The sequence below is a fragment of the Zingiber officinale genome, chromosome 5A (genome assembly GCF_018446385.1).
Source record: "Zingiber officinale cultivar Zhangliang chromosome 5A, Zo_v1.1, whole genome shotgun sequence".
Taxonomy (NCBI): Eukaryota; Viridiplantae; Streptophyta; class Magnoliopsida; order Zingiberales; family Zingiberaceae; genus Zingiber; species Zingiber officinale.
Window position 1 is genome coordinate 5,759,842 of NC_055994.1, and position 70,941 is coordinate 5,830,782.

Genomic DNA, 70,941 nt, shown 5'->3' on the forward strand with positions numbered 1-70,941 from the left:
TTGCAAGATTCGATCCGCGACATAAATAGAATTTTACAATTTTGATCCTATATTCCATAAAACGAATGTACATGTATCTAGATCAAAAATAAAATCCTAATAAAACTAAATACAGCTCCTGCTGTATTTTATAATATAATCATGCACACACATATAAATGCCCTTGACATGTCCAAGGGTCCAATCACACACATAAAACTATAAGCCATAATAGTTGGATCCTGCATCCACAAAGTTAGCACATCCTACTATTATCCTGCCTAAATTATGTATGACATGTGCATAATTAAACTAATACCAAATACACAGAGGCAAAACCCTAGCTCTGATACCAATTGTTGGTTGCTTCTCGGAAAACCTAGAGGTTCCACTATACAAAAATTTTGTACAAAGGTCTGAACCTTTTCCTAGCTACCATGTGTTCTTTTAAATTAAATTTTTGGATCGCCTGCGGAACTTAACACGTTTGATCCAAAACTTAATCTATTTGTTCTTTTAGGTTTTGACTTGAATCTCCTGCGGAACTTAACACGTTCGACCCAAGTCACCTTAAGTTATTAATTCCATTAAATATTAATTTCCATAATTGGTTCCCAGTACTGACGTGGCGAGGCACATGACCTTCTTAGATATGGGAGCAACCACCACCGACTAGACAAAACCTTTTATGGAAAGCTAATATTTAATTTCCTAAAATAACTTTAGGTTAACCGAAAAGAACAATCAAATCACAAGGAAAAGAAAAATAAAAGAACACAACTTCGAAAAACATATTCGAAATACTAGAATCGTAAGCCTCTTGTATTTGGTATTATTTCCATAAATAACTAGCATGATGCGGAAAGGAAAAAAAAATTACTAGTTATACCTTCTAAAAAGACCTCTTGATCTTCTACCGTATTCCTCTTCTAACCTCGGACGTTGTGTGGGCAACGATCTTCCGAGATGAGAACCACCAAGCACCTTCTTCTTCCTTGCAAGTTTCGGCCACCACAATTCTCCAAGAGAAGTAGAGGTCCGGCCACCACCACCAAGCTCCAAGGGATGCAAGAAACAAAACCACCTTTCTCTCCTTCTTCTCCTAGCTAGAACCAGCCACCATCAAGAGCTCCAAGAGAGGTTGCCGCCGGCCATAAGAAGAAGAGAAGAGGAAGAAGCTAGGGCCGGCCACCAAAGAGGAAAAGAGAGGAGAAGAATAATAGAGTTGATCACCCATGAAGGCACCTCTACCCCCTCTTTTATAATCCTTGGTCTTGGCAAATAAGGAAATTTAATTAAAAACTTCCTTAATTCTTTTGCCATGGAAAATTTATTTAATTAAAAATAATTTTCCTATTCTCAATTTACATGGTCGGCCACCATCAAGCTATAAACAAGGAGAGTTTTAATTAATTAAAACTTCCTAATTTGTCTCCAGAAATTTATAAAAAATTTCTCCAATAATTTTCCCTTCATGGTGGTTAATAAAAAGGAAATTTTATAAATTAAAATTCTTCTTTTAAACATGTGGATAATTTCCAAAAGGAAAGTTATCTCTTAAAAATTAAAATCTCTTTTCAATCTACAAATAAGGAAAGATATCAAATCTTTTCTTAATCTTTTGTAGAAACTAATAAAAGAGAATATTTAATTTTTAAACTTCTCTTTTAAATTATTATCATGGTTAAAAAGGAAAGTTTTTCTTAAAAATAAAATCTCCTTTCAATCTACAAATAAGGAAAGATTTCAAATCTTTTCTTAATCTTTTGTAGAAAGCTATAAAAGGAAATTTTTTAATTTTTAAACTCTCTTTTAAAACCATGATATCCACATAAGAAATAATTTTAATAAAAAATCCTTTTTAATATGATGTGGCCGGCCACCTAAGCTTGGGCTCCAAGCTATTGGCCGGCCACCTTAAGGCTTGGCCGGCCCTAAGCTTGAGCTTCAAGCTTAGCTTGGTCGGCCCCTATTGGTTGGGTAAGAAGGTGGGTATGTGGTGGGTATAAATCTCTATATACAAGAGGCTACGATAGGGACCGAGAGGAGGAATTGGTTTTGGTCTCCCGATAAAATTAAGTATCCCGTGCTCGCCCCGAACACACAACTTAATTTTATCAATAATAATTCATTCCACTAGAGAACTATTATTGAACTACCGCACCAATCCCAAATTACATTTTGGGCTCCTTCTTATCATGAGTATGTTAGTCTCCCTGTGTTTAAGATATCGAATGTCCACTAATTAAGTGAGTTTCTGACAACTCATTTAATTAATATCTTAGTCCAAGAGTAGTACCACTCAACCTTATCATCATGTCGGACTAGGTCCACCTGCAGGGTTTAACATGACAATCCTTATGAGCTCCTCTTGAGGACATTATCAACCTAGTATCTCTAGGACACAGTTTCCTTCTATAATCAACAACACACACTATAAGTGATACCATTTCCCAACTTATCGGGCTTATTGATTCATCGAACTAAATCTCACCCATTGATAAATTAAAGAAATAAATATCAAATATATGTGCTTGTTATTATATTAGGATTAAGAGCACACACTTCCATAATAACCGAGGTCTTTGTTTCTTTATAAAATCAGTATAAAAGAAACGACCTCAAATGGTCCTACTCAATACACTCTAAGTGTACTAGTGTAATTATACAGTCAAGATAAACTGATATCTAATTACACTACGACCTTCTAATGGTTTGTTCCTTTCCATTTTGGTCGTGAGCTACTGTTTATAATTTATAGGTACTGATAACATGATCCTCTGTGTGTGACACCACACACCATGTTATCTACAATATAAATTAATTGAACAACTACATTTATCATAAATGTAGACATTTGACCAATGTGATTTTTATTACTAGATAAATGTTTATACCAAAAGCTAAGCTTTTAGTATACACCCTAACAGTAGCAGTCCCTGGTGTTGTGTGTCGTCGACTGGTGGAAGGTGCAAAACATCGGTGCCCACCTCTTGCTTCTTAGATGAGTGGACGCCACTTGCTATACGGCATGTGGTCGAGTCTCCTGGTGTGGAGTGGCTCTCGACTGAGGCCCTTTATGCAATTGATGACTACTTGGTTGACGCCGTTCGGATACTCCTGTGGGCTTGGCGATCGTCTCCTTCTTCCTTGCCGCCTAGGCTTCTTCCACATTAATGTATTCATTGGCCTTCTTTTGGAGATGACCAAAGTCCTTCAGCAACCGCCGAATGAGCGATTGGAAGAACTCTCCCTCGGCGAGCCCTTAGGTGAAGACGTTCACCAACACATCTGAGAAGACTGTTGGAATGTCCATCGCTACCTAATTGAAGCGCTGGATATAGGCCCTTAGGGCCTCTCGGGGCCCTTGCTTCAGCGAGAACATATTCACGCTCGTCTTCTGGTGGCGGCAACTACTAGCAAAGTGATGTAGGAATGCCGCTCGGAAGTCCTTGAAGCTGTGGATCGAGCTGTTCAGTAACTATTTGAACCATCGTTGCGTCGATCTAGATAAAGTGGTAAGGAAGACTCAACATTTCACCTCGTCCGTATACTAGTGAAGGGTGGTCGCGTTGTCAAACTTGGCCAAATGGTTGTCAGGATTGGTTGCTCCATTGTACTCCCCGATCGTTAGCGAGGTATAATGTTTCGGTAGAGGGTCATTTAGGATCTCCTCCGAAAATTATTGATTGACCCGCTCGGGTGAGTCGTCTTCCCTCGTTACTTTTCCCTTTCGTGCATCCCACATGAACACCTCATTCGAAGAAGATCCCCGGTCTCTATCCGCTCGGTGGTGTTGGCCATTTTCATGTCACGTGGCACATCAAATTAATTAAAATTGAAACTCATTAAAATTAATACAAGCGTTGTAGCAACGAGTCCCAAGTCATATTTTTCTTTCCAAGGGTAACTAATAAATGTGTGAGTACTCTAGAATTGATTCACTTAGCAAATTGAATTCTTTTTCAATTGAAACTAAAATCAAATAAGGTTTACTCTTCTCTACATATCACTCTCTTCTTTACTTGATCACCTTTCTTCCAACCAAATGAACATCACTTAAGTGAGGATTTTTATGCATCATTGAATCAAATGGTTCAATTCCTATCTTCACAATCCACAATCTCATAACAAGGTACACAATCAAATCTCAAGTTAAGTTTTCTACAATTAAGCTCATTCACAGAAATAGATGAACTCATAAATTCCTTAAACAGAGGTAACAATCAAAACTAAAGTTGATCCATCTTCATTTAAGCAAGATCACAAGTTCAAGAACCAAAATCAGAGCTAAGAATTACTAACTACATTACAAGAGCCTACAACTATCAGCATTAGTAGCAGAATAAACCTAACAGCACTAAGGTCAATATCAATATCAGTATCAGGTCAATAAAATAATCTGGGTTTGAAAGCAAAAATTCGGAATCAAAAACATAAAATCTCAACAGAAATTGAAATTGCAAGGGTAAGTATCAGATCTAAAGATCTGAGCAAAGTTTGAACACAATTCAAAGACAAGATAAAGAAAAACAAAACCTAAACATTCCACAAACCAAATCGGAACAAATCTTCTCCACTTTACCGAAACAAAGGTGCTCTCGGAAACCTCCCCTCAAACACCCAACAAGAAATCTCCAAGCGCTCTACTATCACCAGATGACGTTCATAGCTATTGGAAACCTCCCCTCAAGCTCGCATCTGACTGGTATCACCATCAACCGAAGAAAACAGAGCTTGACTCTGTGAATGCACAAATCAGATCAATCGGCCAAATCTATCCAATGTAGCTGCGGAATGGAATGTGGAAAAGGTACAGAAACTCAAAGAAACCTCCCTCGAAGCTCTGGTGGATGCGGAAATCACTGATCGGAAACCTCCCCGATCGGCAATGTGGCGGTGGACAGAATCAAGGCGCGGCTAAGAAACCTCCCTCGGCTGCTCTCTGATCGCCGGAAGATGAACGCCGAAGCTTGATGATCGTTGTCGAAGAAGAAGCTAAGCTCACGGATCTGGAATCGGAGAATGGGAGTCTCGGCGTCGCGCGATGAAGAGGATGACACTGTAGCACAAAATCACGAACCGAGCTCCTCTTCTACACTGTAGCTTCTCGCTATTTAAACAACTCCCTCTCTGATCAAACGGCTGAGAAACTTCTGAGCTAAATCAACGGTGAAAGTTTGCCCAAAATATGATCTGAAGGTACTGATGTTAATCTAGGGTCTGGATCTACTCTCCTATAAGTCGGATCGATCAGATCATAACTGGATGGTCCAGATCCGCCCAGTCTTCAATGAACGGTCCAGATTAATCCGGCTGGGTCAATGGCTGGATGAACTCAGATCTGGATCAAAACTTTTGGATCTTCATAAATGGCTCAGATCTACTCCCCATTAAGTTGGATCGGCCAGATCTTCAACGGATGGTCCAGATCTGTCCTATTCTTGATGAACGGCCCAAAACGACCCAAATCTTGATCTTCTTGTTTGAACTCCGATTCGAGCCCAATTTCAGTCCAAATAGATCCAAATCCAAGATCCTTTGATGCCTACAAAATAAGAATTAAATATTAGCACCAAATAACACCAAAAATAAGATAATTTACAATTATGTCCAAAAATACACACAATGTACAAAATGTGATGTAACCATGATTTAAACTATGAAATCAACATCAAACCATGCATATATGAATCAAAATAATGCAATGAAAATCATGGTTATCACTCGGCCTCTTTCTTCTGGGGGAGTCCATGATAGTGCTCGATTAAAGAGGATTAGCGCATTACGAGCGTCCCCATAGGAGCCGATCGGTCTCCTATTTGACTCCTGAGTTGAAAAGTTGATCCGCTCGATCTTCTCTTTCTCTTTCAGCCTGTCGATCTGCTGTAGAGGCGGCAGGCTCATGCGTTGGCCGATCGGCTAACACCTATTGCTATTACTCCAATATCTTCGTCACTCGAGCTTGTATTAGTGCATCGAGATCCTCTTGCGTCAGTGTCACTGTTGTGAGTCGTCCAACGTCTTCCATCTTCTTATTCGGATACAGGTCACGTTCCCACAGACGACGCCAAATTAATCATGTCCGAATAAAGGAAGCTGGAAAGCCGGGGATGGGGTGACTACTGATGGGATGAAGATCTTAATCCTACAAAACAAAATCAAATCAGGAAAGGGGTCCCTGACTTTGGCCCTCCGACACTCAAGTTAGAGTCAAGAAGATAATGAGTATTTGAGAAATAGATGAATCTTGCCTTTCCTCATACTTGGCGTACTTTTTTTACCTTTCTTTGTGATCATTCATCTATCCATATTTAATAATATTAATTGCCAGAGGAAGCCTTCTTTGTCTTAACTTCTGTGCATTAATGATAAATGGAGTGTTCTTCTTGGTCTTGGCTCTTCATCTTTAATGATGGTAGACGGAGTGTTCTTTTTTGTTTTCTTGTCTCCTCCTGTGTAATGTCATTCTCACGTCGGACGGGTGGTCCGAGCGGCTCACTTCCCTGCCGTACGGGCGGTCCGAGCGGCTAGTTTTCCTACCAACCGAAACAACCGGCTACGGATTTGTCCATTCGTCCGACCGGCCAGGTGATCCACTCGATCACTCCTTTACCGACCGGGCTAACCAGACAGCCACCTTTGGCCTAAGCTCTTTCCGTAAGCCCTGACGTTGTCCGCCTTAATTTTGATCGACACCGTGACCCGTGATAAGTGGGCTCCCCTTTATCGCCGCATCAAACACCTTTCTAATTTGAGAGCTTTTATTGAACTACAAATGATATTAAAGAAAACATTGACAATTAATAAGGAAATGCAAGAACAAATTAAACATGACACAAAACATTAGAAATACATTATGCCACTATGTGAAAATCGGTAATAGACTTCGGATATTATCCGAAGTAATAGGTAGATAATTACCGAAGTAGATGTTGGTTGCTACTCAGAATATCGTACCAGTTCCTCTATATAAAAATTTTGTACAAGTCCTGAACCTTCCCTAACAACCTATTGTGTTCTTTAGAAATTAAATTAGGAATTGCAAACAGAACTTAACATTATTGATTCTAAATTCAATTTATCTGTTCTTAGAGGTTTAGACTTAGATCTCAAATGATGCTTAACATTATTAATCCAAATCCACCTATGTTACAAATTTGATTAAATATTTATTTCAAAGATCGGTTTCCAGGTTAAACATGACGAGACACTAGGCCTTCTTGGTTATGGGAGCATCCACCACTTCCTAGACAAAGCCTTTCAACGAAATTCAATATTTAATCTCCTTATAGTAACCCTAGGTTTAACCATTAAGAACAATCGAATCACAAGATTGAAAAACAAAAGAAACACAAACTCGAATCATAAATTCGAAACCTAGAAACGTTAGCATCTTGTATTTGGTATTTCAAAATCCGTACAAAGAAAACTAGTATAATGCGGAACAAGACAACTAGTTATACCTTTCTTTATAGCTAATAAACCTCACAATCTTCTATCGTATTCCTCTTCTTATCTCGGACGTCGTGTGAGCGATGATCTACCGAGATAAAAATCCACCCAAGCCTCCTTCTTCTCCTTGCAAGTTTCAACCACCAACAATCTCCTAGAGATGAAGAACTTCGACCACCAACCAAGCTCCAAGGGACGCTAAGAAACAATGCGTCCTATCTCTCCTTCTTCCTCTAACAAGATCCGGCCACCTTAAACTCCTTGAGATGAGATGTCGCTGGCCACCAAGGAAGAAGAATAGGAAGAAGAGGGATGAGGGTCGACCACCACCAAGGAAGAAAAGAGAGGAATAATATATGTGTTGTTGTTAGGTGAGGCACCTCTACCATCTCTTTTATATTCCTTGGTCTTAGCAAATAAAGAAAGTTTTAATAAAACCTTCCTTATTTTCCTTGCCATTGAAAGGAAAATTTAATTAAAAAAATTCCCTTTTCTCTATCAATGTGGTCGACCCCTACAACTCCTCCATCCAAGGAAAGTTTTAAACACAAAATTAAAACTTCATAATTTGTTTCCGGAAATAAAAATTTCTCTTTTAAAAATTCCCTTCATTGTTAGTTATAAAAGAAAACTTTTATAAATTAAAATCTTTCTATTAAAACATATGGATAATTACAATAAGGAAAGTTTTCTCCAAAATTAAAATATTTCTTTCAATCTACAAATAAGGAAAGATATCAAATCTTTCTCTTAATCTTTTGTAGAAACTATAAAAGGAAAGATTTAATTTTAAAACTCTCTTTTAAATCATGAGGATTGTTACAAAAAAGGAAAGTTTTATCAAAAATTAAAATATTTCTTTTAACTACAAATAAGGAAAGATATCAAACCTTTCTTTTAATCTTTTGTAGAAAGCTATAAAAGGAAAGATTTAAATTTTAAACTCTCTTTTAAAACCATGGTTTCCACATAAAGAAATATTTTAAAAATTAAAATCCCTTTTAATTTAATTGTGGCTGGCCACCTAAGCTTGGGTTCAAGTTAGGGTCGGCCACCTACTTGACCCATCTAACCTTGGTTTGGTCGGCCCTAGCTTGGGCTCCAAGCTAAGCTTGGCTGACCACCTTAAGGTGGATAAGAAGGTGGGTGTGGGTGGGTATAACACTTTATAATTAAGAGGCTACAACAGGGGCCGAGAGGAGGAATTGGTTTTGGTCTCCCGATGAACTTGAGCTTCTCGTATTCGCCCCGAACACCCAACTCGAGTTCATCAATAATAACTCATACCACTAAAGAGTTATTATTGAACTACTGCACCAATCACATATTACTATATGGGCTCTTTCTTATCATAAGTGTGTTAGTCTCCCTGTGTTTAAGATATTGAATGCCCACTAATTAAATGAGTTACACCTGCAGGGTTTACATAACAATTCTTATGAACTCCTCAAGGAGGCATCATCAACCTAGATTACTAGGACACAGTTTCATTCTATAATCAACAACACACCATATAAATAATATCATTTCCCAACTTATCGGGCATATTAATTTAACGAGCTAAATCACACCCTTTGATAAATTAAAGAAATAAGTATATGTGCTTGTTATTATATCATGATTAAGAGTACACACTTCTATAATAATAGAGGTATTGTTCTTTTATATAGTCAGTATAAAAAGAAACTATCTCAAATGGTCCTACTCAATACAGTCAGAGTGCACTAGTGTAATTTTATAGTCAAGATAAACTAATACCAAATTACACTACGACTATTCCAATGGTTTGTTTCTTTCCATCTTAGTCGTGAGCTACTGTTTATAATTTATAAGGAACTAATAACATGATCTTCTGTGTGTGATACAACACACCATGTTATCTACAATATAAATTAATTGAACAACTATACTTAGCATATAAATATAGACATTTGACCAATGTGATTCTTTATTTCAAAAATAAATATTTACAAAAAACTAGACTTTTAGTATACACTCTAACAGTAGACACACGTGAAGTAAAAAGGTTAATTTATTGCTTCACCACACAATTACTGAAGTCTATCACCGGTCCAAAATTAGTTCAAAATCGAACTTTTTTTTAAAGTAAAAATATTCTATTACTTCATCGAGATCAATAAAAGTACCGAAACGGTTGATGATATATTACTTCATAGGTTACCTTGATTAACGAAGTAAAATATATATACGACTTCACAATTTTTGTATTATGTTACAGTAAATGTTTAATTTTACTTCTGCATAATTTGGCTTGGTTAAAGTATTTTTTATTGTATTAATTCATCATAGTATAAAAGTAATAATGCATATTTTACTACAACAAAAAATTTAATTTAGCGAAGTAATTTATATGAATGACTTTACAAATTTGATCAATGATGAAGTAAATAATTTCTTTAACTACGCCACTATTTAAATTTATCAAAAAATTTTGTGTTGTATTACTCCATAATTTATCTATAGAGGCAAAGTAATTGACTATAATTTACTATCTTCTTTACCCACACCGCATATAGGTATGTGACCAGGATCCACAAATGAGACATACTTAGTTATATTTCCTTTCTTCAAGTATTTATAAAGGTAACTGTAAGGTAATTACAAAGTAATGGCAAAATAATGACAAATCTAAATATATCCTATGTAAATTCGAACGCATTCTGCAACAGAAACAATTAGTTGGTACTATTAATAGAGAAGTTCAATAGGAATAAGAAAATAATAAAAATACAAGCTGGATAACTATACAACTAATATGGCAAGAATGAATTAAAGAGGATAGTGACAACAGAGAGTTGGAAAGCTAACTTGATTTGAAATTGTATGTATATATTAATCTTACCAAGATCTCTTCACACGATTTAACTAAGCAAACTTTAACTTTAACTAACCAATATGAACATTTATTTCTTTTTATTAAAGAAGATGATTACCTGAATTTTTCAACACTCCATCAAGTTAGCAGTTGAGTTTTGTAGGAAAAACCTTACATGGTTCTCCAACCATAAGAACACCAACTTCAACGTAATAGCACACACTACTGTTCTTAACAAAATATTCCCAAAGATTAGGGGTGTAATTGAGCCGAGCCAAGTCGAGTCAAACTCTTGAATATTTGAGTTTGATTTGTTTATAATCGAACCGAGCTCGAGCTTTATTTAACGAATATATTCATCACTACGAGCTTTTTCAAACTTTTATCGAACCTAAACGAGCTTAATAAATATAAATTGTAAATTTAAATATTCATTAAAAATTAAATTATATATTTAGAAAATATTATAATATTTTTATTAAAATTTATAATTTTATTCTAATAAATAAATTTAATATATTTATCTATTTGTTTCATAAGTAGAGTGTACAATTTATAAATTCAATATCAAAACTATTATTTTTTTTATTTAAAAGTTGATTTATGAGCTTAACGAACATATTCACGAGCTAATAAGTCGAATATTATGAAGCTTGAGTTTGGTTTGTTTATCTTGATAAGTCTTATTAAACGAGCTCAAATGAACTTTTATTGAATCGAGCTTCGAATAGTTCATGAGTGGATTAGTTCATTTATATTCCTACCAAAGATTAATCAATAAATAGAAGGAATAACTAGACAGCTGGCTCTGAAGATCAAGAGTTAGTGACCAAGAAAACAAATTAGAGAATGTTTATGTTTTAAAAAGTGGATTACACTGCTGCATATGTATTTTCAGAAGGGGTACTTTTTGAAGCAGCCTAAATCTCATATGCCTATATGTGTTTGCTTGCGTCTTTTCAAAATGCATATGAATTTCAATCATGTCCAATCTAATACTAATTATATCAGTTTGTAATACATAAATAAAAAACTAATAAATAAACAAAAGACTTACTCTAATGATTTCTCAATACTATTACACATTGCTTCAGTAGATTATTGGCATGCATTGTTATACTTCTGTTCATGTATTGTAGATTGCATATCTCACATATGTCATATATGTCAAACATTGTTTCAATAATTTTTTGGTCTGTCCTCAACAAAGAGATTAACAAAGATAACATTAATATGATAGGGGGAAATGAAGATCTTTTCCTCGCATGCCCTTATAGTAAAAGGATAATTTTTTACGGTTGCTTTGTGGGAAGTTTTGGGCAACTAGAAAATAACATGCAAAATATTGTCATTCAAATAAAAAAAATAAGCTGAATGTGTGAGATTATCAGCAGATAAATCATGAAAACTACTTTACAAGAGTAATTAGATGTATTCAGAAAAGATAATGATTTGAGAGAAAATATATAAAGATATTATGATTGTGTCCAAATAACACATCTAATTCTAAAAAATCTCTATCCCCTAATTCTGAAAAAAATCCTTCCCTTAAAGAACACATCTACTTATCCCATATGAAGAGAAGAGAAAACATAGGGCAAGAGATTCCAGAGATCAATCAGGTTGACAAGCTGTTGGGGCTGCAGGATCACAGAGGAAGAACCCTAATGACGTAGTAGAGAGGAAGGGAAAGAAGGAGGCAGGGAAGGGAAGAAACCTAGAGTGCAGAGAGGAAAGGAATTGAAAACATCTCAACACAAAGGTTGTGCATCGGGGAACAATGAGAAGGCTGCAGTCGGGGAAAACGCGTAGGCTTGCAACGGGAAAAAACACGAAAGCTTGCATAGGGGAAAAACACGGAGGCTGTGAAATGCTTTCGGAGAAAAAAAAATGGAAAACTTATGGTTTAGCAGAGAAGAGAATATGTGGAAAAATAATAAACCGATTCAATGGGAAAAAATTTTAACCGATTTAAATTTATTCTTTCATATATCAATTTTATTTAATAATTTATTACTTCATTAAAGATATTTTACGAAATAAAATATCAAATAAAATTAGAAATGAGACCCTTATTTTTTATCCTAAGAAATCTAAAATCGTATTCATTACATCAAATTTATTACCGAAGTTAATTATCATATATTACTTCATAATTACTAATTGTCAAAGTAAATAGTGGTGAAGTCTATTGTAGGTTTTCACACAGTGTGCTAAGAATAGTGGTTGTTGTCAACTATCTTACTATACATAATTTGACATTTTGTGGTATACATGAAAAATTTATGAAGATGGTAATGATAATTTTTTTGATCTACTTGGAATGATTGCAAATTTTAATCCAATAATGTAAGAGCATTTTCAACTCATTCAAGATAAAAAGATTCATTATCGTTATCTTAGTTATAAAATTCAAAACGAGTTAATATATATTTTAGCCTCCAAAGTCAAGAATGTAATAATTAAAAAAGTAAAAGAGACAAAATATTTTTTAGTAATTCTTAATTATACATCGGATGCAAGTCACAAAGAACAAATGACTCTCATATTAAGATATGCATATATTTTAGAGACTCTAATTAAAATAGAAGAGTACTTAGAATTTGTAAATGTAGAGGATACAACTGGTTTAGATCTTTCAATAAAATGCAAGTTATTTTACAATCTTTAGAACTTGATATTGATAATGTGAGAGGGCAAGGTTATGATAATATATCTAATATGAAAGGCAAAAATCAATATGTGCAAATGAGTTGCTTGACATTAATCCTAGAGCATTTTACATGTCATGTGGTTTTCATTCTCTTAACTTAGTTGCTTATGACATGGTAAATTCTTGTGCTAAAATAAAATTATTTTTTAGGGCATGTCAATGTATATACATTGTGTTCTCTAATTCTATAAAAAGATGAAATATTTTGCTTGAATATATTGATGGATTAACTTTAAAATCATTGTCAAAACAATTCTATGGAAAGTCATATTGAAATAGTCAAAACAATTCTACCAAATCAAAGAAGCTTTCAAATTAGCATAGATAAGTGAAGACGACAAATTAAGTAGAGATGCTGAAACTTTAGCATTTGGTGAACTTTCAAGTTTTGAATTTATATTAAGCTTTGTTATTTGGCATGATATTTTGCATAAAATTAACTTAGTTAGCAAAAAATTGCAGTCAAAGGATATACTTCTTGATGTTGTTGTAAAATAATTGTCTGTTTCCTTTTTTAGAAAAATAGTTTTACTTCTACTATGGTTGATGTAAAAAAAACATTTGATATTGAATTTGAGCCTGTATGTTCTAAAAAAACAATACAATTTGTAGAAACGGATATTTTGATGAGATTGCTAACACTAAAAGGGAAAATCAATCATTGGAAGAATCTTTTCGAATAGATTATTTTATCTTAGTGGACTATATTGCTCTTGGGCAATTGAAGAGTATGTTTGAATAGTTGCAATATTTAAATTTATATTTGGGTTCTTATATGATGTTGTAAAATTAGTTTCATTAGATGATGATGATGAATTGATGAGTTATTATGTGAATCTTGAAAATACTTTAAGAAATATTGACACTTCTAATATTGATGTAAAATATATGTTTTCAAAACTATAATTTTTACAAATAATGTTACCAAATAAATTTTATGAAACAAATAAAAAACGATTTGCCATTCAAATATTAGAGTTCTTAAAAACAATGGATATATTTTCAAATGTGATGATTATTTATAAGATATTATTGACCATATTCGTGACAGTGGTATCTGTCGAAAGAAATTTTTCAAAATTAAAATTAATAAAATCTTAATTTTGTACTATAATGACTTAAGATAGGCTAGATAGATTAGTAATTTTATGCATTGTAAAAATATTTTAGAAAATATTAAATACAATGTTGTTATTGATGGTTTTATTTTTAAAAGTACATCAAAAAAATATTTTAAATGAGTTATCTATGTATTTTTTTTAATGTATATATTCATGATAGATGATGTAAAAGTTCTGTTTAGAAGTAGTGCTAAAGATAAGATTAGATATAATTTATAATTTCGTTGAGGATCTTTAAATAAATAATAAGGATCCGTTCTCTTACCATTTATGCTAATTTTGAGTGTTTTTTCAATGTATTTATTTTAATAAAATATATTATATTATAATCATATTAAATAGTCTTTAAATCTTGAGATTATATAGATGTTTTTGATATCATTAAATAGATTTTGATAATAATTTTAGTTGGTATAAAAATAATAAAAAAGATACGCTGCAAGTCTGCAACTACCAAGAAAATGTAATATACAAAAATGCCCTCGCCTCTCTAATGCGTCTTCGCAAAATAATTTGGGGGTGGTGAGGGGTTTTTAGTCATTTAATGTTGCCCTTGTGCTGAACCGCCGGCTCGCCATGAACCCGGCTTTCTGCCACCCTTGTCGTCTCCTCTTTCCACTTCTCCCTTCTCCTTCTCTGTCGCCGCCGCAGCCGCAGCCGCAGCTGCTTCCTCCATAGCGCGGCCTTCTCATCTATCTTTCTCCACATAGATCTCCTTCCGTTCTAGGAGCGAATTTATGTTCCTTTTCTCGTCGATCTCGCTGCTTTGCCGTCGTGGAGTTTCCGCCGCTCTCTCGCGTCTCTCGCCTTGGTAACCCCATTGATTGATCCACTCCAGGCTGGAGATCTTTGAGATTTCGCACCAAGGATTTGTTTAGGAGATTTTATTTGTTTTCTTTTCGTACGATTTACTTGTGTCGGTGGTTCGGGCATTACTTGGGAAATTAGGGTTTCGGTTGTTTCTGGAAGATGCCGAGGAGTTCGCGTCGCCGTTCGCACCGTTCGCCTAAGCGTTCGAGTGAACGTTCTGACTCCTTGGAGGGCGAGAGTCTCCGAGAGAGGAAAACCAGAGAGGAGGAGACCCTCGGGACTTGGGGACCCAGTGTTTCTAGGGATCTGGAGGCGGAGAAACGGAGATCCGTGCATGAGCATTCCGACAAAGAGATTTTGAACAAGAGCAATGGAGATACCTCCAGTGAGAAAAAGCGTAAAGCGAGAGGGAACGAGGAGGTGGTGGTTGCTGATCGGTGGAACGGCGGAAAGGAGAATGATGAAAAGAGGTCAAAAGGTGAGGATTTTGGTCAGTTGGTGCTGGATAAAAGTTCGAAGGTAAAGGCTATTGATTCTAAGAATAGGTCAAGCAGAAGGTACGATGGTGCACATGAAAGGGATGAGGATCGTGGAGGGAGAAATGACTCCATGAAGGGGAACCCTGAGAGAGTTTCAAGTCAGAGAGAGGTTACTTATTATTACAAGGATGGAAAGGAGAAGGAGAATAACAACTATCAGGAGGTCCAAGATTGTAGACATGAGAAGCCAGAGGATTTACACAGTCGGAAACATGGTTCTAGGGATCTGTCAAGCACTGAAGAACTTGCATTGAAGAAGAATGCAAAAATCAATGGTAAGTGTAAGCAGAAACCATTTCCTTAATTTAATGGCATATTGATCTTACTCTCTGACACATGTAACAATTAACTTATTAGGGAGATGCACGTTGCGTGATAGTTTCTACAAACTTGTAATCAAAGTACATCACCTAATTAAATAATGACATTTTGGTGAATACAACAGCATTTTCTATTGTTATCAACTTTCAACCTTAGATTCCTGCCTGAACTTCCAAGGAAAATCAGCATCATTATTTTCACCATTTATCTATATGAAACTAAATATGAACAGTTTGTGCCTTGCTGTTTTTTTGTGGATTTTTGATTGATGTTTAGGAGTGGCAAAGGCATACTAGTAGTTTAGCTATTTGGATTTTGTACACAACCTTTTCTAAAACTTTTTACACAATCGTGAATGTCCATTCAGAGGATTGGGGTCTGAGTGTAGGCATCTATCATGGGTAGAGATAGGTGAAGAGTCTAAGTATTAAAGCTCCTCAAAACCTGACATCCTGTCAAATTTGGTTTAGAAATCATTTTTGTTGAACTGTTGATTGACATGAACACGATCTGAATGAGTTTATAGAAGCAAATTATTGCTTTATAGCTTAATGATATTTAATAAATCAAGTGTATCCAAATAACAGCTGAACATATCTTGTTATGTGAAGTTTGAACATCACTCTGATGTAAAGGATTTGGATAAATGTTGGACTAGGGAGCCTAGAGTTTTTCATATAGTGCTTGAGGTAGCGCCATTTGAAATTATCATGCTCAATTGTATGTTGCCATTCTTGAACTGTTCCTTGTATGAAATTTTTATGCTCCGTTGTATATAAATTAAATTTTCCATTTGTTCATACAACATATTCCAACATGTGAATTTTCTACTTTGCACCAAGTTATATCAAGAGAATAGGTTATGTGTATAAATTGGGTGAGAAGTCATTCTATGGATTTGATTTCAGTAAATGTTGCTTTTGTAGGTGATAATGCATATATCCATGTGTGTGTTAATAAGTCACAAGTAGTAGAGGAAATAGTATACTGTTGTTATCTGCCTAATGGTTAACTATATTTCAATTTCTTTACACAATTAAGAAAGATAACTTAATAGAATGCTATTTCCATCATGCTTATTCCTTTGATTTTTGGAAGTTAGATGACATACCAAAGATGAGCAACTTCTAGTGATTTCTCTGTTAACTGAATTGGAGAATTCATTTTGTGTCTGACACAATTCAGATATTAGTTGCATACAAAAACGTAATTTGATCGTCAGATGTTTTAAACTTATCTTTTCAGTTTTCATTGTTTGACACTGATCTTTTTCTATAATAATGTCATATTTGTTAACTATATCGATCCACTGCTATCAGGATCTATTATGAAGTTTCATTATTCATTTTTGTGATTGGTAAAACAAATCTTTTTTAAAAATTATGAATTATCATTATCTTTTGAAGTCATGCTTGCATTTTCAGTAATATTTATGGATGGGCTTATCTTTCATATTTTATCATCTGCCTTGTGTTTTCTTTTTTTCTTTTTGATGTGATTTAGTGTTCTATTTTGTGATATAATATACAGAAATACACATTATATGCTCATATTTTAGTGCTTTATCATGAATGTTATCATCTAATATATTTTGATTGTATTTTTCATCTATTTGGTAACAGAAAGGCAAGTTCAGGATGTGTTACTAAGTGCCGAGATAGAGAAGAGGCCAGATAAACACACAAGGAGGGATGAGAACGAAGATAGAGATAAATGGTTGGAGGATATTAGAGACTTTGATGATAGAAGACTATCTTCTAGAGATCATAGTCGGAACAAAAGCTATAAAGATGAAAGGCACGACAACACCAAGTATAAAGGTAAATACAGGATTGACAATGACAGAGATCAGAATCACCACGATGAGAAGAACCAAGATGAATGGTCATCCAAGGATCGCATCAGTGATAAATCCTACAAATTCAGAGATGAAAACAAATTACAGGATAGACATAAGAAGACTAAACTACATGCCACTGATCAGGATGGTACTTATGTCGATGTTGTTGACGACACTAAGCTCAAAGATAGCAGGAGGAGAAGGTATTCTGATGAAAAAGATGATATTAGTGAATTAAAGCTGAGAGGCACAAAAGAGCATTATGAAGTTGAGAAAACTGCATCAAGTGTCCATAGGACTAGTTCCCACAATGGTAAACCCAGATCAGCATATTGTCATACTGGGAAGATCGATTCAAGTCCAAAGAACAGACAGTTTAAAACCTTTACCAGCTCCAGTGCACATCCTGATAATGATCAAAACAGGTAGTTATTGTTGTTCTAATCTCACTAAGAGTTTGAGAGTTTTGAGTTCTTCTCTCTCTAAAGATAATTGAACAAAAGACTATCCAGGTCTCTATGCATTTCCCCTGCTATATAAACAACAAATGCTGTACTAAGATGGAATATCATAAAATATTTTATGTTATAGCTTTTCTATTGAATTTGGCTGTATCACTAAGGTATGCCAGGTATTTGAGGTTTTGAGTTGAATTTAATGGATTCTTTTTTGGGAATCTCCTTTTTTATCTTTATAATGCACAAGTTTCATTGTCAGTTGCAACATCTAGGGTTTATTTAATATCCTGACCTTCTAGCTTGACATTATCAATCACCTATCCTAAAGTAGTTGGTCTGCCTTTTTTACTTTGCTGGAAATTATCTCAGGTTGCCTGCAATAGTTAAACAAGTGATTGGGAGATAATGGCTTGTCATCTAGTTTCGTTTTGTGGAAAATGATTTATATATCCAAGTCAAATGCTTGGAACATTATTGTTTTCTGTTTTGTCCAATACCGAACTATCATTTACATTTGGGTGATGCATATGATTTGGTGGTTGCCTTATTTCATCTTACCTGTACTCAATTATATCTTGTGCTTCATTTAGCCCTTCAGAAGTCTGAGAATGTGTCAGTCTAGATAGGACTGAGAGACTTCAGTCTTACTGCACAACCCAGCCTATGGTAGTTGTTACATGACGTAGTATCTGAGGCCTAGTTTATGCTCGGGAATCAATTTCAACCTTGGTTAGCTTAATTGTTTTACAGCCACAAGGCTAAGATCTTGTTGTCCTGGCTCTGTTTTGTATATTTTTTTCTTCCTCGCCACATGTTTCCACTAAATTCTTTAATATGAGTTATTAATTCTCCTTTTTGTTACTCTTTTTTAGGGACACATCAAAGCATGAAGAATCAATTCACAGAATTTCAGAACATGAAGAAAGACGTTGCTCTGCAGTTTCCAAAGGAGATGGTATAACTTCTTCAGGACTTCGTGACAGGGATGCTGCTCCCCGATCAGGGAAGCTAACTATAAAGGATGACATCTATTCAGGTGAATTATCAGTAGAAACTTTTGCTTCTTCAAAGTATGATATGATTGCTGTATCAGATGATTTAGTTCATCAAATTTGTCCAAGGGAAGATTTGTTTCATCTATGGCTATTGATTTTCAGGAAGATCATCTAAATTTGAAAGGCCTAGGAAAAGCCTTGATGCTGAAATGGTACAAAGGTCTGCTAAGTACAAAGACAGAGGAAGAGGAAATGATGTATCCCAGATTGCTGCATCTGCTAGGGAGTCAACACCCATTGGGTCATCATCTATTTACAGAAGTGGTTATATTCCAGACTGTTCACCTAATCACATGCATCCTCCACCACCTACAAGGGTCGGAACTGACAGCCCTTCAGTCTTGGGTCCATATCAAGATGATAATACAGCAAATAGTAGTGAGCGTAGGTCTTATAATTGTTACAACAAACATACAAGTGATCTTGGAATTGGAAATGGACATGGAAATACACGGAAAGGTGCCCCAAATTGGCCTTCACCAGCTACAAATGGTTTTCTTCCCTTGCGGCATGGGCCACCTCCTACTGGATTTCATCCAACAATGCCTCAGTTTCCACCCCCTCTTTTGTTTGGTGTTAGACCTATGGATTTAGCCCATAGTAGCATGTCGTATCATATGCATGAGATGGCTGAGAGATTTTCTGGTGTTAGCCGGCCATTCAGTTGGCATAATTCTCTTGATCAATTTTGCCAACCTCCAATGCAAATGTGGGACAGAACCAATGGTCTGTTGGGTAATGAGACGCCTACCTATGGAAGGCAAGAATGGGATGAGAATGGCCAGTTAAGAGGCAGTAGAGGTTGGGGAATGGGTTCTGAAATGTGGAAGGATAAAAACATCAAAAATAGGGAAACTCTGGCACTGAAAAAGGAACAGGGATCTTCAACACATTCTCCAACTGATGAAGTAGTCCATTCAAAATCTTTGCCAACTGAAAGCATTGACGAAAAGCAATCAAGTGATACAGCCACATCTAAGAATGAGATGGAATCTCCTCAAATTGTTGTATCCAAGAAGACATCCAAGCTCTCTTTTGTTTCAGACAATAAGAAAGCAAATTATGCTGCCATTTACCTTTCCAGGATTGATATCTCATCTGATCTTGCGGGTTTGGAGATGTACCAGAGGTGCTCATCTCAAATTGGAATATTGGATATTAAAGATGTTGGCAGTTTAACTTCCCATGGATGCTTCCAGGTACGGAGTATACTACTTGCATTGGCATATTGATAAGAAAGTAGAATCACGAGCTCAGTTGGTTTTATGGTTGATTCTGTTTCAGATGAATAAATATGGCAACAAAGAGAAAAATTCTATTTTGAAGTCATTCTTTCCCACTGCAAAAGATGATATATTCAAGGTATATCTTTGCCCTGTTAAATTTCATGTCAGTAATTCATATGGAAATATAGTCATTAACAAATTGATGAACTCAAGTCTTTTCCCTTCAGAAGTGTTTTCCCATCAGTGTTGTCCACCTCATTTCCCAGGATTACTTGTGTTTTATTTGTCAATGTTGACATGAATAGATGCTAATGTTCCAGATACAGTTCAAACTAGAATTTGGTTTCACTCCGAACCTAAAGTATATCCTATAACAAAAGACTAGGAAGCATTCATTTAGAACAGATGACAGGAAGCCTCATCATCATGCTCAAAATTACACCTTCGCAAACTAGCTTCCAAGGTCTCAAGCATTTGTAGGAACAAGACTTTAGGCAGATTGACTATCTGCGTCATCAAGAATGTTGTCGCATGCTCATTCTTTTCTAAACCATTGGCTAATCAATGTCAGTTTATGCACTTAAAGCTATCCTCGTTGTCTTGGCCTTCCAATATTCCTATGTTCATTCTTTTCGAAACCATTGGCTGATCAATGTCAGTTTATTTGCTTCAAAGCTGTCATGGCTTGGCCTTCCAATTTTCCTATGCCTATGCATTTATGGTCTTTTTTTCTTTACAGAAAGCCATGTCCGTGTATCAGAAGAATAGCAAAATACTATGGATGAATCATGCAGTGTTACAGACAGGCAGTTCCAAAGAAACTGAGCCTAAAAAAGCTTCAGAAAATGAGGCGGCACCGAGTGGAAATGATTTGGATTCCTTGGAGAAGGTAACAGCTATATCTGGCGATGATGATTCTGCTAATAACATGCTGGTTGACAATGCCATTAAATCTGCTGAGGACTCAAACCTTGGATCTGCTGTCTCTCCTGGTGCTGTCGATCCCTATAATAATGGTCCTGAAACTAATGAGACTGCTTCAGCAGGAGAGGATACTGCAAGTGTAAGTCGGATACCTTATTTTGACGAAAATACACATTGAAAGATATTAATTTTCTAGTTAATGCTATCGCCCGTCATGGTTTTTAGTCTTTTATTTTTTACTTTGAATGTGCATTTCCCGCGCTCCATTCTCGCCCTTTTTTCCCTTCTCCTTGATACATCTTTTCTCTTTTCCATCTCTCATGTCTACTATAAGGAAGTAGGAGGGAAAGTAATTTTGCCTTTGAATTTTTTTTTACTCGCTTTTACTCAAATAACCTCTGTATTTAAGTTTTTATCGGAGAGTAAATCTTTTTCTTTCACATCTCATACCCGATTTTATTTTATTTTATTTTTAAAAAAGACACTAAAAATTGACATGCAATCTACTTCCTTCCAGACTTTGTTTTCTCTTTGGGTTTTACGAACAGTTGTTTTGAGACTAAATTTTATTGCTGTCAACTGCATTGCGTCTGGTTGAGATTTTTTCGAGTTTCGCACCCAAATTTATGAATTTCTCGCCGAGACCGAATGTTCGTTGCATTCTATTAAATGGGTTTGGTTGATATTTTTTCAATATATATTTTTATATATTGAAATAGGTCTATTCGTTTTAGATTTATTTACTTTTATCTCAAAAATTGAGAAACAAGGAATTTCAGAAAAAGTTATTAGTTTCGTCAAAATTATTTTCCCTGTAGTTTCATAATTATTATTTTAACTTCGGCATTTTTTTTTTTGGCAAAATGTGCGCTGAGGTTTTTTTTAGAGACTGTATTTTTTTCTAAAATATATTTTTTCATTAAAAATAAAAAATTATAAAAATTCTTTCGCTTAGCCGCACGGCAGACCGGGCTGCCACGTGTGAATTCCCTAGTCAGGTGACTCTGGTGGTCATGGTCGGGCGAGTCAATCGTCTGACCTTGGTCGACAGGTTGAGTGCTCCTGTCGCATGATGGTTCTTATCAGCGACCCAACCATGCGACAGTCAGAACAGAACAGTCAAGGTCAGCGTACGTCCCGACTATGCATTTTCAACTGTGTACTTGTATTTATTTCCCTTCATATCCGTGGGACCGGCTCTAGGGGGGTCGTTGATGTGACGGTTCCATATTTTTTTTGATGAAAGATTTTTTTATTTTTTTAATAAAAATACTTTTTTTTAAAAAAAATGTCTTAATAAATATAAAAGTATGATGTATTTTTTTAAATAAATTTATAAATTTAAGTGGGAGAAAATTTCTTTTTAACTTCAACGCTTCCAAATGTCGGTAATTTACTCTCTATCTCGAACTTCCTATGAGAGCATATGATATGAATGAATTGATGAGTAAGGGTGTACTTGAGTCAAGTTGTTCGTGAGTTATTTGAAGCTCGATTCGATAAAAGTTCGTTTGAGCACGTTTAATGAGGCTCGTTAAGATAAACAAACCAAGCTCAAGGTTCATAATATTCGATTCATTAACTCGTGAACATGTTCGTTAAGCTGATGAATCAACTTTTAAATAAAAAAAATAATAGTTTTGATATTAAATTTATAGATTTTACATTTTACTTATGAAAAACATATATAAATATATTAAATTTATTTATTAGAATAAAATTATAAATTTTAATAAGAATATTATAATTTTTTAAAATATATAATTTAGTTTTTAATAAATATTTAAATTTATAATTTATATTTATTAAGTTCGTTTAGGCTCGAATAAGCTCGTGAGCCATGAATAAATTCGTTAAATAAAGCTTGAGCTAGACTCGATTATAAACGAGTCAAACTCAAATATCCAAGAGTTTGTCTCAGCTTGGCTCGACTCGATTACACCCCTATCGATGAGGTTTATAAAAATGTGAAAGGTGAAATAAAAATATAAAGTTACAGGGGTTTCTTAGTAAAACCGAATATGATAGTAAAATAAATTATTCTAAAACCAATAACTGATATCTAAATTCGGGTGTGAAGTCTTAAAACGATGCATCTAATAATTTGTCTACATGGAAAGAAAATTAAAGCGCAAAAACCAAAGGACGTTCTAAATTTTACTAATCATAAAATATTTTTTATTTCAACATGGGAGAAGTAGCTACTCGATAACTACTGCTATATGAATATATAAAAGATATTCTATGATTATTATAATATATAAAAATTACACTGTAATTACTACAATGTTATTTGAATGAATTTATGATTTAATTTGATTAAAGTGAAATAAATAATTTTTATATTATAGTAGTTACTGGTAGCTGCCACAGTTAAATTTTAAAATTTTAAATCATAAATTATAAGCTCTGAATACTATTATATCAAATATATTTTGTCAATTTAGTCAAAACTATTTTTAAAATTTTATTTAAATCACTTTAAAATAGTAATAGAATCTATTAAGAAGTTAATAGTATATTAAGTGATACATAATGTAGCAGTTACATAATACTATGATACCGCCACATTAGCAATCCTCTCATGATTGTCTCACGCCATTAAGAGAGAGAGTTTAACATGAACCCAAATTGATAAGTACATGGACAGGGCCGTGGAGGTGATGAAATCCTTTACCTAGTCTCGACTTCCTGATCACTATAATTATTATCTTATGTACTTACCAACTGAACCATCATTAAAGGTCGTGATAGTTACATAATAATTTCTACACGTCATAATACTTAATCGTAGTTACTATAATAGCGTTAGAAATAAAGAATAACATTATAATAATTACTCGATAATTTCTACATATTATAACAACTATCAACAGTTACTACAATAATACTCAGATAAAGGATATTTTTAGAATAAAATCAGTGATGAGATGCGCGTCCTTTTAACTCTGTTTTTTTAAAAAGAAATGTTCTCTTTTAATTTGAGACATCCATTTGATTGATGTATTTTTGGTACTTATATGATTTTTTAAAAAATAAATTTTTTTCATATATTGTATAAGTTTATTATTTTTGAATGTAGACTTTTATCAATGAAAAGAAAAAGATCTTTACAGCTGCAACTATATATACCTTCTATAAAATTCTTACAAGATACATTGTTCTTCTCTTGCAGTTATGTGAATCGAAAATACAGGAGAACAAGGCTGAACTAAAATAATTAAACAGAGACTGAAATCCCAATGCTTATTTATATTACAGTGAACACAATTTTTTAGAACATGGTTCATAGTCCTTGTGAACTTTGAGCGACTACTGACCTCTCCATGTTTAGAACCCGCAAGAGGGACACTGATGTGCTATCGACTAGTTTGTGTTGAAGATCTGAACAGCGCAAAATTTTTCACAAAATTCCAGGGGGCCCCTAGAGATGATGAATCAACGACAAAGCCAAAGCTGCCCAAAGAACCACCATCAGAACAAATGAAGGAAATCTCAACCGAGGGCTACTATTCGGTAGCCATGGGTATGCATCTGGAGGAGGCATGACACAGTTGTCGCCGTTGAAGTATACGCGTCTTGGAAAGGCCCATCCTTTCTCGAAAGTGAAGCTTGGTTCCTTTCGGAATAGAAGCTCTGATTGTGCATTTCCATAGGGTCCAGCTTCCATAAGTAAGTCATTGTAGTATTTGACACCCCAGAGCATGGCAGTATCATCTGTGTCGCAAAACCACTCAAGCATGGTTAAAAAGATAAACCAACATAAAGCAGAAACTACCTCCCAGGGATATCAAACATAAAATTGATGCCTTATGCATAGCATGGAATTGCCATCAGATGAGAATGTATCCATGATACTTTCCAAAGGACATGAACATCAGTAAAACAAAATAAGAATCACGAGAAATGGATAGAAGTAGCTTACTTATGTCTCCATATGGGGCTATGGACCTGTAGTTGAAACTGAAAAGCTGAGTGAGATTGTCAAAGTTTGGATGTTGTATGACAAGGTTCCACTGCGTGTAGTTCATGCGGTAATTGAAATTCGTTATCGCAATCTTTACACGCCAATAATCTTTGTAGTTAAGTTTTACATGCCAATGCACTCGTATCGGGCACATATGTGATGTGCACTGGACCAATGGTGCATAGCTACTTTTGCTAGGATCATTCACTGCATAAGCTAAATAAGGTGAGTCTGCCCTGTGGCAATGAGCAAAAGAATATCAATACACGATAGACGAAAATGTAATTACTGACAGTACAGGAGAATCATCATTAAACTCACTCGACACAACTACCAGGATGGGTCAGGTTATTTTGGCATCCGCAGGAGCATGTCGGGCAGTTAACTATCGTATCATTATAAAAAGATGAAAGCGATACACAGCATGTAGGGGTCTTCTGCGCGAGAAACTGGGAGTATGTACAAGTAATGTTCCATGTCTCTGCAATCAAACAATGAAAAGTATGTAAAGAATTGGACAATTTCTGTGTGAAATACATGGAAAAGTCTTTTTGGATTCTTAAAGACCCAAAATTACAACTTACTCAGGGCATGGGTTTTTCTTCTTCCATCCGATGTTAAAAATGTGCTCGGCGATACATCCTTTGCTGGTCCACATGTATATCCAGGGCCTGGAGCTCTCAGGGTGAAGTTTTTCGGTGCACGAACAGTCTTTTTGGATGTGCCGGCTAGGCCAGCACTGAGCTGGAATGAACTTGCAGCATTGGCCGGATCCTGAACCCACGAACTAATAACGCCGCCCTTGCAGCAGTTAGCAATTTGCATGTTGTATGGAGTACCAGGAAGAAGGTCGACAATTGTTGGGGTCTTCTTGCAACAATGCGGTATGTTTCCTTTAAATTTCGAGCAATCGCCCTGCTCAGTTGCCTGTGCTCCTACCATAGACCAAATGACCTCCTTTTTTGCCCAAGTCCATCCCAGATTCCAGCCAGGTGATTGGATGTGTCGATATTGCTGGTAATTGTACATTGTAACGACGGCCTGAAATACAAACACCAAGATCAAAGTTCAAAGTTCAAAATTCAAATCTTCAATAGAAGTTGGTTACAACTTTACATCTAAAATTATTTTCAACAAATAGAAAAAAGGAGAATCATTGACTTTTGATGTGTTGCTGGATAAACTACACAACAGATGGAGGCCAATGTTTTCGATCTCATAAGACTTTTGATAAAGTTGAAAAGCACTTACAACATAGCCATCAGGTGTCCACTGTATAATATCCCATTTGATTGTTATATTCCCATTGGGATCTAGGGAATCATAAGCTTCTGCAAAACAAAACCTTCAGCATGTATCTGGTAACAAAATCATAAACACACACACACACACACAGAGACATATTTCTCTTTACGCAGATGGAAACAATCAGCACTAATTATTGAAGTGCCAGCGTTCATCAAGAGTTTTTGAACAAAAAAAGTTCGGAAATTGTAATTTTTTCAGCATCACTACTTCTCCAATGAAGGAGGCTAGCCATGCATGTGTTGAACCACGTAACAATCAGTAAAAAAAAGATGGTGCAGTCTACAGAGCCTGTAAGAACAGCGATCATTTTGCCAGTAATGAATCGCCGTTCTCTCAGATTTACTCCATCTTCTAATCTATACCTAATAAACCACATAAAAGGGAAAGGGCGAAAAAGTTCCCCCCTTTCCCGAATTGTCGACACAGAGATGCACCAATCGGCAGCTAAATTTGACACCGGGGGGCCAAAATCCGCGCAGATTGAACAGAAAAGTGGAATTTAGGGCACAGAGAGAACCGAGTCTGCAAGAAACGAAGGCAACTCGACGAAGGCTCACCTGCGATGGAAGCCAGAGAGGAGAAAACCAAAAAGGCAAGCAGGGAAAAGGCCAAAAGCGACGCCATCTTGGATGCGCACCTCCCAGTGGCGGAAGAAGAGGGGGAGGCGGAAGGCGGTCCCTAAAGTCGCCCCTCGAGCTCTGCACCTCAACACGGCAACAATGGCGATGTAGAGAGAGAGAGAGACCAAAGGCAAAGGTGGAAACCGAAGTCTCCTTATTAGCGTGGAGAAAAGCTCACACAAAGCTTTATCCACACACTCCACTTTCCATTTGTTTAACTGAAGGGAAAAAATAGTAATAACACAGCCGAAAAAGGAATGAAGCAAGCAGGGTGAGTCAGACCTGAAAGGCTTCATGGGTGATGTGGCACCTCACGGACAAGAGGTGCGGCCCCACCGTGGCAGGTGCAGAGATGACTGAGCAATATAATATTAATATTATATATATATATATATATATATATATATATATATATATATATATATATATATATATATATATATATAATTTAGATGGCTAATTTTTATGACTCAATTAATTTTAAAGAAAATTAATTTAATACTATCAAAATTTATCTCCAATTCAAAATTTTTCATTAAATAGCAGTGACAGCTTAAAAATATTCAGAAATTGTAAAAGTCAAACACTTCGTGCACTTCACTACATTCAAATCCACGCGGTCTGAGGCACGTCATTTTTAAATGTCAAGATGTCATTTTTTATTTTTTTTAGAAATAAAAAAGTATGCAATATTCAATATTTTACTTCGGGCATGTAAATCCGAATGGCGGCAGGGGGAATCTGAGAGTGCGTTCCAGAATTCTCTCCGCGGAAAAAATTAATTATCAGTACGCCATATTTAAAAATCGACCCATGTATAAATATTAACTAAGAAAATATTTGTCATCATCCCCATTGGAATTTTATGATGGAAAAAAAATCAAAACATATTAAATTCGGGAATGGTTAAAAGGTGCATTTAAAATTTAGAATTGCCCAAAACGCCTCAAAGTTTAAAAATGCACCACAAGGCACACTATGTTTTTTTCTTTTTTTCATTTTACCAGTTTAATAAATCTGATTTTTCTCTTAATTTCTTTCTACGTATTAAAAAAATATTTATATCAATTTCTCTATAATATTAAAATAAATTATTCATTTTATTAAATTTAGATAATTATTTTTCTATATATATATATATCATATTATCCTAAAAATTTTATTATTTTCTTCTCTCACTCCTCTTTTTTCATTATTGTCTCTCTCTCCATATTTAATATCTATTTTTCATTACCTAATCCTTTTTTTCTCTTCCAACTCAAATAATATTTTAATATGAGAATCACAGAAAAAAACTTAAGGATAAATACATAAATTAATGATCTATTATTTTATTTTTATAGACTCCATTACTTTGTGTCAATTCCTAAATTTTTTCTTGAGATTTTTCTCTCTTTAAATCATTTTTCTTTTAATATTTAGAGAATGAATTTAGTTTCAAAAATCCATGGAACTCGAAAATGAATTTAATCATATCTGTCTAGATCTACAATAAGTTTTAAATCAAATCTACTATTGGACTTATTTAAATCCCATGAATTCTTAAGATTGTAAAGAATCCTTTGAATGTATTACAATGTGTATTTCAGCATCAGCATCAATATGGTCAGTAGTGTTAATGTAATCAAACTGTAGCGGAGGGAAGAGGAGAGGATAGAAAAGATAAAATGTATGTACCGGAGAAAAGAAAGCAAAACGAGCAAAGGTAATTAAATTTGAGTGTAAATTGAGAAAAAAAATACGTGACATTTTCAATGCATTTTAGCCGATCCAAAATTTTGAATGCCTTTTAATAATTCCCGAAGTAAGTTTAAAGAAATATTGAAATAATTCCTTTTTTATTATTTTCATCTTTTTGTTTGTCAGTATCTAGACGAGAGTGCTAACCTACAAAAGAGTCCTAATAAATAAACGTTCATGGGTGACAGCCCATCAACAGCTTGACTGAATACTTTTTATTATATATTTATTATTATTATTTTTTGATGGGCTGCACATCCTTCAACAAAATTAAAAATATTTTTGCATTCGATGAGAATTTAAAAAGAAAACTAATGGAATTTCAAATGCACGGAGAGTAAAAAAAAAGGAAGATGATGTGATGTGTCTTTCCTGTATAATAAAATTTAATATTATCTAATTAAGATATCTGTAGTGGAAAATTTATAATATATAATTTATACTATAAATTTCTCAATATAAATACTTCCCTTATTACATAGATGGAGTTTATAATTTTTTTTTATAAACTTGTATCAAAATCTTGAGACTAGATTTATAAAAAAATAATAAAAAGAGGATAAAGACAGAACATAAAACACTTTGTTTACAATTACGAATGCCCTTATCCTTTATTATCATCCCTATTTGATTTTTTTCTAACCTCGAAAAACCTCCAACCATGACCTTAGGTCCTTAGGTATGCTTCTCAGTCACTAGTTATCTATTTTTTAAAAAAATGTCCAGCTAAGTAATATTCTTGTCACCTCAAATATTCCATTAAATTAATTAATTGGCAACGCTCATACGTTTAGGATTCTTATCTGTGGGCATCCTGTTGCAAAAAAAATATATATATATATTAAAGGAAGCAAGTACACAACACAAGAAAAAAAAATTCTATATTAATTTTAGATTTATATGAAATTAAGAATATTAACAGAAGGAAAGGTACTGAAAACACCACCAACAACAAAAATAAAATAAAATAAAAACTTTGACATGAAAGGAATAAATTTTTTAAAACAACACTAAATTGAAAACACAATTCATACGGTAAAAATGAGTCGTTACTCATTAGTCAAAGGGTAGAAAATAGCAGTGAACCATGAAACTTCAACTGAGACATTGTCCACATGAAGCCAAATAATAATAATAATTCATGATCAAATCTTTACCAATAGCTGCAGAGTTTAAGCAGAAGCAACAAATTGCTTTCCTCACTTGCTGCCGCCATCGCCAAACAGGAAACCAAGGGAAGGGCCTCCGCCCGGAGCAGCTTGCACCTTCGTTGAAGGGCGTTCCTGGATGATGAGGAATTCACAATTAGCTCCAAAGTGTCGATTGAACGACGTTGACACTGATTAAAAAACTAACTAGTAAACTGAAGCATGGCTTTTAAAATTAGCCATCAAAAGTGAAAATGTATGCACCTGCATGTGTATTTGTTGTCATATGTCATAGGAGTTAAGTAATGTTTAAACAATGAATGGAACACAAGAGTCATTCCTCAACAATTAACTATGGACTTGTTCAACAATTGTGAACAAAGTATCTTGTATATTTCCTAGAGGGGAGAGTGGAAGGGGGAGGGAGAGATTAGGATTGTTTACATGGGATGACAGAGGAAGCACTATGTTGCTGAAAAGAATCTTGACCTATTTCACCTTCCATATTGTGCTCGTTTCAAAATATACAATCAAAAGGGCTACTTAGCCTGCATATGCACTTACATAGCAGGCCTAGGCATTTGAACAGCGTTGAGGTGCCTTGTATTACACATGCAATGTGATGGCTTATCTAAAAAGCCCAAGCAACTACATATTCTGCATATGTGGTCGCCCTGACCACTTGCTGTTAGAACCATACTGTTCATAATTTGTATGTGTGATCTAAAAATGGATACAACCCATTAAAATTACTCAGCATGTCACTAAACCTAAACCTCAGATTAAGCACAGCCCATTATCAAAAATAAAGGCAATTTTTTTATATGAATGGAGAGACTGGAAAGAGTGCAAGATTGTGAAAAAGAAGATATCATCCTCTCCTGGAGACTTGAAAATGACACGACGAGTGGAGCAGAGAGTGACTAATAAAAAATCTTGCCAAGTGGAAGTCATTGCCTTCTATCAATTACTAAACTTTTGTGCTCCTCTCTTCATTAGAGATGATCTGACAACAAATATTCATTTCAAATTTTTTAATGTTGTAACAAATAAAATAGGTAATATTCAAATTCTTTTTGATCAAGTCAAAATGTCAAAACTATATTTTACATATTTAAGTGTTTGTGGTGAGCATATTATTTAGTGTGATCTCAAAAAACATAATTTACTAGGATTGGGTTACACTTGTTCAGATGTGGAGAATCACAGAAAAACTTGTTTCAAAACAGCTCTATTTCCCACTTTCGTCAACTGAAGAAATATAAATCAAGAGTTATAGATTTCAAAAATGATATAGAAAATCAAGTAATAACTATAATAGGTTATACGGATACACTAAGGCTACGTTTGGTTGGGTGTAATGTAATCTAGCTTGTAATGTAATCAAATTTGTAATGTAATGTAATGTAATCTTGATTACATTACTATGTTTGGTAATGTAATGTATGTAATCTTTGATTACAAAGGTGATTACATTCTTTTGTTTGGTGTCCATTATTTTTTATAAGGGATGTAATTCATATTATTATAAAATGATAAAAATAACCTTTTGACCTCTATCGGCGGACGCCACACCTCTGCCGGAGTTTGCGGCAGCCATCGGCAACCAGCTGCCGCCGCCACCGTCAGTCGCCGCAGCAGGCCACCGTCTTCGCCAATCGGCGGCGATGGACGACGGCAGGCGGGCGACGGCAGGCGATGACCAGCGGGCAACAATGGCGGAGGCGGACGGCGATCGGCGGCCGACGATCGACGACCGACAATTGGCAGTGGCGGTGGTGGCCGGCGACGACCGGCGGCGGCCGGCGACGACCGGCGGCGGCCGGCGGCGGCCGGCCCTCGTCGGCGCCGGCATCGGCGTCGCGCTGGTGCCGGGCAGCGCCCGGGGCAACAGCATGGCCGACATCCGGCTCCGGCCCATCGCCCTGCCGGCGACGACCGACGGCCGGCGGCCGGCGACGACCGACGGCCGGCGGCCGGCGACGACCGACGGCCGACGGCCGGCGGCCGGCGACGACCGGCGACCGACGGCGGCGGTCGACGACGAAGGTCAGCGACTGGTGGCGGGCGGCGGTCGACCACATACTAGGGGTATATTCGGCATTTAAACTTTGGTGAAACAATGACATCGTAATGTAATCGGATTACATAGCATTTGCTTTGTAATCCAGATTACAAATCTTCACTACCTTTTGTAATCCATATTACATTACATTACAAGTTTTAAATCAAACCAAACAAAATAATCAATTTTGTAATGTAATCTGGATTACATTACAAGGTAGATTACAAGCTACCAAACGCAGCCTAAAGTCAACAAGTTAGATATAAATGAAGAATCTCATAAATCATAAAATGCTAAAAGAACATATAGCAAGTTATCCACAGTGCTTTTCCATGCAAAATCTCATCAATAATGAATTTATAACCTAAAAATTCTCCAAATATATATTCCATGCAGAATGTAAGCTTCTTATGATAACTATAAGGATCCAAGTGAGGAATGCTTACCGTGATAAAGTTTCCACAGTTCTGCCCATCAGCTCGCTGGTAGTTGTTTGCTAGATTCCCTTGGATACCAGCAGGGATCTGTTTGTTATCATCTTGTGTTGCAGAAGTTGGTTTCTGAAGAGGTGCAGCAGCAGGCTCTCCAGTAGATTTAAAAGCCGGCTTCTGAACAGGTTCAGCAGACTCTCCAGCAGATTTAGGAGCCTCACCGCTACCAAATAGGTAGCCAAGAGAACTTTGACCCCCTCCGCAGCTAACTCCACGGCCCATTTTCACTTTTCGATCTGCAGATGTACATTTTGTAATGGTAAAAGCTAATTTCACAAATCATAATCCAACACTCAGAAACGTACAAATCCGAGAAGCACAATAAGAACTAAGACAATGCCAGTTCTACTGTAACTTTATGAGATCTATTTTATTTAAGAAAAAAAGTTGTACAAAGTATGACAAATTTTTTAAAATTTCCACATACTAGTTTTTTTTTCTCGATGTAAAAAAAAGACACGATAGTCTTCAGCCTAATTCACACAACGCGGCCAAAAAAACACACAACAAAGACAAAGAAAAATCGATAAACATCGAAATCAAAACCCAGATGCAACACAAAATGCAGAGATGAAAGAGATCTGAACGGCGAGAGAATAGATCTACATTTAGGGTACCGCACCTACCGCTTGCCTGATCCGATAAGCGATCGGAGGATCAAAAACGGAAACAAAAAGAGGAGAAGAATTTAAACACAACGCTAGAATTAGGATTTCGCACCTCCCCTCTTCTTCTCCGATCCGCGTGGCGCTTGGGATCTCCCCCCAGACGGTGGAAAGAGGAGGAGAAATGAAAACGGAAAAGGGACATGAGTTTTTACCTTCTCTAAAATTTATAGAGGAAAGCAATACGCGTCATTAATTGCGATACCTACGAACTTTACCCACAAGAACGGCGGGGCCTCCGCTGGGTCCCACAGCAATGCCCAATAATGACGGGTAGGGAATCAAAGCGGTTTGTATTTTGAGGATGACTGGAGGGAGACGCCGTTTCGTCCAACGGCTATTCCATTTTCTAATTCGGTTCGCGTGATAGAAAAAAAGTTCGATCCGATTTAATAAAATAATTACGGTGCTGTTGATTAATAAAAAATAAAATTTAAAAATTAAAAGGGAATGTTATTAATAATAATTTGAATATAATCAACTGCAATGTCTATGCAAGCAAAATGATTTACTTAAGGAATGTCTGGCCAAAAGTTATTATCGATAATTTTGTTTAATTATTTAAGATTATATTATTTAATTATGTTTAATTAAGTAATGAATGATTCTGGATCATGTAACTAAGGTTTTACGTGATTTTAAATTTAATAAAAAAATCCTTAAAATTATCCTTAGGTTTTTTTTTCCTTTCCGAACAAAAATATCTTTAAAATTTTATTAAATCTCAATCCGCTCTAGATATAACTAAAACCCTAGCCGTTCTCACATCTCTAGATCCATTAGCTTCAGAAGCTTGTCGCCGACCAAAGGTAAGTTTCTGCTTTAAAATTTTGAGCCTTTAACCCTCTTATTCTACCTCATGTTTTGGGATTTTCTACATTGTTGGTTTTCCTCTTTGGTTTTCTACCTTTTTACATGACATGTTGATATGGTAGAAGATGAAAATGATTTTTTAGTAATCATATGCATGGAGATGACGGAAAGTAATACATTTATACTTTTATTATTGATGATTGTTTTAACTGTCAAGAGGAATTTTAGGTTCCCACATAGTGCCCAATTAATTAAAAGGTGACAGATTTTTTATAATAGAACAAAGATCAATTTTTAATAGGCTTATGCCCTAGGAAAAAAAATTCTCCCGCCCCTAATCACTTGCCAGTTAGCTATACGTTGATCCCGTGATTTAGCTCTCTTTACATAATCTAAGGATGAACTATAAGAGGCATCTACGGTGAGCGGTAATTACCTTTTACTCCAACAAAAGAGAAAAAGTTTTAAGTTCAGGAGAAGCATATCTGTCACGCCCCAGATAGTTCCTGCAAGAAGAAATTTTGACAGCATCTCCCCTGTACGGGTGATAATATGAACCATTTCTACATTGCCCTCAGGGCCACATATACCTCGGCCAACACGGCCGAAACAATAACAATATATATTAAACAAGCATCCACGCAGTTTAAAAGTAAAACCAAACATAAGCAAAGATAAGGAAAACATCTCAAATATCCTACTCAACTACACCCATAAAACTCAAATATGATATCCTACTCAACTACACCCATAAAACTTAAATTCCCAGCATACATCCAAACGAAAACTCTTCGATAATAAGGGATCATACAAGATCCAAGTGCCAAAAGATACAAGTCTGGAAACATAGATGATAACATAATAAGAAAAATCAAAGAGAAGATCCAAAACGGAAATCCTCGCAACCTGAAGGGAAAAACTAGCGACTGGAACTCCTCCGGACAGCCTCAACGTGAAATGGTAATAATGGGGGTTGAGTCCAACACTCAGCGGATAGCTAGTTGACGTGCATAGTAAATAATAACCAGCAGTAATAAATATGCGTACAGTCTCTAGAAGTAATGAAACAATGCAAAACTGAAGATAAGGGAGAAGTTGTACTCATCATGACCTCCTATCAGGATAATAAGGTCGTCAGACCGAAAATACATGTCCATGTATGCATGTCAATCATATTAGGGGTGTCAAAAATGAACCCGACCCGACGACCCAACCCGAGTCGACCCGAAAAAAATCGGGTTCGGGTTGGGCATTTTCGGGTTCGGGTCGGGTTCGGGTTGGAGGGTTGGAGAGTAAAAAAATTTCGGGTTGGGTCGGGTTGGGTTCGGGTTGACCCGGGTTGACCCGGGTTGGCTTAAATATAGGGTTTTGTGGGTTTTTTTAGAGTTAAATCAAATTTTATTTTAAAAATTTAGATGTTTTTATGTATATTAATATCATGTTTGTATGATAATGATGGAATATTGAGATAAAAGTGAAGAATTATAGGGAAAATAGCCCAAAAAAGTCGTTTTGAATCGGATTTTCGGGTTATATGGGTCGGGTTCGGGTTGATCGGGTTGGTCGGGTTCGGGTTCGGGTTGAGGTGTTTTGGGTTGAACTCGGGTTCGGGTCGGGTTCGGGTTGGGTTAAAAAAAAAAAAAAAAAAACTCAACCCGACCCAACCCGACCCGACCCACCCGAATTGACACCCCTAAATCATATGCATCCATCCAATATGCAGCAAACAAAGTGCAGCAAACACAAGCAATAAATGCATCACGCATATGATGTCAATGATATGTCTTAGTCACCCCTGACGTCAGTCAGTCATCTCACACACGATGGTGAGACCGAGTGGGTAGGATTGTGATAACCGTGCACTCTGCCGTCACTGCTCCTGATGAGTGACCGAGTGGATGGGATGCTATCGGAGTACACCTATCCTCCTACCCCAAATCATAAGTGGGGGAGCGCAATGCTTTCATCTCCCTGAGACAATCCAGAGGAGGGATCCCTGCAGGCTACCACGCCGCGTCACACTACCCATGAGCGGACCAACGGAGCCAAACAGAGCAACCTGCTGCAACACACCTTGTCTGAATAAAAACCACTAATCCATGAATGTTGTGTGTGCAGATGCATGTAACTGACGATGTGCTCAACAATATTGGAGTCGACTATCGCACAGCATGCAATCATGCGAGATGGTGCATGACACTAAGCATATAAATCCTGGTCATATCTACCTCCATAAAACATGTACCAAAAATAAATGGATCAAATAAACAGATCTAGGTACACAGGTCAGATATGGTAAGTGACTAGTCCGGTATATCACATGACATGGTATGTCACTACCTCTATAACATAAATAATAAACAGGGGCATGAATGCTAAACAGGTAACTAATAAAATATGCTCAAAAACAAATAGTGACATACCGATACAGATATAAACATAATTATTACTACTTGTTAAAATCTACTAAGCATATCAACATGACATTATCTAAAAGATAAGTCAAGGTACCCGCCTCCAATGTAGATCGAGCTAATCAACCTCTATGTCGAAGTGCTCATCCCGAATCCGAATCCTGTATTAAATCATACGGTTTAGCTAAGTTTTATTGTAAACAAAATAGCTAAACCAAAATCTTTATTTATCAGGAACCCTAATTCATTCATTAACCTTTTCTAGTTCAAATCCTATGTATGCTATAACAAATGAAACGATTCCTCTATTTCTTACCTCAACACCAAACCTCTCTGGTTGAATCACAACCAGACAGGCCGGTCAGCCGCTGGAATGTGCACAGTTAGAGGTTATTTGCTACTGGAAACAAGAAAACTCCACTTGCACTAAACAAATCAAGAAGGAAGTTCACTGATCAAGAAGACAACCTAATTCATGACATAATCTACTAACCTTACCTCTTTCTCACAACCAAAAAGGTTGCTGGAACCTTGTGACTTTTATGGCAACAACCAAAACAAATCGCCTAGGCAGATTTACAAGCCACAGAGATGAAATCTGGTGCAGCGGAAGAACAATGAACCTTCCCGATGAAATCACTGCTGCTTTGTTCGGATTTGGCAACAAGAGGGGTTGGTCGCCCTAACCCTTTCGTCGATTACTCTCTTCTAGTGGCCGTGATACCAAGCAGTGGTGGCGGTTGAGGAGATTGAAGGCGGCAGAGGGAGAGAAAGAAGTGACTGCCGGTGAAATAGATGGCAACCCTGGTGGCGAGGTCATACTAGTACGGAATCGGCACAGGCTTCATGGTGTCCCTCAGCGTCGCGTCACCGAATGCTCGTCGGAGCCCCTGCCAAGGCCTCTGCTTGTGTAGCCACTCCCGCACGCTCCTCTTCTGGCCGAATCGAAATGGTGATCGAGCATCGGTCGTCTGCGACTTTACCGAGAGAAAGGGAAGAGGTGAAGGGCTCGGGTGGAAGCTAGGGGTTCAGGGCTTTCCTTTGGCCGGTAGTTATGAACGTGAGGGAGAGAAGAGGAAGAGGCGTCGGGTTGAGGAAGGGGAGCAGGCGCCGTCGGTGGAGAAGAGGAAAGGGCGTCGCGAGGGTAGGGCACATGCATGGGGGGAGGGGGGGGGATAAAGAAAAGAAAAGAAAAGGAAAGGAAAAGAAAAAATAAAAATAAATCTTTTCCTCGTTTAAATGGGTAGCCTAAACAGGCTTTCCCGGGGCCCAATATTTGATCTCCTTAAACTCGTTATACGAGCTCTGAAAAATTTCAAGAAAAATTCAGAAAATTCCTTTATGGTTATTCGTCCATTTTCGATATTTTACATTCTCCCCTACTAATAAAAATTTGGTCCCCAAATTTTTGTTATTACCATCAGCAAGTATTAACAATAAATAGATAGTATAAATGCTGAACGGAAATTAACTCACATACCTCAAGTGAAAAGATGGGGATATCGAGCTTGGATCGTATCCTTGAGCTCCCAGGTAGCCTCCTCGTCCGAATGATGCTATCATCCTACTTTAACAAGCCGGATAGTCTTGTTCCACAGCTGACGCTCTTTCTGGTCCAGAATCCGTACCAAAACCTCCTCGTAGGTAATGTCAGGCTGAATAGGAACTGTGATATCTGTCAGCATATGTGCCGGGTCGGATATATATCTCCTCAGCATAGACACATGGAATACATCGTGAACACCTGCCAGGGACGGTGGTAGTGCTAGACGATAAGCTACCGCTCCAATCCTCTCCAAGATTTGGAAAGGTCCAATGTATCACGGAGCTAGCTTACCTCTGAGGTCAAATCTCTTCATCCCTTTCGAGGGTGAAACACGCAGAAAAATATGGTCGCCAATAGAGAACTCCAGGGGTCTTCGTCTCCGATCAGCATAACTCTTCTGGCGGTCCTGCGCCTCTGACATCCTCCGTCTGATAGTACGGACCAACTCTGCCTCATGCTGAGCTCTATGAGGCCCTAGGAGCTAGATCTCCCCAACCTCCTCCCAGATGGTGGGTGTTCCACAAGGCCTACCATACAACGCTTCAAACGGTGTCATCTGAATAGTCGAATGAAAGCTATTGTTGTAGGCGAACTCTGTTGGAGCAATCTGGGTACCCTAGGTTTTGATGTTTGGGCAAAGGTTTAAGTTAGGTTTATTGTTGTATTTGATATGCATTGTGAGTGTGCAGGATACAGGTACAACAAGGAAAGTCCAAGGATGAGTCTTGGCGGTGTAAGTCCAAGCATGTAGTCTTGGCAATGTAAGTCCAAGTGTGATCTTGGCAAAGGAGGAAAGTCCAAGGATGAGTCTTGGTGGTGTAAGTCCAAGCATGTAGTCTTGACAACGAAAGTCCAAGTACGACTTGGCAATGGATGAAGTCCCGGAGGCGCGACCTCTTGGCAAAGGAAGACCCGACAACAATGATAAGGCCGATGGAAGCTCTAGAAGGCAAGACGTGAAGGATGGGGAGACATCCGAGGGACGCAAGGCTGATGGAGGAGGCTAGAAGGCTAGGTCTAGGTTGGTCGGGCGAGAACGAGTGCTGAGCGAATGTACTCAGGGTAAAATCCCAAAATTAGGGTTTATTGTAGCAGCACTGTAGCGTTACTGTAGCAGTACTATAGCAGTCGACTAGTGCAGTCAACTGGGAGCGAACAGAGGGTTGGTATCGAGCCGTTGGGCTGCAACGGTCAAATTTCCACGAAGGGCAGTCGACTGCATGTTTTGACAGTCGACTGGTATGCGGGGTTTTCCAACCCGTGGCCTATATAACCAAGCATTGGAAGCTTAGTTAAAGTTGACGAAATAGAGGTGGTTAACCCCTATTAGTAGTCTACCAGTGCCCCAGCTTCTCAAGAGTCCTTGGTGAGAGTTTGTGGTGAGGTTTCTCCACCCACAAGGAGCTACACGAGCTAGCCGGAGGTTTTCCGGGGAGTCATCCACCGACGGATCGGGATCGTCCACATTACGGACAGCCGTGGAGTAGGAGCTTCATCTCCGAACCACGTTAAACAACGTGGCATTGGGTTTGCTTCTTGTTTATTATTTTCTAAGGTTAGTTTTGCTTTTGTTTGTCAGTTTTTTTGTTTCTGCTGTGCACTAACAAGCGTAGGAAGCGACGATTTGGGTGAGACGATATTCACCCCCCCTCTAGCGAACATCAAGGTCCCAACAAGTGGTATCAGAGCTAGGTGAGCTCTTGTTGGACTAATCGCCAAGAGAGCGGCTAGAGGAAGAAGATGGAGTCGGAGGGACCTCTCGGATGGGACATCTGAATCCCACCTCCATACGAGTGCGAGGACTTCGATTGTTGGAGGAAGTGCATGGAGATGTGGTTCCAAATGAATTGGAACCAATGGATTGCGTTGGAGGAACCGTTTAAAGCTCCAACAGACAAGAAGGAAAAGTGTCTCCGACGTCGATATTGGACCGAGGAGCAAAGGGAGCAATCGGAGACGGAAAATGGATCTGTCGGCCCGCTATGCATCCTCTCTGGTAACCGCATGAATACGTCCAGTCTCTGACGGTGGTGGAGGTGGTAGTGTTGCCAAAGACTGCTGCGCCTGAGTCTGAGTCTACCACGGTGACAGTGCTGGGTACTGAGCCAAAGACGATATGTAGGTTGCGACTGATACTGGACCGGCGACTGGGGCTGTGACTGGTACTGGACCAATGGCTGCGGCTGATACTGGACTAGGGACTGAGGGTGTGACTGGTACTGAACTAGTGGCTGGGGTTGTAGCTGATACTGAGGTCCCACATCAGAACCATGTGGTACTATAAGGGCACTGGAGTGCTCCTGTCCATGCATGCCATATGCAGCTGCTGTCGGGGGAGTTGTCCTTTACTGGCTATGCGAAAATTGGGCTCTCCGCCCTCCTCGGTAAGTCCATGTCTAACTGGGTTGTCCTCCGTGACCAGACACTCCGGAAACTATATGTTGAGCCTTCAACGAACAATCTCAGCTCAGGTGCTCGGGCAGTTTGTAATAATAGCAAACCGGTTGTCCCAGGGAGCATGCTGTGGTGAGGTGGTCTCTGGACCCACATCTAGTGCAGTGAGTGTCGCTGGCGGACTGTTTCCGAATCTGTTGAGAAGACCGGGAACGTCCTGATGAAGATCGCCCTGACTTCTGAGGTTGTCCCGAAGCCCCAGAAGTACCCTGACCTGGCCGACTATGGCCACTCTACTGCTGTCCTGTAGCTTGTGGCTGCTGGATCTGTCCTGATGTCTGACCCGTCTGCTTCCTTTTCCTGTCCGGAAATGCTCTCTGCTGAGTTGACTCAATCATGAAGGCTATGTCCAACGTCTCTAAATAGGATGAACTCCCAAAACCGGCAAGCTTTACTTGCAGATGTCCATCTAGTCCTTGGATAAACTGTAGCATGCGGGATCTGTCCTCAGTAACTAATTCTGGACAAAACCTGGCCATCCGATTAAACTCAGCATTGTACTATCACCGAGCGGTTGTTCTGCCGCAGACTCAGAAAATTCTGCCGGCGAGTCATCTGGTATGCTCGTGGGCAATACCGGCTCTCAAAAGCCTCTCTGAAACTCACCCAGGTTATATTCTGCTCACCTATAATGGAACACTGCGTATCCCACCAGATATCAGCCTCATCTCGTAAATGGAAAGCAACCAGCTCCACTTTCTCCCACTCGGAGCAAGCCATGTAGAAGAAGGTCCGTTCCATGGTCTCAATCCAGGACTGGGCCACGCTCGGATCAGTCTCTCCTCGGAATAGTGTGAATCGACTTTTAATCGACTCTGCCAATGCTGGGATCCGGGCTCGTGCCGCGACAATATCAGTGAGATGGGTAGGGATCGTCGCGGGAGCTGGCGGAATCACTGGAGCTGGTGATACATGTGGTACCACTAGATAGACCGGGGGAGGTACTGGATGTGGAGCAGTACCACCGGCATACCTGATGGCTCCTTTAGAGGTACCTACCTCGGCTGCACCCGTTATACCCACCCCTACAGTATTTACAATACCACCAGCAGTACCACCAGCATACCCGGCACCTACTCAGTCGAGCCCACGGCGTACCAAGCACCACCGCCACCGGTGCTTACTGCACACCCGACACCCGCACCAATAGCAGCAGTTGCTCCACATCCGATACCCCCACCTATCGTACATCCAACCGCAACCACTCATATCGACCCTGCAGTACCACCGGAGGTACATGCTCCAGGTACCACCATATCCAGTACCTCCCCCGGTCTATCTAGTGGTACCACATGTATCACCATATCCAGTACCTCCCCCGGTCTATCTACTGATAAGCTGGAGCATGTACCACTAGTGGTACTGCAGGGTCGATATGAGTGGCTGCGGTTGGATGTACGATAGGTGGGGGTACCGGATGTGGAGCAACTGCTGCTATTGGTGCGGGTGTCGGGTGTGCAGTAAGCACCGGTGGCGGTGGTGCTTGGTACGCCGTGGGCTCAACTAGAGTAGGTGTCGAGTATGCCGGTGGTACTGCTGGTGGTACTGTAAATACTGTAGGGGTGGGTATAACGGGTGCAGCCGAGATAGGTACCTCTAAAGGAGCCATCGGGATCTGGGAACCCGACGAGCCCACAACACCGTAAAGAGTCTATCCTTGACCAGCAGGCTCAACCCCCGTAAACGTCTCTGGTGACTCTGCTGCCACGGACTCCAACGTTCTCTTACGTGGTCTTCCTGCACCACGTCTCGGCACGGGAGCACGTGCACCTCGCCTTATATCTGTTAAATTATGACGCAGATATTACTTCCAGTATCACACTATAAAATAAAATATCATACATATATGCTGTCTGAAGATGTTCCGTCGCTGTCCAGTCCCCCTTTTTTACCTCGGAAATTCCGAAATAAGAAAAATCGACGAAAATCTATACAAATCCGAAACAGAATTCCGAAACATGAACATAACGGAAATCCATACAAATCCGAAAGTACCAGTTTGACTCACAAACTTGGCTCTGATACCAAAAATATTGTCACGCCTCAGGTAGTCCCTGTCAGAAAAAATTTCGGCAGCATCTCCCCTGTATGGGTGACAATATGAACCATTTCTACATTGCCCTCAGGGCCACATATATCTCGGTCAACACGTCCGGAACAATAGCAATATATATTAAGCAAGCACCCACGCAGTTTAAAAGTAAAACCAAACATAAGCAACGATAAGGAAAACATCTCAAATATCATACTCAACTACACCCATAAAACTCAAATCTGATATCCTACTCAATTACACCCATAAAACTTAAATCATCAGCATACATCCAAACGAAAATCCATCGATAATAAGGGATCGTACAAGATCCAAGTGCCAAAAGGTACAAGTCTGGAAACATAGACGATAACATAATAAGAAAACCAAAGAGAAGATCCAAAATGGGAATCCTCGCAACCTGAAGGGGAAACTAGCGACTGGAACTCCTTCTGACAGCCTCAACTTGAAATGGTAATAACGGGGGGTGGGGTGAGTCCAACACTCAGCGGATATATAGTTGACATGCATAGTAAATAATAATCAGCAGTAATAAATATACGTACAGTCTCCAGAAGTAATGAAGCAATGCAAAACTGAAGATAAGGGAGAAGCTGTACTCACCATGACCTCCTATCAGGATAATAAGGTCGTCAGACTAAAAATACATCTCCCTGTATGCATGCCAATCATATGCATCCATCCAATATGTAGCAAACAAAGTGCAGCAAACACAAGCAATAAATGCATCACACATATGATGTCAATGATATGTCCTAGTCACCCCTGACGTCAGTCAGTCATCTCACACACGATGGTGAGACCGAGTGGGTAGGGTTGTGATAACCGTGCACTCTGCCGTCACTGCTCCTGATGAGTGACCGAGTGGATGAGATGCTATCGGAGTACACCTATCATCCTACCTCAAATCATAAGTGGGGGAGCGCAATGCTCTCATCTCCCTGAGACAATCCAGAGGAGGGATCCCTGCCGGCTACCACGCTGCGTCATACTACCCATGAGCGAACCAACGGAGCCAAACAGAGCAACCTGTTGCAACACACCTTGCCCGAATAAAAACCACTAACCCATGAGTGTTGTGTGTGCAGATCCATGTAACTGGCGATGTGCTCAACAATATTAGAGCCGACTATCGCATAGCATGCAATCATGCGAGATGGTGCATGACACTAAGCATATAAATCCTGGCCATATCTACCTCCATAAAACATGTACAAAAAATAAATGGATCAAATAAACAGATCTAGGTACACAGGTCAGATATGGTAAATGACTAGTCCGGTATATCACATGGCATAGTATGTCACTACCTCTATAACATAAATAATAAACAGGGGCATGAATGCTAAACAGGTAACAAACAAAACATGCTCAAAAACAAATAGTGACATACCGATGCAGATATAAACATAATTATTACTACTTGTTAAAATCTACTAAGCATATAACATGACATTATCTAAAAGATAAGTCAAGGTACCCGCCTCCAATGTAGATCAAGCTAATCAACCTCTATGTCGAAGTGCGCATCCCGAATCCGAATCCTGTATTAAATCATACGGTTTAGCTAAGTTTTATTGTAAACAAAATAGCTAAACCAAAATCCTTATTTACCAGGAACCCTAATTCATTCATTAACCTTTTCTAGTTCAAATCCTGTGTATGCTATAACAAATGAAACGATTCCTCTATTTCTTACCTCAACACCAAACCTCTCTGGTTGAATCACAACCAGACAGGTCGGTCAACTGCTGGAATGTGCACAGTTAGAGGTTATTTGCTACTAGAAACAAGAAAACTCCACTTGCACTAAACAAATCAAGAAGGAAGTTCACTGATCAAGAAGATAACCTAATTCATGACATAATCTACTAACCTTACCTCTTTCTCACAACCAAAAAGGTTGCTGGAACCTTGTGACTTTTATGACAACAACCAAAACAAATCGCCAAGGCAGATTTGCAAGCCACCGAGATGAAATCTGGTGCAGCGGAGGAACAACGACCCTTCCCGATGAAATCACCGCTGCTTTGTTCGGATCCGACAGCAAGAGGGGTTGGTCGCCCTAACCCTTTCGTCGATTACTCCCTTCCAGTGACGGTGATACCAAGCGTGGTGGCGGCTGAGGAGATCGAAGGCGGCATAGGGAGAGAAAGAAGTGGCTGCCGGTGAAATAGATGGCAACCCCGGTGGCGAGGTCGTACTGGTAAGGAATCGGCACCGGCTTCACGGTGTCCCTAGGCGTCGCGTCACCGAATGCTCGCCGGAGTCCCTGCCAAGGCCTCTGCTTGTGTAGCCGCTCCCGCACGCTCCTCCTCTGGCCGGATCGAAATGGTGACCGAGCATCAGTCGTCTGCGACTTTGCCGAGAGAAAGGGAAGAGGTGAAGGGCTCGGGTGGAAGCTAGGGTTTCAGGGCTTTCCTTTGGCCGGTAGTTATAAACGCGAGGGAGAGAAGAGGAAGAGGCGTCGGGTTGAGGAAGGGGAGCAGGTGCCGTCGATGGAGAAGAGGAAGGGGTGAAGAGGAAAGGGCGTCGCAAGGCTAGGGCACGGGCACGGGGGAGAAAGAAATAAAGAAAAGGAAAGAAATGGAAAAGAAAAAATAAAAATAAATCTTTTCCTCATTTAAATGGAGTAGCCTAAACATGCTTTCCCGGGGCTCAATATTTGATCCCCTTAAATTCATCATACGAGCTCCGAAAAATTCCCAGAAAATTTCTAAAAATTGTGAAAAAATCACTTATGAGTATTCGCCTATTTTTAATATTTTACAATATCATATAGTGATTAGGCATTGTGTAGATATAATATTAGGTGTATAAACTTAAATGAGATGGTTTTCATGATCCACAATATGTTGATAACTGTAAGATGGATGGAAGGTATTTAGCCAAATTTTGTTATTTGCTTACCACACATAAAAAATTGAAAGGAAATAAAAATATGTCAATTAGTGAACTTATAATATCTCTCTTCACATTATTACACATAATGTAAAGAATAAGTTGCTAGAATGCCAAACAGCTAGATCCGACGAGATGATTAATAGACAATTTCATTTAGTTTTGAACTTTGTTCTAAGTGTACACAACATTTTGCTAAGGAAGCTAAAACCAATCCTAGAAAATTACGCGGATGAGAGACGAAAAAAGTTTAAGGTACAAGTAGATAATTCCCATAAATTTATTTTTTTTGAACATTTTAATGTACATAATAAATTAATTTAATTTTATGATACTTCTTTGAGTTTTGGGTTGTTAGAGAATATTAGATGAGACTTAATATTAAGGTCAATGTCTCAACAATCGGTAGACTTAGATATCAAACTAGAAAAGGTGAAATTGCAATAAATGTTTGGGGTGTATGCACACCGAAGATGCAATTAGCTTTGTTTTACTAGGTTGGGAAGGATGGGTAGCAAATGATAGAGTTTTAAGGGATGTTATTAGCCCCCAGGATGTAGCGCAGACAGTGGGTGCATGACATCTCTGCATAATGACCAAAGGTCGATACTCAAGAACTGATGACATGAAATTTATCCCATCATGCGTCTAACGTCTACCTACATTTACTTCCTTCTATATCCATGGGATTAACACTATGGGGTCATTAAGGTAGCGGACCTACCTTATATATATATATATATATATATATATATATATATATATATATATATATATATATATATATATATATATATATTCACTTGTAAGATATATACAGGTTGTAATTATTTGTGTGATGTTGAATATACAAATTGGTATGGGATTTTGGCATCATATAGAGGTCAAAGGTATCAACCAATGACAACCAAATAGTATTTTAATATGAAGTACTTGTTGGAGCAATCTAGTGACCCTAGGTTTTGATGTTTGGGCAAAGGTTTAAGTTAGGTTTATTGTTGTATTTGATATGCATTGTGAGTGTGCAGGATACAGGTACAACAAGGAAAGTCCAAGGGTGAGTCTTGGCGGTGTAAGTCCAAACATGTAGTCTTGGCAACGTAAGTCCAAGTGTGATCTTGGCAAAGGAGGAAAGTCCAAGGATGAGTCTTGGCGGTGTAAGTCCAAGCATGTAGTCTTGGCAACGTAAGTCCATGTGTGACTTGGCAATGGATGAAGTCCCGGAGGCGCGACCTCTTGGCAAAGGAAGACCTAACAACAATGACAAGGCCGATAGAAGCTCCAGAAGGCAAGACGTGAAGGATGGGGAGGCATCCGAGGGGCGCAAGGCTGATGGAGGAGGCTAGAAGACTAGGTCTAGGTTGGTCGGGCTAGAACGAGTACTGAGTGAATGTACTCGGGGTAAAATCCCAAAATTTGGGTTTACTGTAGCAGTACTGTAGCGCTACTGTAGCAGTACTGTATCAGTCGACTGCATGTTTTAGCAGTCGACTGGTGCAGTCGACTGGGGCAGTCGAACAGAATGTGTGAAATCGAGCCGTTGGGGTGTAACGGTCGAATTTCCACGGAGGGCAGTCGACTGCATGTTTTAGCAGTCGACTGGTAGGCGGGGTTTTCAACCCGCGGGCTATAAAACCAAAGCTTGGGAGCTTGGTTTGAGCTGACGAAATTAGACTTGGTTAAGGTCTAATTAGTAGTCTACAAGTGCTCAAGAGTTTTACTTGTGTCCAAGAGGTCTTGGTGAGTTTGTGGTGAGGTTTCTCCACCCACAAGGAGTTTGAGCTAGCCGGAGGTCTTCCGGGGAGTAATCCACCGACGGATAGGGATCGTCCACCTTACGGACACGCCGTGGAGTAGGAGCTTTATCTCCGAACCACGTAAATGATCGTGTAGCTTGGTTTGCATTCTTTCTTGTCTTGTATTTTGTTTAGCTTATTTATTTTTGTATTATTCCGCTGCGCAAGCTAACAACGTAGGAAGCGAACGATTTGGGTGAGCCGCTATTCACCCCCCCTCTAGCGGGCACATCAGTCCCAACAATACTCTCAAGCGAGAAATTGCATTGAGAGGCGTTTTGACATTTTAAAAAGCTAGATGAGCTATATTGAGAGATAAGTCTTTTTATTCTATTAAGATTCAATGTAAAATTATTTCTGCTAGTTGTATTCCCCATAATTTCATAAGGTTTGGAATGACAATTGATCCGATAGAGACTGAGGTTGGTGTTCTTGAGTCAAATGAAAGTCATAATAATGATGATTTGAACATGCATTATGAGACCAGTCCTGCTTAGATTGAATGAAGAGAAAAACTTGCAGATGATATATTCATGAGCTGACAGTCATCAATTAATTAAATATAATGTTATTTCTTGAAATTTAGGTTTCATTTTCATGCATTTGAACTATTTGATTTTGTTGTATTTGGGTTTGCTATCCATTTGAATAATTGGAACAATTTGATTGTGTTTAAATAATTTGATCGTATTTGGGTTTTATCTAACATCCATTTGGACAATTTGATTATGTTTTAAGCATGCACACTATTGTATTCAAATGATTTTATTTCAATTTTCAATAGAGGGAAAGAGTCAAAGAGGCTAAAAGTGATAACAACGACCAAGGATGCACAACTTCACAGCCAATTCTATCAACCCCAACTGAACAAGTAGAAAGTTCAATGCCAACGAAGGTTAAAAGAAAAACTCAGCACTAAACACTTATGGACAAACAAGAGGATGTTGAATTAGTTGACTGTCTTATTGAGTTGAGTAAAGATTCATATTGGAAGAGTGTGAATGATTTTAGAACTAGATACTTGCTGCATTTGGGGAAACTAATGACTGCTAAAGTGCCATCAAGCAATCTGAAGGCTACCCTTCATATCGAGTCAAGGTACAAGCTACTAAAGAAGCAATTTCATGCTATCAACGAGATGTTGAATCATAACAGTGGATTTGGGTAGAACGATGTTGAGAAGAGTATCACTGCAACAAAGGATGTCTTTGATGATTGAGTTAAGGTAACTATTTCTATTTTTATGGGTTTTCATTTATTTGATGATTGTGTGGTCTTTATCGGACCGCTATTGATTTAAGGAAAAAAAAGGCCCCCCCCCCCCCCCCTCCCTAATTTTTATGTGGAGGAAAGATCGTACCATAGGAGCTAGTGCAGAAAGCTCAAGTGATACAATATAAGAGATAAATTTATGCGATGAAGAGGTTGGCATATTTGAGGGTGAAATAGGCGAACAAGCTGAAGGTCATGAAGATGAAGAATCTGTCAAAGATGAAGAAAATCCATCTCATCATTTGTCCATTAAGCATGAAGCCAACCATTAGAAAGAAAAACAAGTTTGATGATGTTCTAGGTGACTTGATAGAAAAGATTCACAAGTATATTACTTTGTTACGAAGGCTAATGAGGAGATAAAGAGAATTTTCACCTTTTTCAAGAAATAAACCTAGAGCCGTGATAAAAAAATGAAGATATATGATGAGTTAATGAAGCTTTCTGACTTCTCTCAATAAGAAATTATGGATGTTAAGGAGTACATTCTCAAGAATGAATACAAGGTTGGCAACTTCACATTACCAAAGACATTTAGGAGAGATTATGTGGTAAAATAACTCTATGAGATCAATCCATATAAACCAAGCTTTTATTTCTAAAATGAATTAGATATTTAAATTAGGTTGATAATACTTATATTTTAATATAATTTTGGACCGCCATGATATTATTTTAGAAAAAACTCCATAGATGAATCTCATTTTGGATTGAACTTTTGGATGATTTTCATTTTGAACCGAACTAGTGGGATGGATGCCTCTGTAATCTTTTTGTTCTTTTATTTGTTGCAATGTTATAGAGATTTGGTTAACAGGCATCAAGGAAATCATACTGTTAATAAGTTTTTAATATATCTAGACTCAATCGTGATTGAAGTTCTTAACATACCTACAAAGTTATAGTAAAATATTAAATTAGATTATACACTAAAACCTTCGAATAAATAATTTTTTATTACATTACCTAAAGTTGAATCAAATAATATTATATTATACTTTATTCAACATAACCTGATTATATGAGTACCTAGTAATCACATAATTATAATTATACATGATAACTTCAATCAAACGCACACACTACGTTTGGTGAGGAATAATCAATCTTATAATATAATCTTAATTACATTAAGATATTAATTATTTTACTTAGTATAATTTTAAAACTGTAATATAATATAATCTGAATTACAAAAGATAATAAAATTTTACACTTTAACATATAATCCAATTACATTCCAAACTCAATGTTTAACTAAAATTTAAATATCAAATATGTCTTAGTTTATTTCCTGCACCAACCGATTATCATCGTCGTTGCCACTATTCACCGCCGACCCACCCTTGACAGATATCACAAAATATTTTTATCATTTTATAATAATATACATTACATTTCTAATAAAAAAATAATAGACACAAAAAAAAATATATAATCACACATAATTAAAGATTCCATGCATAATATAAAACTCTTTTACCACACATAGTAATATAATATTAATTTCATTACATTATAAATTTTATTGCATTACAACTTTAATTATATTATCGCAGCCTTAATGTAAAATGAAATGGAATGGAATGAAATGCATGGTTTCCCAAGACACTGAAGTGTGGGAAAAGCCAACACATTCAGTTGGTCGGCATTTAGAGGAAGGAGACATCTCCCAAAATTTCACACGAACAAATTATTTTGACATTAGGAAGAAACAAAACTCGAATGAAATGAAACATCTCCCAAACAAGAATGTGAAAGAAGAAGAAAAAACAGTGGCACAACAAGATTATACTGTGAGATAGGATAGTAGTTCTTCAAAGTCGAAGACGAGCCAGTTAGATTTTGCTGCAACTATTTCTCGCAACTGAACACCGGCATAGCATATGAATAAGTCGGCGCCACCAGGCCCCCGTGCCTTGAGAATAACACAAAAAAAAGAGAAGCTGAAACAAAAGCATATCATTTTGCAGAGCGATGAATAGAAAGAATGAACTACTTGGTTCATGAAATGGACAAAGAATAAACTACTAATATCTGTTCCTGAATTCATTAACAGAATAAATGTTTTATTTGGATTCGATTGTTGACCCGATTGGCCTGTCCTGCTCAACCAGCCACCACTCTACTATCGTGTTCGCTCAGCCCCTAGCTTACTGAACTTTGTTCATTTGTAGTATGTGTTATTTCCATAGTTGAATAAATATATGTTCCTGGCATGTGGAATGGAATAAGGAGCATGTATTCCTTCTAGATTTAAAGATAGAATTTGATGTTTTCAATTCATTTATTAGTCACACATAGGAATGCTTCATTCATGAGAATTCAGTCTATTTCTCTTTCTTGCATGATGTTTTAGAACATTTCAAAATGGTGAGCTTATGGATCATCCATTTTGTATTTCCCTACTGAAATGCTAATATATGAGAAACCAGAGGTACTAAGTGAAATTATTTGTAAGAAATTGTGTGCCAGATAAGTAGATACATATGGCAACCCAACCCGAACTCACAGGAGATTTATATGTCTATTATACTCTCAAGGCTAGGCAATGGTTCCAGCCATTTGAACTCCAACCCCATTGGATAAATGCCTATTCGTTTAACTTCAATTTCTCTCAGATTCTTTTTATTCATTGACTAAACATAAATATTAAATACTGATATAATAAGACAGAGCCTTTACACAAATCAAATACTTTGTCATATATTCAAGAAGTATTATTGCTAAAATCAAAATCCTAAATACACTCTAAGTTATATTTTTCTGTCATGAGAGATTAGTCTTGCCAAATGGCATCTCAACATAAGGTGGAACAATAATTCTCGTTTAAAATTCTTCACTAAGCTACCAAACAAAAAGAACTCTATTCACTACTCAGCATGGGAATTTCAAGGATAATCAGAAAACTTAGTCAAAACTATTAAATGTTAAACTGCAAAAGATAATGTGATTGACTGAGATACCTCAAGATCAGTGGCACCATCTCCAATCATAACCAATGATCTGTAATCATGCACCTGCATATACAAAACAAGGATTCAGACATACCAGGTGTAATTATGTTTGATGAAATGAAGAAACTACTTTGACCTTTCGTATCTGTTGTACAGCTGTTGCTTTTCCGCCACTTCTCGAAGTAGGCTCTCCAACATCAAATCCAACAAACTCACCAGAATTTCCAAAGAGTAACTGATTTGCAAAGACGTTCTCAAGAGGTATTCCAAGCTGCAATGCTACAGGCTACAAAAGACATTGTTTTGTAGTTTTCAGAAAGATGTTTAGGCAAATGAGAAACTATTAACTTTACATCTGTAATGCACATATTGTAGCATTGAAACAATCACATACACATCTTTTCCTTCTTGACTGAAAATATAAATAATTGCTAAAAAGTGAAAATCCATATAGTATGACATGCCAAAATAATTAATATTATGTGTGGAAAAAGGATGGATAGAATGAGTGATGGCTCACCCTTGAACGAGTGGCATTGAGTATTCATTATGAGTGGCATTGAGTATTCATTATGGTCTGATCTCATAGTTTTAACCTATGATGTGACTCTATTATGGTGCAAAGTCAACACTATAAGAAACTCAAGGAACAAATACACAATAGCCACATCATGTGCAGGTGTAAACAACCTTCCATATAGAAAAGAAATGAAATAACAGCCACATTGGAGCAATTCTCTATCACTACCTAAAAGTCTATAGCTGGAGTAATTTTCTATCATCAATTACAAGCACATAACTGGAGCAATCCTCAAACACCAGTTTAAAGCAGATAGCAATTATAGATGCCTACTTTATAGAGGACATTAAAAGGCATACTTTGGCCAATAAGTTTTACACAAGGAGAGAAGAAAATGGAGAATTAGAGACACAATTGAAGAACGAGGAAAATAATATGAAAAGTTTTTGTGTTGAATCAGATAAAAATAAGTTTACCCTTTAAACTGAAAATATATTTAATTGGTTAGATGTGGCTCCCAGGACTAAAATCAATAGGAAAAATGGTTAGTATCATGTCAAGCATAATGACATGATTCTAGTTTTTATACAAAAAAAATGTTGCCAAGTATGACTGACCATACCAACTCCCAGAAGCAGGTTATACTACTAGTCTGTTACAATGTTCTTGAACAGTACAAGTCAAGCAGCGTACATTGATCATTTGACGGAATCCTCCTGATATAAGATACACATCAATGCCTTTGTCCATCAGCTTCTTGATCAATTCAGCAATGCCAGGTGAAATTCTGCACATCAAATGAAATGACTGAAACACGGCTAAGAGATTGTTCCCATTAGCACAAAAATTAGTAGATGATTCATAGATGATTGCAAATGTATATACATGCATCAATAAAGCTATGCAGTCATTTTCCCTAAGTGTCTAACCAAACAATTAATCAACAAAAAAAAAATCCAAGTCAAATCAATCATAATTAACAAGTTGCCTTCTGAAATAAGGCATCTTGGGCAAGATCAACAACTCAATTTATAAACCTTGACTAGGAACAGCTGCATTGATAATCAAGTAAAGCATATGCATGCAGAAGTGCTAACTGAACTAGGAGACATTGTTGGAGCCAACAAAATAGAGGTAACATGATATTCTCATCCTGTCACTTTAAACCTATATAATTTCTTCAAACAGTTCACCATCTGTTTCCTTGTCAAAGTTTGTCTTCGCAATCTCACAAGTACTCTTTTAGTGAAATAAAACATTTGCAGAAAATACTCAAAACAAGAGTTTTGGGAATATGGAAAGATAATCTACCAATTTCATTTTTAATGAAGTCAAATTGAAAACGGGGGCTTGAATTGATTTTTAACATAGACTGTTTTCGATCAAACTTGTTGAATTATCATTGCCCAGTTTTAACAATATCAGAGTTACCTTGGAGGTCTCTTCTCCAGGAAATCTTGGACTTGCTTCAATGAAGGGTTGAATAAAGAAAGTCTAGCAGCAAGAGCTTCCTCAAATGGTACTGAGCCACTCATAGCCCTGAATCATCACAAATAAGAAGCGAAGAAAATAACTTTATTTATTGGTGAATTTGAACCTACTTAATGACAAAAGGGGGAAAAAAAGAAACGACCTTGTAGTCCACTCTGCAACAGCTTTGCCAGCACCACAGAAGTCAGCAAGTTCATCAATACCCTCATCCAAGCAAACGGTGCTGTCCACATCAAAGCATACAGCACCAGCGCTACGCCAGATTTTGAGCACCTCTGCATTGTGTCAAGACAATTTTATACATATTAAAAAAGCATATTAAAATTGTCCATTCCTGAACGTCAAAGAGGTTCTGAGGAACAACCTTCAGAAGGTATAGCATTGGCAAACTGTGTAGTAGAGATGGTCTTTTCCGATTGCAGAGATGCAGCCATAATGAAGGAAGACTTTAAGCCTCTCCTAGAAGTTAAAGGATGCTTAGGTGATAATTTTGGTATCCTCAAAGAGTTGACTTGACGAAGAGGAGACGAACGGTAGTTGTAGCTCAAACAAATTGAGTGGACGCGAGCATTAAGCAATGCAGCCATCGAGCCAGCTGAGGCTAAAGATAAATAGCATATGTAAGGGGAAAAAAAAGAAAAAAAGTGAACGCAGAGAAATAAGTAGCAGTATTAAACATCCTAACTTTACCAGATCTAATGATTGCCTCAAGATGGATCAGTAATCATTGTTAACCGAAAGGAAGTAATCCAAAACCTCTGGAAATTGTGATCTTTTAACTCTCAAAGTGCATGAAAATGCCGAAAAGGACAAAACCAAGCGAATCGACTAGAAGAACAAGATAAGACAGACTGAGATATAACAAAAATGACAGAAGCAGTAAAGAAATGGCAAACAAATAGAGTGAAACAACCCTATATCCTACACTTGACAAAATATTCAATACGTGTTGAACCCATGTGGAAGAGTTATCAAGTAGCAAACCCAAAGAATTTTTTTATTTTATTCCTTTTTTTTTAAAGTAACTACAGCGAAATTTCATGACATATGAACCTCACATTCAGCAAAAATACAGAAAGTTGAAGTTGATGAACTTCTACCAAAAGGAAAAGAACCCAACAAATAGACTCCACCCTTAACTGCATAACAAATATGGAGACAGTTTCACAACATGCTCTCAGGTCCCTGGACAGTGTGCTATGTCTCCATCTCGTCTCCTAGGCTATTCCACCCCCACGTCCCCTAGCATATCGTTGGTGACATCACCCTCACCCGCACCATTTGCATCGTGAGTCTACAGACTCAGCAAGTATAATCCACTAGTAGGTACAAGAAATAAGAGGTAAGGCAAGGACAGGAATTAAGAATAAACATATTATGGAGCATGAAAATTTCTTACACATACAAGAAATCTAGTGCATATCCTACCAGGGAATGAACCTAAAGCACATGTGGTAACTATCATGAGAGCACTTTCATTTGGTCCATAATCATAAACTTTAGCTAACATACTTTGCAACATTATTCATATTTGGAAGAGCCCTCCCCGGAACTCATCCCGAGGCACCCATTTCGTACTATCACCACACATGCACATAATCATCCAGAAATTTATAAATGATGAACATAATCTATTCTTACTACACTTTTGCATGCATTCATGCATATACTTGTCAGACCTTATGGAGAAAAGGAAACATAATATTTTCACATGAGAAACACTTACTCTATTCATATCATACTTCACAAAATAAACATGCATAATGCTTAAGCTAACTTTCACAAGAGGAACTACTTAAACTTGAAACAGTGCATAAATAATCTAAGCATCTTGAGGTAGTAATGGAAGAAACTGTTCTGTCCATATCTTTCAGCCAACAGTGGAGAAACGAGCACACATCGAAATCGAATCGGAAACACACAAATCCGTCCATAACGTTCAGTCAACAGCGGAGAAACAAGCACATAAATCCTATCTCGGTCAACACGTCCGGAACAATAGCAATATATATTAAGCAAGCACCCACGCAGTTTAAAAGTAAAACCAAACATAAGCAACGATAAGGAAAACATCTCAAATAATAAGTGGCTGAGGAGATCGAAGGCGGCATAGTAAGGAATCGGCTGAGGAGATCGAAGGCGGCATAGGGAGAGAAAGAAGTGGCTGCCGGTGAAATAGATGGCAACCCCGGTGGCGAGGTCGTACTGGTAAGGAATCGGCACCGGCTTCACGGTGTCCCTAGGCGTCGCGTCACCGAATGCTCGCCGGAGTCCCTGCCAAGGCCTCTGCTTGTGTAGCCGCTCCCGCACGCTCCTCCTCTGGCCGGATCGAAATGGTGACCGAGCATCAGTCGTCTGCGACTTTGCCGAGAGAAAGGGAAGAGGTGAAGGGCTCGGGTGGAAGCTAGGGTTTCAGGGCTTTCCTTTGGCCGGTAGTTATAAACGCGAGGGAGAGAAGAGGAAGAGGCGTCGGGTTGAGGAAGGGGAGCAGGTGCCGTCGATGGAGAAGAGGAAAGGGCGTCGCAAGGCTAGGGCACGGGCACGGGCACGGGGGGAGAAAGAAATAAAGAAAAGGAAAGAAATGGAAAAGAAAAAATAAAAATAAATCTTTTCCTCATTTAAATGGAGTAGCCTAAACATGCTTTCCCGGGGCTCAATATTTGATCCCCTTAAATTCATCATATGAGCTCCGAAAAATTCCCAGAAAATTTCTAAAAATTTCGAAAAAATCACTTATGAGTATTCGCCCATTTTTAGTATTTTACAATATCATATAGTGATTAGGCATTGTGTAGATATAATATTAGGTGTATAAACTTAAATGAGATGGTTTTCATGATCCACAATATATTGATAACTGTAAGATGGATGGAAGGTATTTAGTTAAATTTTGTTATTTGCTAACCACTCATATAAAATTGAAAGGAAATAAAAATATGTCAATTAGTGAACTTATAATATCTCTTCTTCACATTATTGCACATAATGTAAAGAATAAGTTGCTAGAATGCCAAACAGCTAGATCCGACGAGATGATTAATAGACAATTTCATTTAATTTTGAACTTTGTTCTAAGTGTACACAACATTTTGCTAAGGAAGCTAAAACCAATCCTAGAAAATTACGCGGATGAGAGACGAAAAAAGTTTAAGGTACAAGTAGATAATTCCCATAAATTTATTTTTTTGAACATTTTAATGTACTTCTTTGAGTTTTGGGTTGTTAGAGAATATTAGATGAGACTTAATATAATGGAAGGGAAAAGTTTGAATTGCCGATAATTGGCGGTCGCAGTGAGCAGTCGCAGCGGGAATCGGAAGACGGGCTGTAGCTTGCTGCTGGCTCCGGGCTGCTCCGTCAGAGGAGCGGCGTCGATTCAATCGCGGCGGAGCGGCGCGACGTCAAGAGAAGAGAAGAGCAGGGTTTAAATACAGCGATTATTTTATTTTATTTTATTTATTTATTTTTATTTTTTTAAATCTTGCTCATGTTACAGAGAGACTCCTCCTAAAAACCAAATTAAATTCTCTGTCCCTAGCATCACATGTCCCTATGTTCCACTCATCGCCCCAGTCCATCGTCGACGGCTTTCAGCCGCCGCCCTGATCAACACTATAACTTTTAGGGAAGATGAACCCAAGGGGGTCGCCATCGGTATGATCGGCGCAGGAATCCAACCAGATCTGATTTGCTCAGATCTGGCCGGATTCCGGCGGCAATCGCCGACGGTGGGCTGGAACGATGTGTAGAACACGGGGACAGAGAAATTTGGGGACAGAGAATTTGAACTCCCTAGACAATGCATGATATCTGAAAAGAAAATTCTTTTTATTCGAGGGTTAGCCGACCAACTTCACAAGATAGCCAAGCTTTACCTACTTATTTGTCAATCCTACAGCTGGATTCACAGGAAACCTAGACCGAACATGTATCAAATATCTTCTCTACAAGGAGAAGTTAAGGACGAAAGCAACCTGGTTCAAAATCTAACCTTCTATCTTACGAAAAGCAAAATCAGAAACTGAATGCTTTAGACCGGATGATCTCGTCGTTCATTCAAGCAGCAGCAGCGACAGCAACAACATCGCCGATGGCAAAAAGACACTCAGAACCAGTCGGATCGAATGGATCTTTACCCGAGGGAGGGAGCGAGTGATAGAGCAATACCAGAAGAGGAATCACCGAGGGAGGACCGGTGGATCGCCGTTGAGGATCAATGGACCCGGGTAAGAGAAGCGGAGGAAACGCGACGAAATAATTTCAATTTTCCTTCTCTTTTAATCTTGGTCTCACCTTCCACTCCCAAAGGGGTCCAGCAAAGTCAGAGAAATATGACAGGCATTAAAAATAAAATAACGGGTCAACAATCGAACCAAACAAAATCCGCGCCCAACCCGGGGAGCCAACCAGCAATACCATCAATTCTATGGATTAATTGGTTAAAGTATATAATAAAAACTTTTTTAAAAAAAAACTTTCATATTTAAAATTAGCAATTTAATATCTTATTATAATATGAAAATAAATTGAACAAAGAGAACAAAAAATTATAAAGAAAAGAATATTATTTATTTGTCAAATCTAATGGTCTCTCCTTGAATTTTCCTTCCAATAAAAAATAAAAAATAAAAAATAAAAAATATAGATAAATGGAAAGAAGATCTACCTTTTGTCCATTTTTCCTTCCACCTACCTCATCAAGTCCAACTTTGGCATGGGCAATTTAAGCATAATTCTAAACATAAATTAGAGGAACATCGACCATCCAACGACATCAACCAAGGAGAGTAACAACAATAAAGTTGAATGGTAATGGTATCATCCAGCAAATCAAAATTTTATTAGAAAATTTAATATGCTTGAAAAAGGAAGACCCAGGAAATGGCTAACAGACTAAAGTTGCAACAGATCGAATCAACGGAAACAAGGGACCTGGCGATCACTTATCCTAGAGTTTCATCTGCAGGTGAAAATAGATTATAACTAAGAAATTTACAAGCTCGAACCCGGTGAATCCAACCGAAGTGCAGGCTGCATATTCGGCAATTCAGGTATGAAGGCTGCAGATGCAAATCATCTACCTGAAATAAAGATAGAAAAAAGTTTAAACAAGTTGCTTCCATTAACAGCTTGAGTAACAAAAATATGTCTCGAGATTACAAAGAGCGAAGATACCTCCTACAAATAGTTAGTGCTGTATTCCAGATTATAGAGAATCTCTCTGCGTGTCTCTGCCCCCAGTCTGTACTTAAATGTTTGGGCCAGAGATTGTACCTTTTCATCACTTTCAAAATCTAATTCCCGAGAGCAGCGTCTTCGTAGCTTCATTAGCGATTCCTTTGAAGGAGTAAAACCTGCCTCGATCTGGAAGTACAGAATTCCAAATCTTTAACAGGTTGAAATGGGAATGAACATGGATCAGTAGGGTTCACTATGGGACTATACCATCTCGTCGATGACTGTGAGAGCAGCTTTTGGATCCCGATTGACTAGGTGAGCATCGACAAGCAATGAGTACGTCATTGCATTTGGTTTCACGCCCAAGCTCACCAAATGCTTAAAGACTTCGCTAGCTTCATCAGTCTGCCATCAATTATGGTTGAATTTATCACAAAGTGAAGTGTAACATGATAATCAGTGTTATGAAAGTAGATACTGATAAATGGGCCCCAGGCTATGCCAGTGAAACCTTTTTGAGCTTTCCAAAAGCAGACAGTAAAGCATTATAAGAATGTATGTTGGGTGTCAATCCAATCTTGTCACTGATGGCTCCAAAAGTCTCGTATGCTCGATCAAGATCCCATATGTTTGCACAACCCAATATCACACAGTTCAGAGCGGCAACAGATTTGAAAGGGGGATCTGCTTGACTCAAATTCTCCAGCTGAACATACACCTGTAAAAAATAATTCACACGAGTAAGAATATTGGAAATTCACAATAGCCATTTACACCCACAGATGATACAGAGACAAGTTTGGGAGAGGTTAAAATATCCAAAATGATCCAACATTAATAGCCTGCCAATACCCCTTGACAGATTAGTAAAGAAAAGTATCCAGAGAATAGAAAGAATATGTTATTGCATTATTGGTTGTGCTATTGCTCCCTAAAAAATTGAATATTCTACTGATTTATAACTTGCCTCCAATTAGGGCTACCATAAAACTTGAGATAATTGGCCACAGGATACAACTTACTAAAAATATTTATGTCAAGATTCAGTTTCCTAAATTCCTAAATGTACACTTGACACAAAAAGAAAAGCACCAGAGCCACCACTGAATGATATACATATATATAATTAAGAAGAAAATGTCACTAATAAACACTTCTGCTTCCATACCGAATCCAATGTAGAGAAACCATTCTTGCAGCAAGCAACCACAACAGGGTATAGAGATGAAAAAGGAGAAAATAGTTGCTGATCAGTGTCTTCAGAATTCCCATACACAGTTTCAAATTCTTTGAGAGTAGAAAACACACGTTGCAGCTGTCCCAATGATGCATGTGCATATATCTTTGCAATGTATGCTTTAGGACTCGGGGCCCTCTTTCGACGCAATGAGCGTCGCAGAATTGACCAAGCAGCTTCTAAAAGTGTAGAGTCCAATTTTCTTCCCGCGGTGGTGAGTGCTGAGATGGCTAAACCTTCCTCTGCAGAAAGAAGAACTGGTGGTCTAGCATTCTCACCATGAGCAATCCATCGGGCCAGAAACTCGAAGGCGAAATATGCCAATTTACTATGATCTGCTTGCAAAGCTGCATCTGCAATATGGTTACACAAATTCCAGCTTGGGCATAAGGCTTTGTTTTGGTCTGTTGTCTGAAAGAACACCAATCAGAAAAATCAAATCAAAACAAACCACAGAAAGCTAAAATTAAAAGAGACCAAAATTAATATAACAACGGTAGCAATAAACAGAAATCCATTGCAGGTAATGGAGACATGCCACAGTGTATTATACATTAGAAATAGCTTTTACTGCACAAAGATTGACTGAGTACCTTGCATCTCTCAATAATGGATGCTAGGGTGTCCAGCTTCCCAGCTTTAACACAACTCCGTACACAATCCATAAAGACACTTAATGATATCATATAACCAGATTTTATAGTTAAATCCATATACTTCAATGCAGAATCTATCTGATTTGTTAGAATCAAAAGGCCAATTACCAAATTGTACGATTCATCATCTGGCATAATGCCTGTCTGTATCATCCTGAAGCCATTCAATTAACAATCATATCAAAAGGTAAAATCAAGCGAACAAATGGCAAAACTGCATTAAACTACTAGTAATAATACAAGGAAAGCTTTATAAACAAGCTCAGAGAGGCATTAATTACTTTCCATTCTAAGAAGAAAAAAAAGGAATTTTGTACAATCTTATAAGCCATATTATTACTAATTTTAACTATCCAGCTCGGAACTCATGCTATGCATGGCAGTTTGTCAATATTATCTTCAGTCATAACATCAATCCTCATCTACGGATACACATCAGTTTTCATGTGAGCCAAGATATGATGTCATACAATTCAGAAGTATGTATATAAGAAGTCAAATGATATAGATATAGGAAATTAAACTAATAGAAGAGAAGAGTAGTATTTCAGAAACAAGGCCAAAAGCATAGTCTGACACTTCAAAGTTCAAAATGCACAATCAATCAGGACATGACAAGAAAGATCACTATGCTTATAGTTAAACAAAGTACTTTTTAATATATTTTTCTGTTATCCAATTGACTGGTGTATAAAAGAAAATGGTTCAAGTTTCTCCTAAAATTCCACAGTTAATATCAGTACACATGATATATGCATGTAGCATTTTCATTGAGGGAATCAACTCAGAAACTAGTTATTTTTAGTGTGTAGACAATTCTTTCCATCTTGGTCATGTAATTATTCACATTAAAGAAATAGTAACTCATCATGTAATTTCATCTCATCAAACACTAGTTGGTTCATCAAAAGCAACATTGTAGCTCAGGTTCCACAACACCTAGGCTAGAAAATGTGAATAACGCTTATAATATTCCAAGCATAATCCCCACATGCCAAGGTGTGCAATAAATCAGGAACACAACAATAAATATCATTGTAATAGAAGTAAAACAAAGTTAGTGAGCCTAAAAGTAAACCTAACAACATCAAATTCTGAAACTTATCTTACGAAGAAATGGTGTAAAGATATAATTGTTTGCCTTAGATCATGAATGATCTGCTCAATCCATTGTGGCATTGAGAATCCAAATGTTTAATATGGCCTTCAGGAAGGAAGGTTAGAAAGGAGACTGTGGCAGATTTCTTTAGAACTCTGAATTCCACAACTAATATGCAGTATATTCCAGATTCACAGCAAACAATTTGTAACTTATGGCTATTTGATGCAGAAATGCAAGAACAGTGGGGAAGAGGGAAAAGGAAAGAAAAGAGGAGTTTGAGTCATACCTACATTCTGATATAGAAGAGCTCTAGGAGTGTGTCTGATTGTGCAAGGATCCAAGACAGATACCTATTTCATATAGGTATGCTTCAACCGTGATATGCATTCACATTTATGTACATGATATCTTGATAACATCCAAAGACACACAAAGGAGTCAAGAATATAATTCACTCATTACAACAAGAATGCATTTGTTTGGGATCTTGGTCATGCATACTACTTCCTTGGCATCAAACTACTTCCACATTCTGTTGAGTGTCTTTGACTCTCGTACTCAAACAAAATATATCGTTGGGCTACTTCAATTCACAAAAATGAATAAAACGTGAAATATGTAGTCTTTGACTCTCCTCCATTTCAAAGTGTGCTAGATCATGGTGTTCATAAAATGGCATCAAAACCACCCATGGGCTAATCCTTGCTCAGAGACTTTCCATTTATCAGGAGAAAATATGAGAAACGTGGAAAGATAAAGAACACATGCTTAACTCATCTACAACTAGAGATGGTGACTTGATGATTGGAGATGTCTCAATTCTCTTTCAAGTGATCGGTGGCATCGGACTAAGGCAAACACACCCATTGAGTTCCCCCTCCTTCCTTGTTATAGGTGTCCTCTCTCCATCTTCTAAGAAGACATTGTTTCTCTTCTCTAACAAATCAAGGAGATTTAGCATTTTACTCCTCCATTCCAATGAGGCTAGTTAGCATCGCCTGTGGTGTTCAGTCCTTGATGTTCATAAAAATTAGTATTGAAAGAGTTAAAAGCTTCCTTGGAAACCTACTAACATTAATTGCCACAGTTCACAAAGCATCATGAACTGCCTATAAAATGGTTGGTAATGCAACGAAGCTCAATGCAAATTGTTTCAAAGAGACAAAAAGAATGCCATCTCCTTACCGGTCCGCCAACTTCTGTGCAGCCTCATCCTCCCGCGCTTGAAACATAGCCTTGAGGACCAAATTATACGACGCAGTGTTTGGTGCAATTTGGTAATCCTGCATTTGAGCAACCAAATCCAAGAGCTCACCTGCTGACGCCCCCATCATCAGATTAGCCCTGATATAGTGATTGAAGAGATGGACGTCGGGCTTATTGGGCTTCCCACTAGCATCCAGCGAGCGGATCCATAACTCAAACATTTGCTTGAGCTCGGACCAGCGCTGCGATGTCATGTAGTCAGCGAACACATCCATCAGGCTGGAGAGGTCGACAATCTGGGAGTAAGCCATCACCCGGGCGGAGGCGACGGATCCCACTGGGACGAGTGCCTGACCTCCGAGGAGGGGTCCGATTCCGACGCTGGTATTTGGGCCGCGCCAATTCTCATGGTAGAAGGGGCTCCCGGTGGAGGGATTGGGGGGCAGGGGGGCGACGGCGTCGGAAGTCGGTGCCTCCTGCGGCTGGGGCACCTGGAAGAGGGAGGGGAAGGTAGAGATGACGCGGACGACGGGGGCGGTGGCCTGGGGCAGGGACTTGGGGAGGAGCCCGCGGGAGCGGTGGAGGATCATGGCCGCCATTGTCTTGCGGGCAGAGGGCTCGGCGAGGGTTAGGGTTTTTTAACGGCTTGGTTCTCGGAAATGAGAACGTTCCGCGTCGCCCGATGACGGGAGCAACCAAGTAACTTTACGGAGATCAAGAAGTTTAGTTAAGAAATTAAGACGGCGTTAACTTGGACCAGACCATGACTCTGAGTCCTGACGTTATAAAACTTAATTTTTTTAATCCATTAACTCTTTTCTCTCCTCTGCATTCTCTTCTCTTTCTCTTTTCTCCCTGAGCCTTTCACCTAAGTATAAAGTAGAGTTAATTTTTAAAAATGAGCACATTAATACCATATTAGTACTAATTTATACCAATATGATATTAATTTATACAAACCAATACTAATTATTCATGTTAATCTTCCGTTGATGTTAATTTTTAAAGATCAATATTAATAGTACTAATCTTCTGTTAGTACCAACAAAAGATTAGCACCAACCCTTAGTGCCAATCTTTAAAAATAAGTTCCATCTTGATGTTGATTTATAAAAATCAACACGATCGTATATGCAACATATCAATGAGGGATTAAAAAATTTAATTTTAATCATATCAGATCGACCAGATTGGATGAGATCTATTTTTTAAAAGTATTTATATATAAGAAAAATATTCTTAAAAGGTATTTTTAATTATATTTTATCCCCCAAAAAGTTCCAACTATTATACAAAATTAAATTCAAATTAAATTTAATGTGAAAAAATAATTCATAAAAATAGTTCAAAAATAAAATTTAATTATGACTATGATTCATGAAGTACAGCAGCATTATATTCCACGCTCTCTTTTCATGCTTCCGCTATGAAACTGTTGTTAATATCTCAACGTTAATATCTACATGGATGTACTATAGATGCACTGTAACATTTAACACGTTAAAGAAATTGAACGCTGTTAAAGACGTACAGATTGAAAAAATTATACATATATGATATTATATTGCTATTAACGCATCACGCGTTAATAACGTTGTAGATGCTCTGAGGGAGGGACACAATAATGGGGGCCCACACCTACTGCCACATCGGCCCTCTCAATCGTACAGCAGAGGCACGGAAGGGGGCCATGCAGCATAATGAAGTATCTATTGTACTTATACATAATCTTATACTGAAAGATGGTTTCTCTAATTAGCCAAAGAAAGACAAAAGTAATAACAAACAGAGTCATAGTGAGCATCCAGCTGCACCAAAAGAGTGGAGGCTTCATCCATTAGGCCACTGATATACATGCTCGAAAGGAATTTCAATCTAATTCACTAATTTTCATATGCTCACGCAAAAGAACATGCAGGAAATTTGACACACTTGATCGAGATTAGTAAACTGCCCGTGGTATGGAGCATGTCTAGTGTAGTTCTCACTTTGTTTTTGCTCCTTCCTGTCGTTTTTGTGAATACCCCTTTTGATTCTTTGGAGAACTAGTGGTTCTGCTCCTTTAGAGGTGATCGTTTGCCTGGCTCTCGCGACTCATTTTTCTTTACAAGAGCAATATGAATATTGTCTTCCATTAAGCCGGAGTTGAGCAGATGCTTCCTATCAGATTCTTTGACAGTATTATCGTATGTAGCTTTCAGCATGATGCTCTCCCAGTTCCTCGTCAATCTTTCATCAGCATGAGAGATCATGACTAACATGTCACTGACCTCTGACATTTCTTGGACCAACTCATTCTTTTCTAAGGAGAGCTTTCCATTTGCATCATGAAGGATCTCTATATTGTTCTTGAGTTTTCCTAATTGATCCTCTAAGTTTCCTTTCTCAATCTCTGACTGCTGCAGGTCGCTCTGTAATTTCGCACACTGCTTCTCATATTCCACACCTTGCATTGATAGATTATCTCTAAGTTGTTTTATGTAATTTCTTAATTCCAAGGACACTAGTTCTTCAGCATTCAAGTTCGACTGCAGAGTAGTGATTTCCTCTTCCTGTTCAGCGAACAATAGGGTTTTCAAGTGACACTCTTGCTCTTTCAGAACAAAAGATCTGATGATTAACTCCAGATCATCTGAAAGCTTTTGGATCTGAACTTGCTTCTCATCAAGTTGGAAACTGGTAGCGTCAAGAAAACAGCAGAAATCTTCCTCAAGTAAAAGAAAATGGTGCTGAAGACTATCAATAAACTTCTCACAATCTTTCACAATACAGAGAAACTTGGCTCTTTCTTGCTCAAGATTTATCAAATCTGTCATCTTTTTCAATATGAACTTCTCTTCTATCATACTGAGTGCCTTTTGAGTTTCTCCGAGTCTCATGTTCATGCCCTTTGCAAGTTCAAAAAGATTCTCTTTTTCAGATAATTTCTCAACTTGTTGTGTCAACAGAATCAACATTTCAAACTTTTTTCTCAGATTATCTTCTTTGAATGAACATACATTTTGCTGAAGCTCTTCTATCATCTGGTCTTTCTCTATTTTCAATACGAGAATATCTTCCCTCACTTGCTTGAGTTCCTTTTCTGCTATCACCTTGTCAGCAACTGCAACATCCAATCTGTTTCTAATCACCATGATGTCACCTCTATAAGTATTCAGTGCAGCTTCATGATCAAACTTGTCTTCCTCCATCCTATTGATAACCAGATTTTTTTGCTGCAGTTCAAACTTCATCTTACTCAGCTCAGTTGTTTTTTCATTAACAGCATAATTTGCTCTGCCCAAGTCATCTAAGACTCTTTTTAGGTCATCTCGGATGGAAGATTCTGTCTTAGAAGCCTCTTCTTTTATGCTATCAATATTATTATATGACTCTTCAAGCATCTCTTTGCATGTAGCAAGCTCTTTCTCCAGGATACTATATTTTTTCACGACATTCTCTAGGTGATCGTCCCTTATAAGAAATGATTCGATTCTATCATGTTCTGCCAGAGTTGCAACCTGCACTGCAGCCTGGGCCTGGATAAGATCAACATTCTTTCTCTCTAATTGGTAGGTCAGGCCCTCAATTGTTTCTCTAGCATTTACACTATGCTGTGCCATCTCAAGTTTCAGGTGTTCAATAGCTGAGCAAGACTCAAAAAATTTTGATTCAACTATCATAAGCACTGTCGACATCTCTTCGTTATCTAATTTCTGTAGCATTAAGGAAGTCTGACATGCTTCTAGCTCAGAAACCAGGTTCAACAGCTCCTTATCTTTGGAAATTAACTGATTAAAACAATCATCCAAATCTTTTTCTAGCTTCACCATCTGGGCTCTCCATTCGGTTTCCCTGTCTTTCAGCTTCTCAGAGCAACCCTTGTGGGCATGCTCCAAAGCTTTAAATTTTTTCTTGAGAACCTTCAGTGCAGTAGTATCAATTTCATTTATTTGAGAATCTTGGTATTCTCTCAAAGATGCCTGCAGCTCCTGATTTTCATGTTCTAGTTGAGTTCTCCTGAATTCCATCTCCCTAATGACCGCAGTCTTACTTGTCAAAGATATCCTTAAGGAAGCAATCCCCTCGTCTTGTTTTGCTGTCAAAGACTCTATTGTAGATCTAGCTTCTTCATAGTCAGACAACACATTGTCATATCGTGATTTTGATTCAGAAATGAGAACTTCAAGATACTTCCTTCTGCTCTCCTCATGGGCCAATGCTTGGTTGCACATCTTCAATTTCGAATGCAATTCATCAATAACTACTGCTTGAGAATCCAGGTTTGTTTGCAAAATTTGGATACCATTTACTAAAGTTGATCTCTCTGACTCCCACCCTTTCTTTGAAACCCTAAACTCTGTTTGAAGCTTCTCATGTGCTTCTTCAAGATGGCTAAATTGTTCAGACTTCCACTTAAACTTGTTTTCAACATCAAATTTCTCCGCCTCTAATTTAGCCAGCATTTCTTCTACTCTCCTTACTTCTTTAGGAGCTTGAGTCCTGAGCTTTGCATCATCACACTTCTTTTGGGATGACATTGCAAGACCCTTGAGCCCATCAATCTCTGTTTTATAGGAGCATATCGTCCTATCTTGTTCTTCCATTTTTGTGTTTGCTTCATCCAAAGCCAGAGCAAGCTCACTATTCCTTGCTTCCAAATCCATCAACTTCATCTTAATACTGGTCTTCAGATTCTCATTTACAAGATTTGAATGCTTAAATGCAGCCTCTTTCTCCATGAATCTAGATTGAAGATCTTTGTACAATTCTTTTGACAAGGATAGTTCCTCAATCTTTTCATCGATCTCCTTAAATTGCTTCTCAATCCGCAGCGTTGCTTCTTGAAGTTGAGCAGATTGCACTTCATGAGCTTGCCTCAAACTCCCATACAGTTCAAGCTTTTCCTGGTAATCTTCTTTAAGAGTCTTCATTTCAGACCTCAAATCATTCATCTCTCTACACACTTCTTCCATTTCTAGGACAACTATGCTGCTAACTCACTGAAACATCACAAAGATATTTAAAGAAACATTTTCTTATCACAACAAGAATCCAATAGAGAGAACAAAAACATCACAAAGATATTTAAAGAAACCTTTTCTGGAATTTATCAATCAGATCAAGAGTAAAACAACTCACAATCCTGAGACTAATAAATCAGAATATAGAATGGTTGCTAATCAGCTTAGCACCCATAAAAAGGTTGTAGACCAATTGAAATGCGCATTTAAAAAATGAGAAAAGAGTAGTTAAACAAACTGCCAGAAAAAACTCAGTAGAAGACCGAAGAAATTAACCAGATAATAAACAAAGCACAAGAATCAGAGTAGATGCCCTCCAAAATGACACAATCAAATTCTCTCAGTTGCTTACACAGATTGAAAATAATTAGAATAGATTTTTTTCACACCCCACAAAAAAAAAAAAAAAAAAATCCATTCCACTGTTTACCTGAAGGTTAACGTAGAAGGATGAAATTAGCTTAACCATGATAAAAAATATCTGGTTGCAATTCCTTTACTTCCATTCCCATTCGAACTGGGAGAAAATCCTAATCTTTGAATTTTGAGGAAATTAATTCTTTTACTACTTTCTTATCAAAATGATAAAACTTTTCTCAACCTTGACGTGAGAACATGACAAAGAGTTCAAAAGTCTAGTACAGTTGCGAAATATTTGATCATTAATTTATACCTGAAAGAAATAACCAGTTGCCTGAGTTGCCATAAGCATCAACGAAAGGAAGGAGTGGAGCTAGGGAGGAACTCTAATGCGCTAGTGTTGGCTACTTAGCTGATAAATACTAATTACAGGTGCTTCAACGCATGTAGGTGTTAGGGTTAGCTAAAATGCCACCTTTTCTCATTTCACCAAAACAGATCAGGAAAAATGCTCAGCGGAAGGAACTCAAAAAATTATATCAAAAGAACTATAAAGGAAAGACAAAGCAGAAATAGGAAGATCTAGAGAACAGCAAGATAAGTAGCTTCAGAATTCCACTGTTGACGCAGACCTTGAAAAGATCCGGCTTTTAGAACCAAACAAACTTACCCGCGCTTAAATTAACAGCAGAAGATAAGAAAATAATAAACTGGGTTCGCAACATCAAGAGATGCGAGTGCGAGATGGAGAGTGTCTAAGCTTCCATACCGGCCGTCGCCGCGTCGTCTAAGAGCTGTCGGACTTGATGGAAGCTGGAGCGGCGGGCGCTACACTTTGATCCCCGATCGATCGCTCGATGTATCTTGCTCTGGGTGAAGCGTGCTGAGATTTGGGCGGGCGATCCGGAATTTGACCGGTTCAAATTAGGGCATCCTATTTGGGAATCGGAAGGTATGACTCGTTAACGTGCTATAAGATTCGTGAAGACGGGAGAGAGACGGATCGTTCGGTAGTTGGAGATCTGTCTCAAATTATATCATATCAATTTTACATTTACGAATGACGGGGGTAAATGGGAAGTACGCGTGGCCACAACGAGGTCCTTAGGGTTTTCACCATTTTTCCCTTCTACGATGGTAAAAACCGAATATGTTCGCCCCCAGCATCCTCATCAGCCCGTCCCAAAGTTAATACGGAGAAAGTAAATCATGTTCGCCCCCAGCATCCCCATCAGCCCGTCCCAAAGCTAATACGGAGAAAGTAAATCACGGGCGACTACTAATCTTTAGAATAGTGACTAGCACATAAGGGAGGTATTTACCTCGGCTTTGCCGAGATTCGAACCCCAGATCTCATTGTGGCAACATCTCATGCGCTAGCCACTAGATTCATCCGAGAGGACCAAAAAACTGTATGGGTAAACTTTTTATAGTGACCGACACCACCGCCGAAACGACCCCTTATCAGAAACCCCCGAAGGGATTTTTGGATGAACGGTACCACTTAATTGATAAGAGCATGCGCAGGGGGTGCTCGAATCTAACACCTCAGTCAAAGGGTACAATGTCATAACCAAAGCACCCCTGGTTCAGTTGTACCATTTTTCCCTTCTAGGCAAAAGGCAAAGTAGAAGATCTGCTCCATAAAATAGTAGGATAGAAGGTGAATCATTTATAATTATACGATTTGATTATAATTGGTTATGATTTTTCTCTAGATTTATCATCTCTCATGTTACAATTTAGATTCAGGTGGATGGCCGGAGGCTATTCGGAGACCATCGACGGTGGACAGGTGGCTAGGCTACCCGGCGCTGAGCGGGGGATGGCTTCCGAGTGTGTCACGCCCTGGGGATCTAGTTCTCGATACCTCACTCGGTGACAATATAATAAAAAGAAATCCTAAGAACTATCAAAACAGAATAACCAAGAAATATATATATATATATCATAGTTTTCTAGACTACAAGACTATACAGCTAAACAACATCTCAAATAAAATTTCAAAATGTAAATACAACGAAACAAAAGTAAGATAAATCAGAAAATCAGCACGTCGAGATCTCTGAGCAACTCTATGGAAGTCCAAAATCAACTACAATATCAAAAGGATCCCTGTGCCTGCAAAACTAGAGGCCAAGGAATGTAGAAAGTTAGCCAAATGGCTAAGTGGATACTCAAGAAAGATGTGCATGAATTTATGCTATGTTTACTCTAGAGTGTGGATGAGGAAAGGAAAGGAATCAACGATAAAAAGTTATCTTTGGAGGAAGAGAAAAGAAAGGGTGAAGAAATCTTTTCCATTGCACACTTATTTACCTTGATAGAGGAAGGTGAATACTTATGATGTAATTTTGTAAATAAAAAAGGGTGCATGCGACATTTTTTTGTACATAGTGTAATTTTGTGAGTTAAAAAGGCTACATGGGCCATTTTTTTTTGTATATGGTGTAATTTTGTGAATGCAAAAGGGGTACATGCGTCATTTTTTTTCCCCATCCGCTGCTTTCCGTCCGATTTTGAGGTGATCGATTTTGGCTCCAAAATTATCCGCTGATGGATTGCGTTACTTTTCCTTCGAAAATTTTTAATAAAGTAAACGACGGAAACTTTTCCACTATGAAAACTTTTCCTTAATTTTGCTTTCCACTCTCCCAAGTAAACAAAGTCTTAATCTTGTTTAAGAAATTAAAGAGGTATC

The 70,941-nt window shown here is 37.9% G+C and overlaps 6 protein-coding genes and 1 long non-coding RNA gene across 13 annotated transcripts; 1 reads left to right on the forward strand and 6 right to left on the reverse strand.

Moving 5' to 3' along the window:
- The first annotated feature begins 14,709 nt into the window (after positions 1-14,709).
- Positions 14,710-21,509, forward strand: LOC121979363. Its single transcript, XM_042531351.1, has 6 exons — positions 14,710-15,728; positions 17,397-18,039; positions 18,945-19,108; positions 19,230-20,326; positions 20,412-20,489; positions 21,093-21,509. The coding sequence occupies exons 1-6, from the start codon at positions 15,074-15,076 to the stop codon at positions 21,453-21,455; spliced, it is 3,000 nt and encodes a 999-aa protein (XP_042387285.1). The 5' UTR covers positions 14,710-15,073; the 3' UTR covers positions 21,456-21,509.
- Positions 21,510-24,386: 2,877 nt separating this feature from the next.
- On the reverse strand, positions 24,387-27,346 carry LOC121979365 (COBRA-like protein 1). Its single transcript, XM_042531352.1, has 6 exons — positions 27,110-27,346; positions 26,496-26,575; positions 25,829-26,285; positions 25,566-25,725; positions 25,203-25,480; positions 24,387-24,994 (listed from the first exon to the last, which is right to left on the reverse strand). The coding sequence occupies exons 1-6, from the start codon at positions 27,174-27,176 to the stop codon at positions 24,702-24,704; spliced, it is 1,335 nt and encodes a 444-aa protein (XP_042387286.1). The 5' UTR covers positions 27,177-27,346; the 3' UTR covers positions 24,387-24,701.
- A 2,558-nt stretch (positions 27,347-29,904) lies between these two features.
- On the reverse strand, positions 29,905-33,465 carry LOC121982595 (protein SPIRAL1-like 3). Of its 2 annotated transcripts, none has more exons than XM_042535736.1 (3): positions 33,337-33,465; positions 32,572-32,852; positions 29,905-30,195 (listed from the first exon to the last, which is right to left on the reverse strand). In XM_042535736.1, exons 2-3 carry the CDS (start codon positions 32,836-32,838, stop codon positions 30,112-30,114), a joined length of 351 nt encoding a protein of 116 aa, XP_042391670.1. In that variant the 5' UTR covers positions 32,839-32,852; positions 33,337-33,465; the 3' UTR covers positions 29,905-30,111. The 2 variants fall into 2 exon arrangements, with proteins under 2 accessions (XP_042391670.1, XP_042391671.1); XM_042535737.1 differs by having other exon boundaries at positions 33,243-33,437.
- A 10,306-nt stretch (positions 33,466-43,771) lies between these two features.
- LOC121982596 lies at positions 43,772-44,558 on the reverse strand. 2 transcript variants are annotated; one of them, XR_006112145.1, is made up of 2 exons: positions 44,443-44,558; positions 43,772-44,105 (listed from the first exon to the last, which is right to left on the reverse strand). It is a non-coding gene; the product is annotated as an uncharacterized LOC121982596 (long non-coding RNA). The 2 variants fall into 2 exon arrangements; XR_006112146.1 differs by lacking the exon at positions 44,443-44,558 and adding an exon at positions 44,261-44,308.
- Positions 44,559-50,097: 5,539 nt separating this feature from the next.
- Positions 50,098-56,063, reverse strand: LOC121979366 (phosphoserine phosphatase, chloroplastic-like). 5 transcript variants are annotated; one of them, XM_042531357.1, is made up of 8 exons: positions 55,705-56,063; positions 53,863-54,093; positions 53,641-53,773; positions 53,439-53,546; positions 52,701-52,794; positions 51,624-51,773; positions 51,497-51,550; positions 50,098-50,448 (listed from the first exon to the last, which is right to left on the reverse strand). In XM_042531357.1, exons 2-8 carry the CDS (start codon positions 54,083-54,085, stop codon positions 50,320-50,322), a joined length of 891 nt encoding a protein of 296 aa, XP_042387291.1. In that variant the 5' UTR covers positions 54,086-54,093; positions 55,705-56,063; the 3' UTR covers positions 50,098-50,319. The 5 variants fall into 5 exon arrangements, with proteins under 5 accessions (XP_042387291.1, XP_042387288.1, XP_042387290.1 ...); XM_042531354.1 differs by having other exon boundaries at positions 53,863-54,099; XM_042531356.1 differs by having other exon boundaries at positions 53,863-54,326.
- A 2,232-nt stretch (positions 56,064-58,295) lies between these two features.
- LOC121979367 (pentatricopeptide repeat-containing protein At1g26460, mitochondrial-like) lies at positions 58,296-63,576 on the reverse strand. Its single transcript, XM_042531359.1, has 7 exons — positions 62,857-63,576; positions 60,507-60,723; positions 59,845-60,324; positions 59,188-59,394; positions 58,944-59,081; positions 58,674-58,862; positions 58,296-58,579 (listed from the first exon to the last, which is right to left on the reverse strand). The coding sequence occupies exons 1-6, from the start codon at positions 63,474-63,476 to the stop codon at positions 58,677-58,679; spliced, it is 1,848 nt and encodes a 615-aa protein (XP_042387293.1). The 5' UTR covers positions 63,477-63,576; the 3' UTR covers positions 58,296-58,579; positions 58,674-58,676.
- Positions 63,577-64,411: 835 nt separating this feature from the next.
- Positions 64,412-69,160, reverse strand: LOC121979368 (uncharacterized protein At4g38062-like). Its single transcript, XM_042531360.1, has 2 exons — positions 69,010-69,160; positions 64,412-67,859 (listed from the first exon to the last, which is right to left on the reverse strand). Exon 2 carries the CDS (start codon positions 67,830-67,832, stop codon positions 64,923-64,925), a length of 2,910 nt encoding a protein of 969 aa, XP_042387294.1. The 5' UTR covers positions 67,833-67,859; positions 69,010-69,160; the 3' UTR covers positions 64,412-64,922.
- Between the last annotated feature and the right edge of the window lie 1,781 nt (positions 69,161-70,941).

Bases quoted from the DNA above. Each gene is read 5' to 3' on its own strand.
- LOC121979363 (XM_042531351.1), top strand. From the start codon at position 15,074: ATGCCGAGGAGTTCGCGTCGCCGTTCGCACCGTTCGCCTAAGCGTTCG. The intron at 18,040-18,944 runs GTAGTTATTGTT...ACTCTTTTTTAG, and splicing joins CCTGATAATGATCAAAACAG to GGACACATCAAAGCATGAAG. The intron at 20,327-20,411 runs GTACGGAGTATA...ATTCTGTTTCAG, and splicing joins CTTCCCATGGATGCTTCCAG to ATGAATAAATATGGCAACAA.
- LOC121979365 (XM_042531352.1), bottom strand. From the start codon at position 27,176: ATGGCGTCGCTTTTGGCCTTTTCCCTGCTTGCCTTTTTGGTTTTCTCC. The intron at 25,726-25,828 runs GTAAGTTGTAAT...GTTTGATTGCAG, and splicing joins AAGAAAAACCCATGCCCTGA to AGACATGGAACATTACTTGT. The intron at 25,481-25,565 runs GTGAGTTTAATG...TCATTGCCACAG, and splicing joins CATCCTGGTAGTTGTGTCGA to GGCAGACTCACCTTATTTAG.
- LOC121982595 (XM_042535736.1), bottom strand. From the start codon at position 32,838: ATGGGCCGTGGAGTTAGCTGCGGAGGGGGTCAAAGTTCTCTTGGCTAC. The intron at 30,196-32,571 runs GTAAGCATTCCT...CTCATCATCCAG, and splicing joins ACTGTGGAAACTTTATCACG to GAACGCCCTTCAACGAAGGT.
- LOC121979366 (XM_042531357.1), bottom strand. From the start codon at position 54,085: ATGGCTGCATTGCTTAATGCTCGCGTCCACTCAATTTGTTTGAGCTAC. The intron at 53,547-53,640 runs GTCGTTTCTTTT...GTGATGATTCAG, and splicing joins GTTGCAGAGTGGACTACAAG to GGCTATGAGTGGCTCAGTAC. The intron at 51,774-52,700 runs GTACGCTGCTTG...TGTCTTTTGTAG, and splicing joins GATTCCGTCAAATGATCAAT to CCTGTAGCATTGCAGCTTGG.
- LOC121979367 (XM_042531359.1), bottom strand. From the start codon at position 63,476: ATGGCGGCCATGATCCTCCACCGCTCCCGCGGGCTCCTCCCCAAGTCC. The intron at 60,325-60,506 runs GTACTCAGTCAA...GTGTTCTTTCAG, and splicing joins CCATTATTGAGAGATGCAAG to ACAACAGACCAAAACAAAGC. The intron at 58,863-58,943 runs GTATAGTCCCAT...CTGTACTTCCAG, and splicing joins TCACAGTCATCGACGAGATG to ATCGAGGCAGGTTTTACTCC.
- LOC121979368 (XM_042531360.1), bottom strand. From the start codon at position 67,832: ATGGAAGAAGTGTGTAGAGAGATGAATGATTTGAGGTCTGAAATGAAG.